Source organism: Candoia aspera, chromosome 5 (genome assembly GCF_035149785.1).
Source record: "Candoia aspera isolate rCanAsp1 chromosome 5, rCanAsp1.hap2, whole genome shotgun sequence".
Lineage (NCBI taxonomy): Eukaryota > Metazoa > Chordata > Lepidosauria > Squamata > Boidae > Candoia > Candoia aspera.
Genome location: NC_086157.1, coordinates 69,365,267 through 69,437,355, shown reverse-complemented (window position 1 = coordinate 69,437,355; position 72,089 = coordinate 69,365,267). Strand labels below are relative to the sequence as shown.

The 72,089-nt window shown below is 35.8% G+C and overlaps 3 protein-coding genes across 3 annotated transcripts; 1 reads left to right on the top strand and 2 right to left on the bottom strand.

The window, feature by feature from the left end:
- Positions 1 to 13,549: 13,549 nt before the first annotated feature.
- Positions 13,550 to 38,331, bottom strand: LIPI (lipase I). The gene is made up of 11 exons (XM_063305487.1): positions 38,206 to 38,331; positions 32,778 to 33,148; positions 31,436 to 31,544; positions 30,383 to 30,484; positions 29,283 to 29,372; positions 24,925 to 25,089; positions 21,606 to 21,701; positions 19,489 to 19,600; positions 17,331 to 17,504; positions 14,505 to 14,693; positions 13,550 to 14,367 (listed from the first exon to the last, which is right to left on the bottom strand). Exons 1-10 carry the CDS (start codon positions 38,255 to 38,257, stop codon positions 14,615 to 14,617), a joined length of 1,350 nt encoding a protein of 449 aa, XP_063161557.1. The 5' UTR covers positions 38,258 to 38,331; the 3' UTR covers positions 13,550 to 14,367; positions 14,505 to 14,614.
- Positions 38,332 to 47,102: 8,771 nt separating this feature from the next.
- RBM11 (RNA binding motif protein 11) lies at positions 47,103 to 59,531 on the top strand. Its single transcript, XM_063305486.1, has 5 exons — positions 47,103 to 47,319; positions 55,311 to 55,473; positions 56,691 to 56,763; positions 57,391 to 57,445; positions 58,842 to 59,531. The coding sequence occupies exons 1-5, from the start codon at positions 47,218 to 47,220 to the stop codon at positions 59,118 to 59,120; spliced, it is 672 nt and encodes a 223-aa protein (XP_063161556.1). The 5' UTR covers positions 47,103 to 47,217; the 3' UTR covers positions 59,121 to 59,531.
- Positions 59,532 to 64,097: 4,566 nt separating this feature from the next.
- On the bottom strand, positions 64,098 to 71,646 carry HSPA13 (heat shock protein family A (Hsp70) member 13). The gene is made up of 5 exons (XM_063305485.1): positions 71,499 to 71,646; positions 70,204 to 70,544; positions 67,426 to 67,639; positions 66,885 to 67,052; positions 64,098 to 66,234 (listed from the first exon to the last, which is right to left on the bottom strand). Exons 1-5 carry the CDS (start codon positions 71,521 to 71,523, stop codon positions 65,567 to 65,569), a joined length of 1,416 nt encoding a protein of 471 aa, XP_063161555.1. The 5' UTR covers positions 71,524 to 71,646; the 3' UTR covers positions 64,098 to 65,566.
- Positions 71,647 to 72,089: the final 443 nt, after the last annotated feature.

Here is a 72,089-nt window from a genome sequence, read left to right as displayed (position 1 = left end):
GGACATCATGTTTTGATTCCATAACTAGAGGACCAACAAGGAAATAAGTTCTTGATTAAGAGCACTTCAAGTGCTAATGGTTGCTTGAAAAAAGACAGTAAAATAGCATTCTCTCTATGGCTTGTAGTCCACCAAATAATTTATATATTTGTCAAGTCTCAATGGCAGGGTGCTGCTCTTCAGCGGTTAAACATATGGCAAACTGCTTGGACAGCACTTGTGGTTGATTCATTATGTTAACAGTACCAATCAAAGTGAATATGTGTAGCTCAGGGTTTAACTGTGGAGTCCTTGGTGCTCTCTGAGCCTTGTTGTTTTCTTGCAGACATTTCATTACCAGACTAGGCAACATCTTCAGTGCAAAGAGGGAGTGGGCCTTGCTCTCTGTTTATATACAGTGGTTTGTCCAGCTTGTGTTGGTAGGGGTGTTGTTCTCTCCTTGGGAGTTCTTTGATTGGGCTGTTGTTTGCTGCTTGGTTGATTGACTGAGTTAATAGTTCCTTGATTAGGGTGTATTATGCTGTTTGATGGTTCATCTGGTGTTAATCCTAGTGTTGATTTTTGCATATCTGGGTGTTGATTGCTGGCAAGGAGGTGTACTGGTCTTTTGGCTTTCCCTTGCAATCAACACCCAGCCTTGAAAGTCAGTTGATGTTAATGTACAGAAAAATACTTGCATGCTATGAAATGTTCTCCTGCCCAGCTTCTCATCTTTCCAGAGAACCATTAGGGTTTATATGAGTCCAGACCATTTGTTTATCCATTTGCTTGTCCTAACTCCAACTGGCAGTACCAAAGCATAAATTGTTTAGTAATACTCATCGTACAACAAAACAAAAGATATTTAATTTTGTTTCATTCTATTATAAATTATTTTCCAAAGTTGTTGAGCTTTACAACATCGGCATCAAAATGGAAAAATAATCCAACCTGATCATAATATTTTCAACAATTTTTAGAGAATAGTCTGTCCATTTTAGCAATCATTACTGGAATAATATCCCACCGGTAAAAACCTATTCCAGTTTTCTCTATGTATAATATTCAGAGTGAATTTAATGTTATTCCATTGAAATTCCTTGCTGAATCCATTATAGCGTATCAATTATTCCATCTAGATCTGCATCTATTTAATCTTATAGTCTTTAACTTTTGGTTTCTGAGTCATAATGTTTTAGATTTTTTTTTATCCTGCCTTCATTATTTTTATAAATAACTCAAGGTGGGGAACATACCTAATACTCCTTCCTCCTCCTATTTTGCCCACAACAACAACCCTGTGAAGTGAGTTGGGCTGAGAGAGTGACTGGCCCAAAGTCACCCAGCTGGCTTTCATGCCTATTGCAGGACTGGAACTCACAGTCTCCTGCTTTCTAGCCTAGCACCTTAACCACTAAACCAACAGTTCACAAATAAGGCCAAGGAAATGCCCTGAATTTATGTTACAAGCTTTTCAAATTCAGTCAAGTCTCTAAGTGTTCACCCTTGTTTTTGCAGTTCCTTTAAAGCTATGCTGATTATTTAAAGATATTGAAAGCAGTTGGGCCATTCAAAAAAGACAGAAAGATTTCATATTTGTTTTATTAATAATTAAACCTTGCAGGCTATAAGATTTGTTCTCTCTCCACTGAACTAATTTCTTTCTGCTTTCCTCTTCTTGAAAATAAATGTTTAATAACAAAGTGAGAGATCATAAACCTAACACTGTAGTCAACCCAGACTTTTAATATGCTATTATTGCATAGTATCTTATAAACTGTCTATTTACGTTTGTGTATTCGTCCAAAATATTTGTGCAGACCCTCTGGGATTCCTGCTTCCTCAACAGAGATAACCCATCCAGAAGGTCATATGATCCAATATCCAATTCAGGTTAGGCAGCTTAATCTTTTGCCTTATTAAATCTCTCTTTCTCTCCCCCCCCCCTTTGTTTATACTGTGTATATTTATAGAAGTAGAAAGTAGTACTCTAGTTTATATGGAAGTAGAAAATATTTTGCCTGAGAAGCTGAAAGGCTTGTCACTGGGCTTTCTGTTATGCAATGGACTTGATTGATGGACTCTAAGCTGATGACAGTTGAGAGGTAGAAGTTCTGAATGTCAAATTCCAAGCTAGAATTAGAAGGAAATCTTGGCAGCCCAGTTATTTACTTGGTTTTATGTGAATATTATTGCTGTCCTATTACTATATTATTGCCATTACTGTATTACTGTAAAGAAAAAATAATCATAATATTATATGTTATATATGGTTTGAATAGGCCCATGTGACTGGATGCAATAGCAATCACAGCAGCAAAGAAGTTATCTTTAGGTTATAAGGGAAGGGAAGGGAAGGGAAGGGAAGATGCAGTGTATTAGCAATACCTAAATGTAGCTATAGATAAAGGCTTCTCTGGTCCTGTGGCAAGGTACAGATGAGAGTGACTCAGAAATATGTCACCATAGCAATATCCCTGACAGATAATACCAATAATAACCTCATTATTTGTGACTTTCTGTGATCTTCTGTCCAGCACTGGATAGAATGCCAATAGTTACTGAACCTCCATAATCACCTTCCCCAACTGTCTACCACTATTCCTGCACTGCAATTAGGAAATTGCTGTAATAGAAAATGACACTTCAGTCCCACAAAGAGGTAATCTCAGAGGTGATTTCTAAAACGTGTGTGTGTGTTTTAGAATATATAATGGTGCTGAGAACTATTCTGACTCATAGTTAGAACTGCTGTGAAATATCATGAGTTATAAGCAGAATGCAATTTACTTAAAAGAACAGATGGATGCAATTTTTTTCCAGTCACTAGAAAATACAAAAGTAACTAAAGACCACAAATCTTCTGTTACACAATTCTTGATTATGTCAATAATGTATAATGGTGAGCATTCTGGTCAGTTGGTAATTAGTGTATATGCTGGCATGTATGGCAGGAAAAATACCATTTAGAAAATTGATGCAAGTACCATGCTAAGCTGTAAACTGGTGGAATTGGTTCGGCTTTTTAAAAATTTATTTTATTGACATAGCATGTTGGTTTCAGTTTTGGATTGGCATAGAGTCTTTATAGCCATGAATTATGGCTTAATGTGATGTGCTAAGCCAATTATTTATAGTTCATTTAACAAACTATAGTTAAACAAAGTATGGTTTACTTCAATGTGTTAAGGCAGTTTAAATGTGCCCGAATTTACTGATTTCAATCCAAGAATTACTTCCACAATCATCAAACCTTTTTTTCTAGTTTACCTTAAGGCCTGAACCTATGCAGATCAGAATTCATGAAACTTTCAGAATGTAGGTGATTGACTTTTCCTCTCTAACTGTGATGGAATGTGTTTCTGAGGGGGAAGGTGATGTTATGGAGATCACAGGTGAGGAAGGAGGGGGAAAAACGCATGCACAGTGTAGAAAGCCTTGGGCACCTGGCCAAGAGGACCAGATAGAAACTGCCATAGAGTTTCTGGAGTTTTTCCCCCTGGAGTCTGCTGGTTTTGCTCAGTTTGGCAAGATTCTGTTTATATGGTAGAAACAATAAACACTAGAGCTTCATTCCTGACTCAGTGTTTTTTCTTCACCTTATTCCTGACACTAACTTTAATTTAGTAATTTCCTATATAATTGCCATGACTTAATGGATGCTTACTGCATTAGATATTTACTTATCAATTAAATACACGGGAAATCTTATGATCTATACAAACTATGAATGCATTTTTATTTATACTGTTACTAATAAGCACCCATCCTAAATATCATCTTTCTTATCTCTGTCCCTTATAATCACAATATATCTTTCTTCTCTTTGTTCTGATAATTCAGCAGCTGAAGCTGTCTGAGCTTTAGCATCTGAATGTTTCTGTTCACATGGTTATGAAGTGACTCTGTTAAGTGGGATACTCTGAGTTCTAATCCTTCCAGCTCATGCATCTGCAAATCTCACTGTGTATGCCAACTAAAATAGCTATGCTATGCTTGCAAGTTCAGTGATAATAGCAATTATTAGAGGCTATCTGAGCATTTGGGAAGTCATAAGCTTTGATACCCCAGGGTTTAGCCTTGATTTAGAATAATGTAGGATTCTAATTGTGACTTGTAGCTTTAAAACCATGATTTCTTGCACAAGTTGACACTCTGCAGCCCACTCAAACCATCCCACTAAAGCAGGCAGAGCTGAAATATTTGGACCCTGTGTGTTGCAGGGTTTTGGTAAAAGCTCATAGAAGGAGTTAAGGGGAAAAAATGGCTATCTTAAGCCATAATTGCTGCAAAGCTTAAGGCAACAATTTTATCCCTAAAAATCCTTGTCCCTAAGCACGCACACACAAACAGAGGTCTGAAAATGTTAGGCCTGCCCACTAGGATCATTCACACCACCAGGATCATTCCCTCCAGACTTTAAACAGGCCACAAAGACATAGTGCAACCTCTGAGTCTAGAGAGATATCAGATCTGATTGTAAAAATTGAGATGGCCATTAGGTGGCAGTAAAGACATCTCAAAGCCAGAACATTGCTTACCACCTGGTTGACTGTTGTTAGGAAGCTCAGTATTTTGTGGCTATTAATCATGTTCAGTCTTCATTATGGTGTCCTTGCTCACTTGCCTGCTTTGCTTTTTAGTATTTCTTCTTATATGTTTTGCCGTTATTATGGTTTTGCAAACTCTGAGATTATATCAAGCCTACTTTCCCCTTATGTGTGCATTGATTCTATCTAGGGGTCATAAAAATCAATAAAGATAAGAAAACTCAGTTTACTAAAGGAATATGTAATTACCATAAATGACAACAGTATGGAATATAATTGGCCATTTGAGATTGAATTTAATAAATTTTTATTAGCAGCATCGAACCAGCATCCACCATGACCAGTGCTACCTGAGAGCCACATTAGATTGTTGCCAAACATATAGTTAAATTAATAATTCATATAGGTGTGCAAGGAAAGGTTTATTGTTTTCCTGTAGTGCTGAAGTCCCAGTGTGAATCCTCCACCCAAACCAGCTCTTAATATCAAGATTTAAATAGGCTTTGATTGAGGCCATGCTAATCATCCTTTAATCCTACTTGTAATAGACTAAATAATGACTTAGCAGAATTAAAACTATGAGTTTTAGCAGCCAAATATTAATACAGTTGGTTGCTTATGGCCACAAATATTAATTTTAAAATGTAATTTAAAATGTTATAGAATCAATATACAGGTAAATATTTCACTATTATAGCAAATAATGATTAATATAATGTATTAACAATAAGATGATGATGATGATGATGACGACGACAACGACGATTATGATAATGGCTTGTCAGGGTTTTAAAATACTTTCATATATTTCACTATACCCATATGAATACATAATTCCCCTTTTAAATTTCCCAGCATTATTAATGAACAGAATTTTCAAGAAAAAAACCAGGGGTGCTGAATTTCTGTCACCTCTGGAAATATTTTAATACTCATATGGCAACAAAGATGCATTCTCATCTTGTAGAATAATTATAATCAATTATTTTAAGAAAAGAGAATTATGATACAATCAGGCAAATTTGATTTCAATGTTCGTACTCCATAATGGTTCACAACATATTGAATCTAAATGAGTAGGAAAAAAATGATATATTTCTATGTTGTTTTGTTTATAATGCATGTGTAAAGGCTGCCCTCTTCTGACAGCAGAATTTTTTTTTTTAATAGTCTTATTATACATTTAATACTTCGCATGAAAGAAAATATTTAAAAATACATTTTAAAAACATTCCTGGTAAGGAAGCAGTAAGAGCCACTTTGGTGTGGTGGTGAAAGTGCTGGCCTAGAAACCAGGAGACTGTGAATTCTAGGCCTGCCTTAGGCATGAAAGCTGGCTGGGTGACCTTGGGACAGTCTCTCAGCCCAACCCACCTCACAGGGGTGTTGTTGTAAGGAAAATAAGAGGCAGGGACTTTAGGTATGTTTGCCACTGAGTTATATATAAAAAGGCAGGAAATAATAATAATAATAATAATAATAATAATAATAATAATAATAATAAATGTAAGCACTGCTAAAACTAATATCTTACTTCTTTTAACGTTTTCCATGAGAGTTTATCAAGACTTCTCATTAAAACCTATTCATCATTATGCATAAGAATGTTGAACTAGATTAATTTAATAAGAACTGAGGAAAATCATGCCTACATTCTTGATGCCATGTCATAAATAGTTACTAAGTTGCTTGTCAAGCAATTAAGGCAGATCAGCTGACTACTGAGTGATTGAGAGGCAGGTTTTGAGAGAGAAAATGTCTGGATATCATACTGAAGATTTATCTAATCAAACTTCCTGCTTTATTATAGCCACACAGATGTTAATGAAAAGCCCACAATCGTGATATGAGAACAGTAAGAATTTTCCACTTGTACTGAGAGGCATACTGCCACTGGTACCATATCATGAGTAGAAACCATTTCTAGCTTTTTTTCCCCATAGTTTGCTAATCCCTTTTAAAATGATCCAAACTGTTGGAAAAATGATATAATAACAAGTTCTGTTGTTTCAATATTTCCAGTATGAAGTTGTTATTTCCCTCTATATGAACTTTTTAATCTGTTTTGAATGTGTTCTTTCTCAAATAGTTATTGGGACAAGAACAATCAGTTTCAACTGGTCTAAGCAAGTATCCAGGTAATATTTTCTAGTATAGAAAGTGTGCATACCTTAGAATTTGAACTTGAGGTCAATACTCAACTTCTATTAAATGAAACATGAAAATTCAGGCTTTTGAGTAATATTGCATTGTGCAAATGGATTAAGAGAATGGTAGCAGTGCTACCTATTAGTCCAGGGTCTTATTTTGCTGATGTTCTGAACCCCTAGCCCAGTACATTATTTCATAGCCTTGGCAGCTTTAAGATGTGTGGACTTCAACACCTATGCTGAGTGGGGAATTCTGAGAATTGGTCCACACATCTTAAAGTTCCCAAGGTTGAGAAACATTGCCCTAGCCTATACAAATATTCTTCACATGAAGAAGATGACATAATTATACTTAGTGTAATGACTGTATTACTCGGTCTGCATTAAGGTCGATTCATACGTGATTATAGTAGAAATCTCTTTAATGGAGAGTAGTATACGTAACAGTGAAAAAAGTTGTGAATGAAAGTTCCCACATTTTCCCTCAGTTAAAAGACCCAATGAGTACAATTCCCCCTCCCTCTCTCAGGCATGCAACCTTCCTCTTCATCCCGGTCAGTTCAGCTTCACACAGATGTCTTCATCCATTCAGCAGCTTGACCTTGGATACCAGAGATAGTCCAGACAAGATGTTTTCACACTCCTGGCAAGTTCCCCCTCCCAACTCCACTGACCCGCAAGTCCCAACACGTGTTTGATCCATTCATGCATGTGAGTCCAATCAGATGTTCTGGGAACGTTTGATCGGGGAGCATGACACTTCGTTTCCTTTTAAACTAGTGAATATAATGCAATGCTTCTTTCAACCTCTCTTATGAAACATTTTATGTCCAAATAGATTTAATACTATATTTGTATTCACTAAGAATATTGACATTATAAATTTATTTGCCATAATGCTGTCAATCTCTATTTCACTCTGTAAATTTCATAAATGACAAAAATAAACATTTCCAAATCTTTCTAAGCCTTCTATCATAAAAATGCAAAACAGCTTACACTCCTCATTACAAGTATGTGCTAATGAGGTCTCTTTGTCATTGCTGCAATAAACTAGCTGCATATTCTTAATTTACTCCTGGGATAAATTTTTATTGGATGAACAGGCACCTTCCAAATACTGTTAAAATCAGACTAATATAAACAAACAAAAAATTAATTAAATCTTAGGATTGCTGCCAAATTCTAATTTGTGGGATAAAATTCATTGGGATGTAGGTGCGGCTGCTTTCCAGAATTTGTCATGCTTCAATTTGGCTTTCCTCATGAGCTCTGCACCAATAATCCCATCCAATGCTCCAGCCTCTAAAGAGCTAATAAAGCCAAACCTTCACAAATATAAAATGCACATCTTGAAAATTGGTAGCGGAGAGATATGTGCAACTTCCATCCAGTAAATTGTTGCTGAGAAGCCTAGTGCCACTGCAATATTTTTTTATTCTTTTTATTTAAAATTTAAAATTCCAAATTTATATAGTGCTAGTACATTATAACTTGCCCATACAAGTTTTTGATACAAGTTGTTGACAGGATGCTTATCTTATATATAAACAATGAAATCCTGCCATTTCTAGTAGAATATGATTAACCACTTGTTTTGTCATACAATGGATTTTATCAGACACTTTCTCAAGCAAAGGATAAGTTCAAGTTTTATAATGTCATCTATCCACTGAAATATCTAATTATTTCCATTGTTTAGCAATAATTAACTTGGCTGTCAAAACCATAAACTTTTTTTAAAAATTTTGAGTGGGTTTTTTATTCTAATTATCAAAAATGTGTAAAAAGCCAAACTTCGAAGAGAATGGAAGCAGATCCTATGGAGATGACTGAGGCTCAGTCTACCTTGGTTATCTGGGAGGCTGATAGTCCTGATTAATTAGACAAGATCCTTGGAACTATTAGTTCAGCCGCAGTACATTAGGTCAATGTCCCTCCTGGTTGGCTAGTCACCAGCTGGGCTCTGTTCCTAGATTAAGAAGTTTTGCTCACAGTCACCCATGTCTTGGTTATTTCTCAAATGGACTACTGCAATGCACTTTACATGGAGCTACCCTTGGTTCAAATGGTGCAAATAGTTCAAAATGCAACAGTGTGGGCAGTTATGTGCATTTATCAATTTTTTTTTTTACATTTTTTATCCCTTCCTTTATTATTTTTATAAATAAATCAAGGTGGCAAACATACATAATACTCCTTCTTTCTCCTATTTTTCCAACAACCACCTTGTGAGGTGAGTTAGGTTGAGAGAGAGTGACTAGCCCACTGGGTTTCATGCCTAATTTGTGCATGTTATACCTCTGTTCTGCAAGCTGCACTGGTTGCTGGTGTGCTTCCAATTTCAATTCAACATGCTGGTAGTAATCTATAAAGCCCTTCATGGGATGGACCGAGTTATTTGAGGGACTCCCTCTCCCTGATTGTGTCTACCTGTTCCAACAGATCCAACAGAAGGGGCATGCAACAGGTCCCATCTATTAAAGAGTACTACCTGGCAGGACCCAGGCAGAGAGCCTTTTCAGTTGTGGTGCCTGTTCTTTGGAACATTATCTCCCAGAGGTTAAATTGCCCCAACCCTGTTGGTCTTTTGTAAGGCCTTGAAAACTTGGCTTTGTCACCAGGCATGGGGCTTGGAACATACTGGACAGCCCATGAGATTGTTATACTGTTGGGTTCTTGTAGTTTTTATCTCAGCTGCTGTTTATGTACTTATTGTTATATTGCTGTTACTTTTTAAACTGTGTTTGCCACCCGGAGACATGATGTTGAGATGGGCAGCCATTTTTAAGTTGTAAATAAAAAATAAAATTCAACCTTCCCTTTAGTTATACATGACATTCCATTAAACATTTTCTTCCAAAAATCTAAAATTTTATTACATTCCTGTCAGAGGTGAAAGAATATTCCTTTCAGTTTACAGCATCATCAGAACTCATTCAATCTTTAGAAGATATGTGTGAGATTTGTACTGGAGTTTGATGCCACCAATGTAAAAGTATATTTCCACACACACATTTATTACAGCCCTAAGGCCAGATACAATCAAAATATATAATAGTAACATTCTTACATACATACATACATACATACTATATATATATATGTATGTATGTATGTATATGTATATGTATATGTATATATGAAAAAAATAGTATGATATTATATAAAATTAAGAATAAAAATACTAAAATAAATTGAAATAAAATATTATGTTAAGAAAATCTAAACCTAAGTAATGGTGCAGTGTATTGTGCAGATGGTAGCACAAAACTGGGCAACTTGGGAGGATATTTTCGGGTCCTAGTCCAAAAGACATAGCATTAAATAGAAATCACACTCCAAAGTACATTTCCTGTTTAGATGCTGATAAGAATTACTCTTGCTGCCATAAAGACTGCCAAGTATTCCCATTTATTTTTTTTCTCTAAATCTAAGGCCCAGGCTTCTTTTAGCCCTATGACAGATACACCATAATTTATTTCAAATAAAATCTAATATATTTTTGGAATTATACCTGTAAATAACTTTTTTTTTTCAGAAATATATGTTTATTTGCAATCTTCATCACTTTTTTATTTTGTAATATTGAATTGGCCTGATACCACAGCAATTTTTGTTCTCGTAATTGTCATTCAACTTGCTCTAAATTGTAAGGTACTATTTTTTTTATAAAATTTGTTTATTCTATAAAGACATCTCTTTTTCCATGCGTTCAACTATGGTTCTTTCTTTACTGCAATGTGAACGTGTTATTAATGGATTTAAGGAATCTATTGGTACATTACTTGAGTGAAATCATTATGGAGTCCATTTATGATGACTGTTGGGAAGTTTAAAGTTTAAATTCTTACTCTGAAACAGAATATTGTTCATTTCAACCCAATATTGTTTAATCTTCCATAATAAAAGCAATAGCATATATCAATTAAGCTGTATGGTAACATATAATGTATTTAAGCACCTTCCTTTATTAGTGGCAAATAAAATGTTTCTTTTTATTCCATGGTATGTTAATTTAAAACAAAATAATAAAATTTATGTTTGCCTGTTGGAAATAATTAATTTTATCAGGAATATCTATTTGAGTTTGAAACCGATACCTCAGTTTTGCAAATTCCACAATCTTTGCTGCTATATGTCCTAAAATACTTAGATAAGTCTTATTCTATCTTTTCATGTCCTTTTTTTCCCCCCAAAGAGAGTTCTAATTATTATTGAAAAGCTTATTTAAATTATTTAGTACAGTAATTCCTAAAAAAAAAAATTGTTCAATGGGAATTTCTAAAATACTGGAAATACATTTTTTTTTATGATGAGGCAGCATATGAATGCAAACTATTATAGATTTTTTTTTTAAAAAAACTGACAAGCTGGAACCTTAGGCAATTTTTTCTAATCCTTTTTTAATAAAGAGGAAGCATGTGCTACATTATAGAGGGTTATGACTGCATCATCACAAATGAATTCAATAGGTAATTTTTGCCCTCTATATTAATCCATTGGACTTGATCATTCACATGTAATACAGCTGATGTCTCAGTAATTAACTTAAACATAAAAGACAAAGACAACATTCCTTTTGGTGCCTCTTATTATGATAAACTATTTTGAATCAAAATTATTGGTTCTTGTAAATACTTATCAGCCTGATAATACTTATCAACCCTGTTTAGAAATTTAGAGCTGAAATTTCTATAAAACTTTTTAATGAATAATCTTCTATGTAATTTCCATGTATGTAGAGAACATATGATTAAGGGATATAAATTTATTTTGAAGTGGTAGGAATAAGTTTAATAACTTTTTGATAGGGCCAGATATATTTTGGGATATAACCAGACTTATAATTTGAGATGTTTAGCTAATAATTTTGAATATAATTTATATCTGTGTTTAATAATGAGATAGGCCTATATGAGATAACCTCCTATGGCTTAGTTTGTTTGTTTTGTGGCTTAAAATAAGTGTAAATTTAGATTTGCCATGAAGCATGGAAGTTCTTTCTTGATATAAAATATTACATATATCAAATTCTCCATCTCAAATTTTACTAATTTTTTAAATACTTTTCTAAGAAACTGTACGTTACCCTGATTTGGGGAATGGGTTTAAATAAAAGTGATTGGAAATTTATCTGATTTTCCCTTAATAAATATGAATATTCCACCGTTATTTTTCAATAACCTATGTACTTTAAAGTCAAACCAGCTTTGAATAGCAATCTTTCTTATCTTATTAGCGCCTGCAGCAAAATAAGTATCATTTATACTATTTTAGATATTTTGCTTTCTTAAAAAAAACAACCCAAATTTATTCTGGATTGACAAGAATAAACCTTTTGCTGCTTATTCTAGAAGCAACCCTATTTCTTTGATGTTTTTTCCTCTTAAATTCTTGTCATACCTGTGCCTACTCATAAATCATCCCCCTCTTAATGATCCTTACATTTCTAATATCCATATTCCCTTCCCTACCAGCCCCCATTACCTGTTTAATGTTAGACCAGGAATAAACCTGCAAAGATTCACAATGGATCATTCTGGGTCCTTTCTTGGTCTAAGGGAAAATGTGTTTTGCTACTCCTTGCCCCCTCTTCTCATAATAAAATGTATATGTCTCTTAATAAATCAACCATGTTTTATATTTCTTTATCTTCCCTGTATTCACTGTCTGTTTCCCTTTTATAATTACAGTACTTTTCTCATGTACTCATACAAGATGCAAGCTAAATACATAATATTTAGTATTATGTGTGAATCAGGCCATTGTCATTGTCACTGCTCTGATAAATATAGACATACACACACATATATATACTGTGCATATGTACATATAGATTGTTAAAGATCTGTACACAGTTTTTAACTGTGCCAGATCTTTAACTGACCAGTTTAAAGAGTTCATCTTTTTATTTTATTATTTTTTCTCCGTTTGCTCTTGCTTCTGGTGAAATCCTCCATCCGTAATCTTCATTTTGCAGCTGTGTCTGCTTGATCTAATCTCAAAGCTTATTCCTTGTGCTAGCATCAGGGTGAGTCTTCTTCAAATCTCCTAAGATTTTATTCATGTCCTGAATAGTAGAAATACCTGAAATGCTTTTAGAAAGTAGGAGCTACATAAATGCCTAAAAGAATTGTTAATGAAATTAAATTATGATTATGCTTAATCATAAATTAGTTATGAATTTAATATCATTTTGTTTTTCTGAACAAAGAGACTAGATACTCAGAAACCAATGCTAATTTCAACAATATTAGAATACCATATCTATGTATGTACATATCAATCTATATGTACATATGTACAGAATATTTATGTGTGTGTATGTCTATATTTATCAGAGCAGTGACACTGACAATGGCCTGATTCACACATAATACTAAATATAAAACAAAGAACAATGGCAAGGTTTGCACATCACATCACAGTACAGCACACCAAATCAAATCACAACATTACAACGTAGTGCAATGTACAGGCTGTATACAGTACATATAATGATGGCAGTTAGGAGAGCAAATAACCGTCAGTGAATAGTCTTTTGTTTCTTACAAATCTATTTTTCTATTTTTTTCTTCATTCCCTTGACTTATTTATAGTATTAACAAAAAGTTGTGAACAAAAGGGCAATTGATGGGGGCGGGATCCAGAGTTCAACCCTCTTTCTATATATTACACATTCTGGTAAAAGTAAAGGATACAAAAATAAAACTTGCATCAATTTTTTACTTTGTGTATCAGTGATGGCCCCATCACATTAGATCTGTCTGTTAAAATTGCTATTGGATCTATGAAAGAAACATCCATCAAAAATATATAACTTTCTTACTTACTAATTATAAAGTATTTATAATGATTTGCTCCACAATTTAAATAAATATTTTATTTAAATTATTAATAATGTTCACAAACGCAAAGAATATCAATCATTATACGATCAAGTTATTCACCAGTTAAGAGGTAGACATATTGGAATTTTTAATGCATATGAACTATATGCAGATAGTTAGCAGATACATGTATTGAACATGCCAAGGTGAGTTCTCAGAAGACATCAAATAATTCTTCTGCCTAGAGACTTGACTGATGTCATGAGATTGGCTGTAATGAATGGTTTGTGTGTGTTTTAGGATCAATAAGATGAGTTAAACTGTAGCTTCTGTATATCTCCTTCACACAATTGGTTTCCATGGGTATTTACAAATTGTATCTGCATTATGCTGCATTTGTATTTTAGAACAGATTAATGTATTGATTCAATTTCAGTTTCTATTTAGCAAGTTATTACCAGCCAGTAGGTGGCATTATGAACAGGGACTCCCAACTAATGAGAATCTTTGTTCATGTGCTCAAGCCTGATCTCAACCTGTCTATTTCTCTAATTTGTAGCATTTCAAATTCACATAATAAAGTATTAGATCTGTCTAATATAAAAGTATTGACACATATATTTTAATGTGCTATGATCCTTCATTTAGTGATGAAGATATTACTATTAATTTCAATGGTATGTCAGCATCATTGTGCATAAGACTGAAATCAAAGTCTTCTCAAAAGATAATTCACAGCACTTAGTGCTTGTTAATTAGAAATTGATTGCTAATATCATACACAATTAAGCACATGAAAAATATCTGAATTTCTTTTAGAAGTTCATTCTGTGATTTTCAAAGGTTGTCATAATGGTTGGCATTATGTATTGAACATGCCAAGGTGAGTTCTCAGAAAACATCAAACAATTCTTCTGCCTAGAGACTTGACTGATGTCATGAGATTGGCTGTAATGAATGGTTTGTGTGTGTTTTAGGATCAATAAGATGAGTTGGCAAATTAACTTTCTTGAAGGAAGCTAGTTCAACTTTTTACCAGTTCATGTTGCTATCTTTTACTTCTTGCATACAATATTGTGAAAGAATCAACTGTCATGCATATTCAGCCATGGCATGGGATAGGTCTGAAAGTTGTTTCAACATTTTCCACAAGTATTAAATCATATCTACATAGATGGATTCTGTACAGAGAGAAAAGAATATAAAATCAAGAAAAAACATATTTCATTTTTATTGTACATAAGTAATATTTATGCTCTCTATGTTCAACCAATGTTTTTAAGACAAACCACTACTGACTTAAGCATATTACCAATATATTAAACCAGGTCCAAAACAGAGGGGGAAAAATGTTAATCTTAGTTATTTCTCTGCCCTAGAATTCTCTTTATCCTTTTCCCTTACAATTTCTCCTTCTCCTCCTTGAATTGGCTATCCAAAGCTATTTAAATAAATCCATACTGAACTATTTCCAAATCATATACAAAGACATAAAAACAAACTGGTCTGTACACTGACAGATAGAAATCATTTTTTTTTCAAACTTTTTTAGAGTGAGACCCACATTGACCTCTGCAAAAGTCTTCGGGTATTACCCAGTGGGTAAACCTAGTAGCTAGGTGAGTCCAGAATGCTCATCCACATTTTCACTCATGAGAAAACAGGCAGAGCAGCTACATAAGAGGAGCTGAGAGTTGCAGTTTACACATATGCACCTTACTTGAAGCTATCTGTCTGACACTTCAGGACTTTTTAAAAAAAAATAAGTGTCTTAGGAACAATTATTCCATTGTATAGCCAATCAGATTTAGTTATATGATGAATACTATTGAGGACAAACTATTCTGGGAAAAAGCCTTTCTGTTTCAAGCAGAGGAAAGTTTCAGCAAACTACTAATTTCTATAAAACATGTGCTTCTCTTTATTTAAGAAGTGATTTTCATGACTGTTTCTGAGGTGGAACAACCAATACAACTATAAATTATCCATCAATGTTTATAATCAAGAATTCTTGCAGAAGTAATTCTGCTTTCTCTGTTCCAAAGTAGATACAGAAAAAAATCAGTCTTCCTATGACATTTTAAAATATAAGTAAATGAAAGAGGAAGTCAGATTATATCCTTTCTCCAGGGCTTCTCATCTTTCAAGCTAAGACTGCTGGTATGCATTAATATAATTCCCAGAACATTATTTTATGCCTATACACTGTCTTATCTATTTTTGTTCTAATTTGATTCACATTTAAAGCTTGTTTTTAACCTTTTTATATAATTATAGCAATTATGAATAATTACAGAAATCATATGTTTGTTCATGTCAATTCCCCATATTTTATCAGACTGCAAGATACAATTATGCACTTAAATCCTATAATAGTGTAATATGGAATTCCATACTATGCAATAATTAAATGATATTATAATCTAATGCACAAAATGATAAACAAAATATGCAAAAATGCTAGCACAGTAAACAATATCACAACACAACATTTATTTATTTATTTATTTGTCAAATTTATATAGCTGCCATCTCACAAAACAAGTGATTATGGGTGGTGTACAACAAAGCTAAAAAACAGTTAATTAATAAATACCCAAAACAATAATAATAATAATAATAATTATTATTATTATTATTATTATTATTATTATTAAAAACTGTAAAAAAACAAGGCTAAAAAGAAGAAACAGTGGGCAAAGGGATGTTAATAACGGAGCACCTCACTAGTTCATCAGTACCCCGGGGTCCCCAGGCCTGATGGCACAACCAGGTGTTGAAGGACCTTCAAAAAGTCAAAAGTAATGGAGCGAGCCTCACTTCAGCGGGGAGGATATTCCACAATGTGGGTCCTGCAGCAAAAAAGGCCTGCTGCCTAGGGCCCGCTGAATGTAGCTCCCTAGACAACAGAACTCATAGCATGCCCTCTCTGCTGGACCTGGTGGGATGAGCAGATGGAATTGGGGAGGGGCAGCCCCTCAGATAACCTGGTCCCATGCCATGTAAGGCTTTAAAGGTCAAAATCAGTACCTTGGATTGGACCCAGAAACAAACTGGCAATGCAGCTCATGGAGCAGAGGTATAATGTGTGTTCTACCAGAAACACACATTACTGCCCATGCCACTGCATTTTGCACCAGATGAAATTTCCAGATAGTCTTCAAGGGTAGCCCCATGTGCAGCACATTACAGTAGTCAACTGGGAGGTGACTATGGCATGAATGACCATGAGCAGGGCCCTCGATCTCAGAACTGGTGCAACCGTCACACAATATGAAGTTTTGTTACCTATTTGTAACAATACTATGTTATGCAATGATATGTATTATGTAACATAATATTGTTACCAAAAGGTAACAATTGCATGATTTTTTTCAAGAAACATATACAAAAACTTGAAACTTCAATGACAGTAACCACAATCCAGTACATAGTTATGAATATTTAAATATTTAGAATGTCTATTTGTCTGCTGGATGACTGGAAACTTTATTCCTGAAGCAAGGACTATTTATAGTCAAATGAAACACAACATATATTGCAACATAGACAAGGGCAATGATGTACAAATCAGAAGTTTTAGAGCAACTGTAGTCACATGGCAGACACTCTACTGAAAATATTCCCCTCAGATTCAGTCTTAGAAAATATGCTTACTTTCTGCCTCAGTTTTAAGAAGCATTCCTTTCAATCAAAACTTTTTCAGTGCTGTCAGTCTGTAAGTGCTGTGATTGAGAAGAGGTATTATGGTTCAGCTATCTTTTCCTAAATTCTTGTTCCAGATCATGAAACTATTACAAAATGGCAATTTGTGTTACCTTTCTGGATGTGAAAGTGATTTTAATCTCACTTCAAGAACCCTAAGCTTGTACTTTGGGCCCACTGTATTCTTCGTAGAAAATGTCAAGGCAATTGTTGAAATGGTTCCAAAATCCAGATTAAATCCAGCAAGTATCTTGGCTTGCCTATATTGTTGAAATTCAACTGCATCACTAAAGAAGAAAAATAAGAATTATTCAATGTATGCCCCTTAATAAAATAAGACTGAAGGTGGCATGCAGTGGGTTCCAAACATCTTACAATAAAACACAACTGAATACAGTAACAACAACACACTGAAGAAATTAACAACACACACTCAAAGGAGATCACAAGTTACCTTGGTCTAGGCCTACTCAAAAGCAGCAGGAAAATATACTGTTATTTTGACTATTGGATTCTCAGATATATCCAGTACAGATATAGTGATTGTACTGTGGACTGATCTGTGAAAGGGCTTATTATAATTTAAGCCTGCTCATTGAAAGCCGAACAAGCAACATTAGCCACTTATTCTGGTTCATGTGTGGGCAGAAGATAAGAAAAAAGAGGTGCACCAATATCTTTGCTGCAGCAGGCTTGTGCCTATCAAAAATTTCTCCTCCTCTTGAAATATCTGGTACATATAAGGAAGCTGTGGTTTTCAGCACCTGCTCTTGGTATCATTGCTCCTGAAATTGTCTGTTGAAAAATAACCATGAAGTGAAGAAAGTCCCTTGCAGTAACTGCTTCCAGCTTCCTACACCTCCTGCTTTTTTATTCTCCCTTTGGCACTGCTGCATTGATGTTTCCATTGACTACTGAAGTAAGTGCATTTTTTTTTATTTAATTCAGCCTTTGGATGCAGCCTCCTTTATGAAGAATTTTACAATTACTGTAAACACCTTGTATTTACACAATAGCAATTTCTGAATTTGCTAATATTGGTTTAAAATAATTTATGTAAATTGGATGCAAACCTCTTTCCCTCCCTTCCCCCTCTCCCGCCCACCCCAGTATGATGCATATTGGGCAGGAAGCAAAAATAAGCAGTATATTTATAAAACAGGAAGAGAACCTCATTGAAAGAAGGGTTTAAAAATTCTTAAGTGAGTTAGAAACAGTGAATAAGAAAAGACGTAAGCATTCTACCCACTAATTATTAACTGTATAGGACTTCCCATGCCAGCTTTACCTATGTTTTTCTACTTGTGTTATTTTCTGAATGTTATCATAGGACTTGTTTCCTAATCCTACCAAATGTAACTGTTGCATTAATTAATCCAACAATATGGATAGAACAGTCCATGTTTTTCACACTAACATAATTACTATTATATCATAGAGAGAAAAGATAAAAATACTACAATTTCAATATATACAATTTCAATACAGGTAGTCCTTGCTGACTGACTGCCTCATTCAGCAACCATCTGAAGTTACAACAGTGCTGAAAAAATAACTTTATGACCAATGCCCACATTTACAACCTTTACAGTGTCTCTTAGTCATGTGGTTGCTGTTACAGTCAGTACATGTTGTCCTGTGCCTGACCTGTTGTCTTTTTTACTCCTTTGCAGAGCAGAGAAATTGGAGAGGAAGGGATTACAAGTAAGCAGGCACACAATGGGAATACACATAGAAAGGGGCACGCTCAGAGCTGGGAGCTGTAAGAGTGTTACACAAAGAGCCCAGTGTATTCCCCATTGTGTGCTACTTACTCTGTCTACTCAGGGGGGGGGGGAGGCTGCCAGCACCACTGCATTGCTTTTGAGGAGTATTCTCCATTGTATACCTGCTTACTCTCTTGTAATCCCTTCCTCTCCAATGCATGTAAATACAAACATTAATTCCTTTCTTGCTAATTATCCCAGCACCCAGGTGAGCATTCCAAACGGTAGGGGAGTGGGGCAAAAGAAATCACAGCTGTGGTCACCTGATTTCCCACTTAGCGACCACTTTGCTTAGCAACAGAGCTGTTGGTCCAAATTGTGGTTGTTAAACAAGGATTACTTGTATTATGCTTTTTTTTTTGCATATTCTGTTTCAAACTTTCATTCTAATTCAAAAGTCATTTATTGGATTATTGATCTTGTTAATCTTTGTTCAAACTAGTTCTAATTATAGCTGAGACTATTTCACATAAAGAAAGTATCAAAATGAATAAATACATCTCACCTATTAATTCTGGTTTCTGTCGTATTTCCTGAATTATCTGTTATTTTGATATTTATGGAACCTCTCCTAGTACTTTTATTCCAAGTAATAATATCCAAAGAGTAATGATACACTGTGGGAGATAGAAAATAAAAATAATTTAATTTTATATTGATTTATCTTCTTTTTCAGAATGGGAAAGCAGAATCCTGGAAAACTGAAGCTAGTTAATTTATTAAGCAAAGTCAGAAAGTTATATATCAAGACACTATACTAAAAACATTCTCAGGCTAGAATGTCAGAATTATATATCTAAGGAATGGGCCCATTTCAGAGCTGGTTGTGTTACAGTAGATCACAGCTTCATACTAAGCCACTATATTGAAAAACTCTTTTAGCATGAGTCTGATCTCTGAAAATCTATAGATAATGGAAACACAATTACTGCCCATTCCTACTATCCTGGGATTGATGAAGATGCCCCATTAATGATCAGATAAACTCAGCAACAGAACCTTATGAAAATGACTTTCTCATGGAGCAGGGTAAAATAGGTCTATCTACTAGGAACTCCTTTAATTAATCATTATATAAATCCTATATTTGATGCCCTTACAGATTTGGCAGATAAATCTCTTTGGTAATATGGTTATCTTTTGTGTTATATATTTTGGCTTTTTTCTTATTTTTGTTCTTTTTTCTATAGTTGCTATAATTACTAGGCAAATATTTTAAAAATGTACTCATTCTGTTTACAGTTATGATACTCAATAGAACATAGCCATTGTTTCTCTAAGAATGAGACATTCAGTGGCTTCATTTCCACAGCACTCTGGAAAGATATGTCTTTATATAACAGATATTGCATACAACATAAAGAAAACAGGCTTTTAGGACAGACATTTAAACCACTGATCTGAAATCTATAGAACAACTATATGGATTCTTACAAGCAAGTAGACCTCCTTCAGTTCAGCTACATTTAGTGTTAAAATTTTAAGCTTTCTATATTTTCAAATTTATATTGCCATTTGCTGCTAATTATTTCTTGTCCTTTACCATTAAAAACCATGAAGTTTCTTTGTTGCATTCACAATTATCAGTAAAATATGTCAAACAAAAAATATTGCCACCAATACTTTTGTGCTATCCAAAACAGCCAACCATATTTACTGTAATATCCATATATTATTATGGTTTTATTTTTTAAATTATTTTATTTTTATTTTTGATGCCGTCGAGTCAGTATTGACTCCTTGCAACTGCCAGGACAAGTCTCTGCAGTTTTCTTGGCAAGATTTCAGATGCGGTTTGCCATTACCTTCTTCCTAGGGCTGAGAGAGAGTGACTGGCCCAAGGTCACCCAGCTGGCTTTGTTCCTACAGCAGGACTAGAACTTACAGTCTCCTGGTTTAGTTTAATGCCTGACTTACTTGTGATATTGCATCATGGAATATAGGGCAGTCTGATTGGCAGTATTAAATTTGATTGTATTAATATAATACTATTGTATTTAACCTAAATATGAAGCTCTAAGGAGTTATATAAATCGTCATAAAACAGTTGCATCTTTTGGTTATGTGAATCAGCCAGAATTTATGATTCTCCTAATACTGAACCATTATCTCTGCTTCAGGTTCTGCCTAGCTTGCAAAGACCTTGAAAACACTCATTTAATTATCCGTTGAAAACATCAACATAGACACAGACACACACACACCTATTTATAAGAGACACTAGTACAGATCTCAAATTGGCCTTTTATAAGGATGGTAGTAAATATTTAGCTCACGCCTCTGTTTCATTATACTTCTTGCCTTGAAATTCATTTCTTCCATTATCCAATATAAATCCATCTCTTTCTCATTCTTTTATCAGCTCATTTGTCATCCTTTACTAGGTTGCACATATAATTTCCTGTTTTTAACATTTTTTTTTCTCCAAGCACATAGATCTTTTGAGCATAATACTATTTCATAAATAAAACAGTAACAAAAAAAATAAGTTTAATCAAGGATATGTCAGGTTATCTGGACAGTAAAATGAATTGGAGGCAGGGTTCCTTGTTTTTTTCTCCATAAAGGGAAAAAAGAAAAAGAAACCTGGAGTGCCTGCACAGAGAATTGTTAATGACTTACTACAAAATGGGTCTTTGTCTGAAGTATCAAAATAAGCTGTTGTCATAGGAGGATCCTTTTCCAATAACTGGTCCTTCCATTTATCAGCATAATACCCTGAAATTGAAACATATTCAACAGAAAATTAAGAAACAAATAGATGTAAAAAATCCTAAAGACAGATTATCATGCTCTGGGAAATCAACTTTCCTAGAACATAATAAAGCTAGTTAAGTTCTACTATTCTATAGTTTTCTGCTGCTGAGGCTAAAATGTATACATTCTTTTGTATTCTTTTGTATTCTTCTGTATTCTGCATTCTGTATTCTCTATCCTGAATTCTGCATTCTTCTGTATTCTTTTCTATTCTAAACTACTATCATTCAGCTCTGCAGCACAATGAACAAGTTAAATACTTTGTCATTTTAACATGAGCTCTTGCAGACATTCAAACTGTACTTTTAGCTGATAACCTAAGGAGAGGAAAAAGCTGGAAGAAATCATATAAGGTTTCATCAGAGATAGAAAGTATCTCAGAAGGGGGAGAGAAAGTTGGAATGGGCTAAAGAGCTGGCAAAAGGAAAGAAATTGGCACAGAGATGGGAAGAAAAATTCCTAGTAAGCAAAAATGGGACTATGCAATTTCCACCTGCTGAAGAGATTCAGGTTCCTGGACGGTTCAGATTCATTGAAAGCAAGTCAGGATTGACGTCACTATGCAGTGACACAACAATGAAGTATGGAATCGCTATACTGAGCACAGCTACTGAGAGGAGGAAGAGAGTCCAAAGGGCCAAGAAGGTAAAAGTTCTGCTAGCTGTGAAAAGTTACCAACTAGGTTTTAACTGAAACCCTTGATTAACTCTTTTACACATTTAGTAATAATCTCATAAACAAGCAATAGCTTCAACCAGTACACTGATATAGCAGCAAAAGCATTACCATTGCAGGCAGGAAGGTAGCTGATTTTTGACTGGTAAAGCAATTAGGCCATAAATCAATTTGCCACATTCCTCTCCCTTCTGAAGTTAGAAGTTAGTGGGAGGGGATTGATTGGGTAGTACTGCATGGCTGAAATAGAAGCTAAATCTTTTCCATTTTAGAAATGTTACAAATAAAGAAAATAAATACATTGGTTTGTGTGCTATGATTTGTTTGTTTGATCCTAATAAAACTGTTCACAATCTCACTTATCCTGTTTTAGAAAGCTCATACAGAATATTACGAATTAGCTGGAAGCTATGAAGAAATGAAGCTTGAATAAGGAAAAGAAAGTAGTCTAGCAGTCCATTTGGAAAGCTGGGTGGTTTTTCAAATCAGGTTTAGATTACAACATCATGGTTGGCAGTAATGAAATCACAAGTTGATCAAGCATTCTGCCAGTGCACATAGATCATTTGCATGTTTATGATTTCTCTCATTTGAGCAGCTAAACAAACGTAGCAGAAATAACAGCATTCAAACAAGTTAGAGCCTTAGGCCAGTTTTCAAGTTCTTATTCTTCCTAGTTTATGTAAAGAGAGGAAAAAAAGCAGAAGTAGCCCATGTTAGTAAACTGCTCATTCAACTGTGATTTAATATATTAAGATTTCTGGTTTAATATGAAGTAAAATATGACCAAGGTGCAACCAGCTCCCATAATTTTCTGCAACCAACAGAAAGAGCCAAAACAGTCTGTGATCAGGTGAGAGAATATTTAATAATGTAAGTTTAGTCAGTCATCTCTAACGTAAAATATAGCTAAGATATACTATAAATGGGATAAATGGATTTAATGGATCATATATTCTATTCACAAGATGCAGAATGTCTTGAGGAGTGGAACCTGCCTGCCATAGCTGAAGACAATGCTGGAGGCAGCTTGGTCATGTTGGACTTAAGTACTCATATACACTGCAAATAAAACGTGATGAAAATACAGAGTTAGCATGTTCTACGTGTGCATTTAAGCTTTAATACTTAATTCTTTTCATGCAGAATGACAGTATTTTTTTTTAAACAAAATGTGTTTCTTTGCATGTTGATTTAAAAACAGCCCACTTGTTTCATTTTCTTTTAGGATAATATTTCAGGCACCAATATATATATATTTATTCATTCCCAACTGGAAACTTTTACTTTTAGGTATTCAGCTCTCTTTTAAGTTATCCTTTACCCTCATGGTGGTGTATTATGAAGGTTTCCAGTTTTGGAAATAAATTTTAAGTTTTCATCAAGCTCCCAGGTCAAAAAATAAAATGTTTGACTCTTCCTCATGTTATAGTTAAAAAATTAACTGTGAAGAATTTGATTTCTATAATAGCCATATTAACATTCACATAAAGTTGCTGGAAGATATCACTCTTTGATTCAGGTGCAGTATCAGCAATATGTGGGTGTTACTCTATTGTACATTGCTTGAAATAGAGGAAATATAGAACATACACATTTTCTTCTACCAAGAAAATAATTTTCATCTTTTTCCTTATGCAACTCTATCATCACTGACAATTTTTGAGAATCAGGGGTTGACAGTATTGCCTGCAGGCACAACAGAACATTAGCTGGCAACTGCAGGATACCAAAATAATCCAATAGTTAAAAAAAAAGAACCTGAAATGGCCAAAATTGTGAGACATTACAAAATGTTGATACTCCTGAATGAAATCTTACACAATTTGGAAAAATAATGTCAGAGTTTTACAACAGTTAGTGATGATATCCTGATTATTTTGGAATCTTCATTATAATCAGCATCATTGTTATTCCTTTGCCACATGCACCAGGGACCACCTACAATAAGTTCAGTGGTCCTTTGATCACAGGCTGTGAAACAATGAGCTAAAAAAATGAGCGTGGAACCTAAAAATAATTATTACAATTAATGGAAAACCTTTCTTGGTAATTGCTCCTGAATGGCAGTTCTTAAAAGGAAGTTAACAGTTAAGAAATAGTTGGGAATGTTTTTTATAAAACATAGATTCAGAAAGTTATCAGGGTTTGAAAATTAACTTATCTTTCACTTCCATCTAATACTAGATGTGTTTAAGGTACAGACAGGCTAACAATCTGGTGTGAAAGATGAGAGTTAAATGACAGTATTTAGTGCAGTGCAGTGTCTTTCGTGCTCTTTACCTCTAATAAATTTGTTCTATAGTTGCAAATAAAGCTGAGACAAAAATACACATTAAGACTCCAGTTTTCCTTCTGCCAAAGAAAGCCAACCTGGATGGTTTTACTCCTAGAATGTCTCACTCTTCCAGATTAAAAAAAAAAAAAGCATCGCATAACAGAAAGTTAAATATAGAATGACAGCTAAGAAATTCTCCATAAAATACTATCTGAAATACATCGCGCTTACCTAATATTGGGCATGGAAGTGATTTAAAATCACAGCTCATGCATTTTCCATTCCTGTAATTCATATATGATTCACAAGGATACGCAGTTATATCACAATTCTGTTGTAAGGATGACATATACAAAAAAACAGATCTCTGATGATCACATTTGAAATACGCTGATCCTTAAAAGAAAAATATATATATATATTTACCTAAACTTAATATTAATAGTTCAACAAATCAGTCACACCTCATGAAATCTACAATGTAATTTCTTCATTTATTTCAGGCTGAGACTGGTTTTTTTTTTCCTAAGCATATATGAAAACTTGCAAACCAATGAGACAATGAATCTGACAAAACAAATATTGGCTGGCAAATGGCATATATACTGAGCACTGCTACTGACACAGTTAAATGCTCAACTCTTTTAAATGAAGGCATTGACCTGAGAAACCATTTGTCATATGCTTTATATTTACTTGTATAGAGTTATTTCAGAGTGTAATAGAGCAATCAAAATGTAAACTCAAGACTATGCAATTATGTTCTGTTTTCTATAACAATAGAATGGCAGCAACATTTCAAAATTAGCAGTCCATTAAATTAAATCCTGGAAGAATTTATCAGCAAATCATTTCCATACAGCTGCCAAAAAATCCAACACAGATTTATCTATTCAATCAATCACAAGAGTGGAGGGTGACTCATTGAGTCTTAACCTTTATCTTTCACTTCAACACAGGAAGTTGTCTTCTGCAATTCAGTTCCCCATTACTCTTTTTTCACCCCAAATTGGAAAAAAAAAGTTTGACAGTTTGGCTCTCCCAGCCTTTTCCAAGCAAGATCCAACAAAGAATAGCTAGTGTCCAGGTATTCTTTGTGCAGCAGATTGATTTCTCAAAGATGGAAGGTTGTCACCATGTGTTCTAACTACAGTAGTGGCTTCTGTCCTCCCTGAGCAAAGGAGGAAATTCACTCACATTTTTAAATTTCAAGCCCAGTATAAGCTTGAAAAATCTTAATGGCCTAGCCTTGCTGTCATACAGCACTGAAGGGCAGGACTTCAATGAGCTGTCCAAAGCATACTAAAAATTATTAAACAGGCAAATCCGATCCTATAAACAATTTTAACAGATTTTTTAAAGTACACTTAACTTGTTTGCCTGCATATATCTCCTTTTCATGTTATCTTTTCCTTCACTATAACCTGATAGCTAAAAAAAAAAAAAATCTTGAAGCCACAGCTAATCCTGATCTAATTTCTCCTTTGTCTATCAACGAACCATCCAACTGTCAACTGTCCTGTAATATTTTTTCTTCCTCCTAAGGAAGAAAATTTCAGAATGTAGTGTTAGTAAGCCAATACAGGTAAGTGTGAAATAGCTATAATGAACTTGGCCTCCTCCAATTTTATGCATTTTTATTAAGACTTTTGATTACAATAGTAAAACTAATACAAACTAAACTTAGAAAAAGAAAGAGGAAAAAGTGCAGGAAAAAAGAAGAAAAAGAAAAGATTATAATAAAGAAAAAGAAAAGAAATATATAAAGAAGTGATTGCCAACCTTCATCACAACAAGTATAAACAAATTTAGTCATTCATCATCCCCCCACCCCAAAGTTACCAACAGATATCTCTTCATCCCATATTCATTCCCTTATCTATAAGCAAATCCATAAAACATCAACTTTTCATTCCTGGTGTCAGCAAAAAGTCTGTGAAGTGTTGCCAGAACTTCGCAAAAAATGTCTTATTTTAACCTTGATCAAATAAACTAACTTGATATTCTTTCCTTTTACTTCTAACAGTCTTAATCTTTAATTCAATCAAATATGGTTGTAGGATTTGATTTCTCTTCAATTCTTCTTTATCCCATCGCACCTATTTCTTCAAGGCTTTAACAAGCCTGTGGAGTCCTTGGTGCTCTCTGAACCTTGTTGTTTTCTTGCAGACCTTTCATTGCCAGACTAGGCAACATCTTCAGTGTGAACAGGGAGTGGACCTTGCTCTCGGTTTATATACAGTGGCTTGCCCTGCTTGTGTGTGGGGAGGTGTTGTTCTCTCCTTGGGAGTTCTTTGATTGGGCTGTTGTTTGCTGCTTCATTGCTGCTTGGTGCCAGGATTCCAGGAATTGTCTGGCATTTTTGGATTTGGCTTGGTTTAGGATGCTCACCATTTCCCAGTTGAAACTATGGTTGAGTCTGTCCATGTGTTGTGAGATTAAGGAGTTCTCATCGTGCCTTCTGACTGCTAGTTGGTGTTCATGGATGCCCTCTGCTAGTCTTCTGCCTGTCTGTCCTACATAGTGGCTGTTACAGTCTTTGCACTGTATATTGTAAATAACTCCTGTTTTTTCTTCTTGGGCTATTGGGTCTTTTGGGTTACAAAAATGCCAGAGAATTTCTGGAAGCCTGGCACTCAGACAAAGCAGCTATCAACAGACACATAGAGGTAAACAACATTTACATACCATTCAAAAGGGACAAGAGAAAAGCCAAAAGACCAGTACACCTCTTCGCCAGCAATCAACACCCAGATATGCAAAAATCAACACTAGGATTAACACCAGATGAACCATCAAACAGCACAATACACCCTAATCAAGGAACTATTAACTCAGGCAATCAACCAAGCAGCAAACAACAGCTCAATCAAAGAACTCCCAAGGAGAGAAGAACACCCCCACCAACACAAGCAGGGCAAGCCACTATATATAAACAGAGAGCAAGGCCCACTCCCTCTTTGCACTGAAGACGTTGCCTAGTCTGGCAATGACATGTCTGCAAGAAAACAACAAGGCTCAGAGACCACTAAGGACTCAATAGTTCAACCCTGAGCTACAAATATTCACTTCGATTGGTTTAACAAGCCTCTTATGTAGATCCAATAAGAAAACACTTTCCAGGTCTTTCTCTTGGTTTATAACTTGTATATCCTTTTAATTTTTAAAACTTCAGTCAGTTTCTTTTGTATATCCAGTAAAGCATCCTTTACCAAATCATTCTTTTGGCCTTGCATTTGTAGTCCCACTTTTGGTACTTTCTCTGTCTTGTCTGATAAAATTTGTTCCACATCTGTCCTTCCTTCTTTGGACATCTTTTGGACATAGTCAATCCATAGAAGCAGACATAATTACTGACACTGTTGATATTGTGGTTACTAATTTTTCGCTCCATTCTTCAAAGATCTTCTTCAAACTCCCAGTATTGAGTTTGTCATCAAGAACACACTTGTATTTTTTCCCCCCTTCTCTTTAGAATCTTTATTTATTTATTCATTCAATTTATATAGCCACCTATCTCAGACCAGCGACTCTGGGTGGCTAACAACAATAGAAACGATCAAATGATAAAAACAACACAAAAAATTAAATATAAATATAAATACAGCTGAGAAATCTTAAAAACCATTGGTGTTAGTACAACCATTAAACATGGCCCTTTGCACACCTTGCACACTAGAGGGGACTTCAGTTTAGTTTAGTTTTGCTAAAAGCATAAAGTAACTTATCTTTGTTATGACTTACAATAGCCAGGCTAGCCAAAATAAGTCTGTTTCCCACAAGAAGCTATTTTTTATAGTTAATTCCGAAATCTTTTAATAAAAGTCAATATTCCAAATTTATCTGGACCCTTAATCCATTTGTAACTTTCTTAGATCAAAATCTTATTCAGCTTTTTGCTGTTTATTTCAAATTCTTTAAGTTCTTAAGCTTATAATTTTTCTTTTGTTCAGAGTTGAAGAAACTCACCCAATGACTTTTCAAACTTATCATTCCGAAGATCTCTAATAGCTTTAAGATAACCATATTAATAGGTAATTTCTGAAAGTGATTAGAAAGTGAGGCTTGCAAACTTAGTGTCCTTTAAAAGGCTCTGCCTTGGTTGCGAGCAAGATGGCTGATCCCTTTGTCTCCCAGTGCTCAAGCGTGTGGAAAACCTCTGTTGTATGATCTCCTGTGAGAAGCAGCTGTCTGGAGCACATGTGGGCAATCTCCCATCCTCTCCTTATCTGGAGAGGTTCCAAGGAGCCAGTCTACTCACTGGTTCCTTGGTCTTTGCTGTGGTAATCGGTTCTCCTTTTGCAGAGATGTCTTCAGTTCACCTTACCTCCCCCAGAAGTCCACCTCTTTCATTTTTATGGACCAATTTCCAGATTCCCCAGCAGCATGGTCAATGCTAATGGTTCTGAAAGTTGGTCCACACATTTGAGAAAAGCCCATATTGGAGAAGGCTTCTGCATCTTGCTTGGAAATCTGATTTCTCAAAATTAAACTACAATACTTCCTTAATGCTATAAAATGTATTAAACTGAGAATGAATGAATGACCCTTCAACTTATTCCTGTTATAATTAATTGATCTATATTTACCACTAAATATTGTTTTTGGACATCCAGGTTGATCTGTTCCTCCATTTGGATAGAAATCAATGTTTCCCAAAGGCTCCTTGAAGCCAAAACCTAACAATGAAATAGTGAAGTAAAAAAATTAAACCATGCTTAACCAACAACAACAAAAAATAGAGTTTAACCCCTTTCACACATTTGTGAAGACACTAAAACTAAGGAAAAGAAAAATGATAACATGAAGTTATCAAAAAACTAAGGATGCATATTACCAAAACTTTGAAATCCATGGTTATCACTAATCCACCTCACAGAAATTCTAAACTTTTCAGTGAAATTAGGCATAAAATAAGGCAGTGCTCTCCTCAAGATACTTGGCTAGGAGGTGAAATGAAATTTAAGAGCATTGTGATATTGTTCAGTTCTTTAAAATTCTTAATTTTATATTTTGGCTATAATCTTACATAAAAATGAACTTTCTTCTGTAGAGATATGTGCAAAATGCAACTGCTAAACTGATTTGTTTTTTACCTTTGCTGACAACATTTTTAAAACAGTTTAATATTATCATATTGTAGATAACAATATCATGAGTTTAAACTGACAAGCATTCTGGAAATATTTTTGAACCTGAAAAATAGGATTTAAAAATAAATAAATAAAATGTTTGGGTTTATCCTCTGTGAATAATTACAGTAGTATCATTCCTAAACCCACTGGTGTTAGCTAGTTTAATGTTTCTAACCAAATTAAACATTTTTTATCTGCTGCAAAGAACAGATTTTATACTGATATTTTAAAAATAGCAGCTCCAACGTGGTACTGTAGTTTAGAAAACAACTTTTGGAGTATCAGAAAAATCTGCAGTTCAGAGACAAATGAAAAAATCTCACTGGGTATGTTTTTGCCAAATCTTTAAGCACAAGTCTTTCAGCACATCCTAAGTAGCTATTTGGATTCCAGCCATAATTATGACATACATCCTTGGCCAAAAGTATATATTTTAGGGTGGAACTCACTCTCTAATAGATATGTGCAGTTTCTAGTGGAATCATACCAGCAAGCGGGGTGATAGGGAATCATTCAACCACAGAATCCTGAAAATCCAAATGCATAATAATTACCATCAGTATCAGTATGAATGACATCCACAAACTGGGCATCAGTATGATCCAGTCTCTCATCAGCCAACTTTCTGGTAAATAATGGGCCTGCTGGGTCAAGACCTAGCATGAATAATAAACATGTTTTAGTCCGTTTATTCTTTTGATTTTTTTGATTTTTTAAAAAATAGACTCAAACAAGAGCTCATAGGAAAAAAACATATACAAGTATTTCTTTAAAAAAAAGTTTAATTAGTGTAAGCAACACAAAAGCTAACAATAAAAACAGAGTCATTATTTGGAGGAGGAGTAAACTTCTCATTAGCTTTTCCCTGGTAACTTGCTAACAGTCTAAATCTCAAAAGTAATGGCAGCAATCTAATGAATTTATACATGTGGAGATACTACTATGAAGATACTATGGGAAAAGGCAAGTTGCAATTCTACATGAAGAGTTTCTATAATGTGCACACCAACAGAACATCTTGTTAGAGGATATGAAGAGATTAAAGGTTTGTTCAGTGATCAAGAACTTTAGGTTAGTTATATCCATTGCCTTCAAATTATACTACTTTCATATGACATACAGCCTGCTGATTTGAAGGATATTTTCATTTAAACCAATGCACTGATGTCTCATTCAAAATATAGCAGTGCATTAGACAGCAGTTTGGAGAGATCCCTTGGCCATTTCCCTGAGCTATTAGCCAGGTTCATTCCCCTGCTCTGGTGACCTAGCTACAGAAAAGGTTGATGGGCTCGTGCCATTCATTTGTCATATCAAACCATCTTACAGCACCACTGTGAAAAGCTCTAGGGTAGGCAAGCAGGCATAGAATTGACTAGGCCAGCTCAGTCTCACAAACATTGTTCATGTTTATTTCTTACCTATAGAAATGTGTGGTGACATTGCTGAGTTGCAGAATCTGTGGGAAGTGAAAGTAGATTCCAACTGCAATACTTTGTATGACAGATCTGTTCTATAAAACATGCTCCATACCTGCTAAAACTAGCCAGCTTTCAAAAACTGTACCTGGTAGATTGTCTGAAGTTTATTCAGTTTGTAAGCCTCACCTGTAATTCTTCCAATTTTGCCACTGTATGCCTTCCCAACAAATCCAGATATATGAGCCCCAAGGCTTACACCAATCATATAAACAGAATCAAAAGAAACACCATTCTCCTATGGGGAAAAAAGGCATGAAAAGAGGGTTATAGAAATGTAAAACCACAGAGTATTTGACATAATTAGGAAAATGCTCACATTGCCATTTGCCAATGTTATACATCCAAATATTTTCAAGATTAAATAACTTCAGAACAAAAATATGAAACTGCAGTAGTAACATTACTGTTTCTTGCATAGCAAATAATAATAATAATAATAATAATAATAATAATAATAATAATAATACTCAGTGCATGAACCTATAGCTACTTTGTCTGTAACCTCACAGAAATTAGCAAGGGTTTTAGTGAAAATAAGGAACCCAATGCTTATTTTTTTTACCTATGTATGAAATACAGCTGATCTGAATTATCTAATCTCCTCATTACTGACTGTATATGTTCCAAAGGGTAATTTATATCACAAGGTGGAGAAAAAGCTTTCAGAAAAGTAGTGTTTGGTTTGTAATACAGTATACTGAAACAGTATAAGTGCACAAATGCATATGTACATATTTTGGCAAAGCAATTCTGACATGACAATGTGGAGCTAGCCTTGTATGGCACACTGACTCCCATCTGTAATCAAGCTATTACTAGAAACGACTACAGTGTACAGTAAGTGCTATATATACAATCAGATCATTCATGAATATTGTTACCTTTTAACATCATTCATGGTTGGGGTTCTCCAGTCTTTCCCAGCCATAAATGGCACTAAAGTTAGGAGTTTTTAACAGTCTACAGTACCACTTAGCTATCCTCTGTCTATTCACACTATCTTCCTGTCAAAGTAAAATTCCATGGCAGTCATTTCAGGAGAACTTCACCAAGAGTCTGTATGTTCAAACATAAAGCAGCCACAACTGTTGTTTGTAGTTTGTGTGCATGTTATTAGGGCTGATTTTTATTTTATTTTATCTTACATGGAAACACATTTACAAATAAGTGTTAACACACTGAGTGGCCACATACTACTCTTGCAATGATCACACATCTAAATCTTGGACATCCATTTAAGAATGCATGTGACAGAACACAGTTTCTACTGTAGCTGTATAAATATTGCTCATAGTAATCTGAATACATGCTCATGCATTTCCCATAGTTAATGGTCTCCTATTATAGCCCTGAGCTCTTTTTTTTTTACAAGAAACAACAATGAATATATAAATCAATCTGAAAGAATTAACTGGGCAGACAGATTAATGTTTCTGTAATATCAGTGCTATATATATAGCTTCCTTACCAACATCTGATCAATAAAATCCTTTAAGCTGTATACCACTTTCTTGGCACTAGCAACAGCACTAAAATAACTCAGTGTTGTTGCACCCCGATTCCAATCTACTATAATGATGTTGAAGTCTTCTTTTTCAAGCAGAAGATTTTTAATTCTATCAATCCATACTGGGGGAGAACCTGTAAATCTATAGCCATGGATGATAATAACAGTGTTCTTGGTCACATTAAGATGTGTAGAAGTTGTCACATTGTGTTCATTGAGAAGCTCAGCACAGTTTTGATTTCTTCTTGTGTACAAGAGCAGTTGTACCTTCAGATCTGTGCCAATAACAGCATTGCCAAAATTAAGATCTGTGAATTTAGGGCATTCCTGACCTAAATTTGCAAAATATAAATAAAAGAAACATTTGGTTAATATGATTTTTAAAGATCATGTTGCATTTCATTTTTCTACGAGACATCCAGGGAACCACAAAGAGGAATATTTTATTTAACTTCACAAATACTCAATAGTTTCAATTCAGTCAGAATTTGTATAAGACCAAAACTAGGAAGTACTAATTTTATCCTGAAAAGAGATAAATCCAGCATGATTGGTTTGAATTTATCCAATTTATTGCTTTATCCTTTTTAATAATAGTAAATATACATTCAAAAGCTTATCAAATACTACAGAATAACATGATCATTATCAACAAAATAATTATTACAAATTAGGGCTGTACAGAAATTGTTTAACATGCTTTGAGGACTAAATCCAGGGTTTTGAAAACACTGTGATTTATTCTGCTTGTCCTGTGTGAAAGCAATTCTGATTTGTTTTTGATTCCAAAAAATGATTTGAAAGAACTGAGTTCAGGCTTCTCATTATCTAGCATGGAAAACACATAAATGCATAAACAGCTATAATTCTTAAAAATAAATTAGAATGGGGCAAAATTTGCACAATTTCAAACATTGCAAGGGGATCAAGCATGTCCTTAAAACCTATTCTGTGTACACGTGTGTGTGTGTTTTAAAGTGCCTATTTTCAGAAGGAATACAATGAACATTGAAGATCAACATCAAATGGCAAATTTCAGGTAGATTGGTTCAGGATTATTTTATGCAAAGGGAAAAGGTATAGCATAGAATATTTTTGACCTTTCTTGAATGCATTACAGCCAGTTGTTGGAGATTGATGGAAAGAAGTCATAAGTGATTATTTATTTATTTTTGCTCCCCCACCCCCTGCTAAAAGCAACTGTTAAGCTAATCAGCTAACTACACCCTGCAATTTAACTGCTAAGAATGAATAAGTGGGATACAATGAAGTGGAATTAAATGTACTAGCATAATCTCTCTCCAAAATTTCTTCACCCTGCCCAAGATATTATGAGTTGAGTGGTCCAATTGCAAGGATAACTATGAACTGAGGGCAGATCACTGAAACAAATCCACCTCTCCCACTATGACATTTTATATCAGCACTGTATAGTGGGTTTCTTCCCCCCTCCCCTTTCTGGACCAGTTCCTGTGGCATATCATTTGAAATATTTTTTTTAATAACAAATTAGTATACAGTAAATATGTCACTCCATAAACATTTTCTAACTTATGTCCTATGGTCAGAATATCCATAACTATATGTATGTGTGAAATTCCATCACATTAGGTTCAGCTTATGACAGGGGTAGACAGACTTTTCCAATTTGTTCCAAGAACCCCTTCAAAATTTGCAGTTAAATTGTAATTTTAATGCAATTTTACTAGAAAAAATACACAAGAAGTCATATTAATTATTATTAATTTAATGTAATTTTAATGTATTTAAATTTACATTAAAGTATAGAAGGCAACCTCGTAGATCAATCTGATTACTTCAGTAGAGGAAAAACTTCTCCAGAAGCACTGCTATGTGATCAGAGAACAATGAGAAAACTTCCAGTTTGTCTGTATCTGAACCAAAGGACAAAGCTGGCATGCTCCAAGACCATAAACACATATATGATGAAGGACAAGGGTGGAATGTACAATCTAGCTCAAACCAAAAAAGAAGCATACTCTATAAGTTTGTTAACTCAAAAACTCCAGCTGAGGAGAGGCAGTGGGAGTACTCATATAAATAAATCTTGAAAAAACTAGTTTGCTGGAATCATTCACCCTGACACATTCTTGATATGCTAACTTTTGCCCTTGGTGCTTGAAATGTAGACAGCTGTTTTGACTATTTCCTTTCTATGTTCATTCTGCATTGCTGCTTGCTCTGCTGTCTGGATTTGTAATATCTTGACCCTGGTTCATCTTTGGATCAGGGCTTCTCAACAGGGTTCTGCAAGAAGTCACTAGGGGTTCCCTGGGAGATCACAATTTATTTAAAAAAATATTTCAAATTCAGGCAACTTCACATTAAAGAGGTAAGTTTCATTATTTATTTTTAGTTTAAGAACAGTGTTAATGCATATATGCAGACCTACACATGGAATGAATATACTAATTTTGTAACTTCTGGCCTATATTTGAGCCTGAATGTGCAGGGGTTCCCCGAGGCATTAAAAATTATTTCAAGGGTTCTTCCAGGGTCAAATGGTTGAGAAAGGCTGTTCTAGATCAACCTTAGGGTTCATGATTTTACCTGGTAGTGTTTGTAACATTCATTTGATTTCTGAACCAATGGAACACTGCTGTGTTTTAATCCTTCATCCTGCCTATATTAATTTCAACAGAAATGTTTAATCTTTGGCAGGATGACTGAATAAACTGACAAGAAGCATCTGGGATTAATCAGTTGTCAGATAACCTTATGTACTATAGCACTTAACTGAAAATTTATTCTGCATGTATGGGATCGTTTTTATTTTTTTCTAAAGAAGAAAATGTTGGTGAAATTTCGTCAGATGACATGCAGAGTCTTGCATCTTAACCATGAAATAGTAAAGATTGTTTATGAATGTTGTGTCTTTGATAATACAATAATAGCTCTTGTGGTCTGCAGTCTCACTAGCTTCCCACATTTATCCATGAGAAAAACATAGGACAAAACTCCTTCTATAGGGTTTTTTTTCAAATCAGATAGCATGAACAACTGCAAAATGACACAGGGTGTGTAAAGACAACAACCGCCCAGAGTCCTTCTTTTGGGGGAGAAGGGCGGTAACAAAATTCCAATAAATAAATAAATAAATAAACAGTTCTTCCCAGAGTTATTGCAATAAAATAAGTTCAAAAGCACCACTAAAAAAGTTCCAAGGCAACCAAGACTATCACAAGCAGAGCACCCCTTTGTTGTTTATTCAAACAGCCCCTTTTCAGGTTTCTGTGCAAACTCGAAAAAAGAGGTAGCTACTTTAAGAATTGGTTTAATTACTCTTATGGAAGTCATGGCTGCTTTAATTAGGAGTAGAAATGTGCTATGCTTGCTTGATATCTGAAGCACTTCTGACTATTGTGCAGAACCTTACCAAACATTGAACTGGTTGTGTCATATTTTACACAACATTTCAAAGGCTTTTTCTTTCTTTTTTCTGTTCTGTGGCTATAATTATGTTTACACTTACTGCCTGTCATCGGGGACACACAAACATGGGTTCAGGACCTGACTGGAACAAGGTAAAAAATGGTTTCCAGATTTTTTTTCTTATTTTATTCAGAAACAAAAAATAAGCAGTTTGGATATAAGCCAAGCCTTATCAGAACACACACATTTCACCAGCTGTAATGCTGCCAATTGTTTGTCATTCTTTAGCAGTTTCTCATCTGCCAACTAATAACCTGACAGTCTAATGTAAAAGTATTAAGCAGGTTTTTTGCTTTCTCCAGATCTTTGTTCTCAATGTGATAGGATATATGCCTAATATATGTTTATCTCCTGCAGTGCCTAATTACTACTACTACTCTTACTTACACTCTAGGTTTAAGAAAAAGGGCGTGTGCCACTGACTGACACTGTACCAGTGTCAGGTCATCTAGCCAAGCATCCCTGTGACACTGCTCTTCTTCAGCTCACTTCTACCCAGAGCATGCCTTTGAACACTTCAGTGAGTCTTGACCCAGTCTTACCAGTATTTTATAGATCTTGGTTAGCATTAACTGTTCAGTCCACTTTACCAGCCAACCTTATTCTGGATAAAAACCACCCACCCACTATTCCTTCTTCAACAGGTACTAGAGCTGTCTAGTCCATTTTAGCCATTGTAATACTACCCATAGATATTTCAATTGTGCAGCGTCTTCTCCCCAGAATCTTTTCTAATCTTGAAGTGTCATCATAAGTTTCCAAGACCTCCTTCCTTATGCTAACTCTGCCCCTCCTTCTCCTATGAGAAACTAAACTAGATCCTTGTCTCATACCTTATCAGCAAACAAACCACAGAGCGAAAACAGAGGTTGAGTTACTTTCACTCTTCCCAACACCCACTCCAGAATTCACGTAGCTGCAGGGATCCAGGTATAGTCAGCTTCAAAGCTGCTGGCTTGTTACACTGCCCTTCAGACAGTGAACTCTGTCATACAGCATTGTTGTAAAAAGCAATTTTTTTTACATGACTATGCTGTGTTCATGCCTTTAGAAGAATGGGTCAGGTGTTTAAAACCAAAGGTTATTTTGACTTTTACTTCAACCTCTCCCTGTTTCATTTCTGTTCAGATAAGATAATGCCTTGAGGCTAAATATGCATACTATACAACCTGCTAGTTAAAGGCTGCACTTGGATATAATTTAAGTTAAGCTCCTACCTTAATCTATTCTATTATACTAATATAAATCAGCATCAAAACAAAATCTCACAATGCTTTTCAGTTAACTAAGTGAATCAAGATAGCATTTAAACAAATGCATTATACTGTTAAGCATTATTAACTTCTCTAATAGTGCCTTGATTCACATGTAACATGGTTTACTGAATAAGCCATAATTGGCTGGATTCAGAACACTAAGCAGTAAACTATGGTTTACAAATCAAAAGGACAGTTGAGTTATTTTGGGATAGGATGTCTGTTCCAATTAATGAATAGTGACAATAGTACTAATAACTACACAACACAAAACTCAACATGCTAAGTCCAAACCAAACAAATCACATGATGTCACGTTATGTGAATCTAGTCAGTGACTTTTCAAGGTTATGCCCTTCTAACTGGAGATACCAGAAAATCTGACACCTTCTCTATGCCCCTGATCTAGTGCTGAAAACTTACTCTACTATACTGAAAGAATCATGATCTCACCATACAAAATTAAACTAATAACAAATCTTTACATAAAAATTCAAAGATACTGTATCTTGAATTATTCTACACTAAAAACCTTTCAGCTCTGTTCAGATGTGTTTCTTTTATTAAACTTTCATACAACTAGTATTTAACATAATGATTCATTACTTATTTTTAAAATTTGAATGTATCTTATGTTTATGGTAAAAAATACAGAGGTAACACTCTAATGGCTTTCTTACCTGCTTTCACACAGTATGCCACAAAACAAATGAAGAAACACAATCCCAACATTGCAAGTATTTGGAGAGCACCACGTAACAGAAGGATGTAGCTATTTCCTTGTAACGTGCTGACTTTTGCTTCAATTAAACGTCACTGATATATTAGGTGTGGTGCACTAAAGGAAGTTCTTAGCAGATTAAAGCCCAGTTTTGGCGTTTTTGCAATCTACAGCTCCTCCTTCCAACTTATATAGGTGAGGCAGTTTCTGTTCCTGGGGAGTTGTTAGATCTAAATCACAAAAACTTCTTTCCTCCAGATTCTCAAAACTGGATTTTATAGACCCTTATATGAGCTTTAGATATGAGTATTATTCTTTTATTTCATATTCTTTTTTATGTTATTTCATTGAATCTATTTTTATTCTATTAAATCTATTTTTGTCTTATGTCACTGAATCTGTTTGTTTATATAATGTAAATAATGTAAAGTAAATAAAAGTAATGTAAATAAAAATCCTATAAGATTAGGATTATTATACACCATATACTTGTCAACAAGTTATAGCTGGCTGAAGAGAAGAATTTTTTTTAAAAAAGACCTGTACAGTTATGAGATATAGTGTGACCTGGAAGATACGGTTTTGGAAAATCCCTTGAACTTGTCAAAAGGAAGCATCATTGTATGTTTCTGGGAAAAACAGAGAAAAACAAAAGGTACATTTCTGAATTTAAATGTGTGATTCTCAGAGTAATTATACTTTGAAGGACAACTGTGCTTAAACAGAACTGAAATAGAGAAATAGTCAAAAGAAAAATTGCCTAAATACATGGAGCACAAAGGATTCAGAAGATGCACCAGCAAGGTACACTATATCAGCAAGAGGCAATACTATCCTGTCAGAAGAGGAACACTACAGGCAAAACAAGGCAGTGAAATACCTCTTTTTCTGGACAATATGGAATGGGGAGAGATTGAGCTTGATATCAATCTCGCTCTTCTCCTATTGGAAGAAAGGAGCGATATACACTGCAATAACTTCTGAGGAAACTGTGGAAGTTCCAGTTACAGCAGCTGCTAATAATGCTTTTGCTGGCATGAGAAGAGGGAGGAATGCAGTGTTGCTCATGGCATAAAAGTTGTTTGGGTAGGCCTGGTGTACTGGGTGAGATCAATGTGTCAGAGGTCACCCTTCCTCCTGTAAAACTATGAATCACCGGTTATGAGATTGGTATGAACAGTGGCAAACTCGGATATATTTGGTAATTGGTTATTTACACAGGGAAAAAGTATTATACAGTTGATGAACGTAACTATTTAATCACACACACACCCCCTACACTCATTGAATAGGCAGTATTGTATATCATTTGTCCAGACATTATGACATGCTGTAACAAATGAAACTCATATGGCAGGAAACAGAGGTTTTGTTGCTAGAATAACTGTTCTGCCAACGTGGATCAGGTGCTTTCCAAGGCCATCAAGACAACTGACAAGTATCTATTGATTCCACAGATACCTTTAGTAAAAGGTGAAATATTTATAGATTTGTTTTCATTTGTGTGCTTTTTCAGTGTGTAATACAGCTCTAAATTGTATTGTAGCACCTTTTGTAGCATGTCTGTCTGTGTATAAATATATGAGAGAGAATGCGCACAATTGTTTAGAGTGCAGACTCTTTTGTCCTTTTGTTAGCTTCAGTGAAGAATACAGTTTGTCATGACTGTTTAGCAGTATCATGTCTTGTGCTATATGAGTGTGAGAAATGCAGCTCACCGAATAAATTTGACAAGGTCTTGAGGAGCATCAGAAGCAAACTTTATTAATACGTTCTTGCAAGGATGGGTGGCTAGCAAAGTAGGCACACACCTTTACACAAAGCATGCAGTTTTATTCCCTATCCTGGCAGTTAGAAGCCCTCGTCCTGTTCCCCATTGGATAGGTACTTAGGAGTTAACGCCTAAAATACTGTAGGAAGTCCTGCCTCTGTTTATATCTTCCATTCCTCACTTTTTACCTCCCCAAGTCCCTTATTTACTTTTTCTCTTATAAGGCAGCTAACCCCTTGGAGCAAGTAGGTCAGGGTCTTGTCTGACCAGAAAGTTTGTTAGAACTGTTTTGAGCATATTTTCAGCATTGGTTAAGGATCTTATTTCCTTTACACTTGTCAAGGTAGGGAAACAGTCTCCTGTTCACCCAACCACATCCCACATCCTCTTCACTACATGTCTTAGTTTTACAAAACTATTTACTGAAAAAGCAAGCTTAGTTTTACAATTTACTGGGAAAGCAAGGTTTCTTCCATTGCAAAAACAACATTCCATCATTCCTCACATGAGCAAGTGGAAAAGAAAGAAGACTAAAATCAAACTCCAGACAGATTAACCCTTGGGAACCTTTATACCAACTGAATGGACAAATTCCTATAATAACAATCTTTGTTATCAGTCTGAACGCTAAAATAGACTGACTATGGAAAGGACAATAGTATCCTTTGAAAACACATTTGTCTCAACCAAGACTACAGTAGTCATTAGTTAGGCAAGGAAGAGACAATTATCTAAGACCTCTGTATTGAAATACCTTCAGGCAAGCCAGTGACTTCCCATTGCAAAAACAGTAACTTTAATCTTTTCTTTAAAAAAAATTGGGCATTAATGAGAGGCTTGATAAGCTTCATTAAATTCTAAATTGTTCCTTTGTTAAAATGGTAAGGTGATTGGGACATTCGCCAAGAAGGACTCTAAATCTAAAGCAGCTGCAGAAACTGTAACCCAACAATCAATTAATAAAGAGTATTCCTCCAACAGCTCAGTTGCTGGGCACCCCTTTCAGCCATGTTTTGCAAACATCTCAAATAATGCTTTCTCTTAGATATAATATAAATTACTACAGATCACCTTCTCACAAAGCAATCTTCTATTTAAACCAGCTGCTTTGTACTAAATGTTGCAGATGTGAATATGATTCAATGGCTTCCTGAAATTTTTGATAGCTGTAGAATTTCAATTTAAAATTTCCATATGTTCCATTATTGTTATTCAAAATGAATAAATTTCAGGATTTTTTAAAATTTTAGCCAAAGTGTTTGTGTTGTGGTTTAATTATTAGAATACTGCCGCCTAACAGAAAACACAGATGTAAGGTCAGGTTAATTAACCATTAAGTGAACAAAACTCTCATTATTCTAAAGCATTAAATAAGATGACCTTGAAAAGAGAAAGTTTCCAAGTCTCTAATACTGTCATTGCCTGAATCAGTGGAAGTTTTAATTAAAAATTCCTACAGCCAGCTCCTGAAAGATCAAACTAATATTCTTCAGAAGTTAATCCTGATAGGGTTACATTGATATAATTTCTTTTACAATCATACCAGTGTCCATCTCAAAAGTAGGAGGTACCAAAATACAGTATCAACAGTTCTTCTTTTACATGCAATGGATTCCATAGCTTCCCATGGCTTGTCAGAAATAGATAAATCCAGTCCTTGCAGTCCTTAGCCTCAGGATCTATCTTCTGTTATTTATTTGGCATAAAAAGTAAGATAATAAAAGGAAATATAGCTAAATCTATATTCAGTATACCTCTCCACTCCATTCAAATGTTGCAAACCTTCCTTCTACCAGGATCATAAACCCATTCATACATAGCCTTTTGTTCTTTAAACTTCTTACCTTTCCTTTTGAGAACCTCATCAACTCCATTCAGTCACAACTTTCTTAGTCTACTCCTTCCTCTCAACCTCTTCATTCATATATTGTTTTGCAATCCAATACTTCATTTATACATGATGAAACCCCCTCAAAATACTTGTATTTTGTATTGGTTTTCAATCCATTCATTTAGCATTAATATTTTAACCTCTTTTTGTTTTACCACACTCAACTATCACACTTGCACCAGTTTGTTTGTCTTTTTCTCCTCAAATACCCAACTCCCACTTTGACACAACAAGGTGGTCTCAGATGGTGCAATCACTTCTTTACTCTCCTGTCTCTTCACTCTCCTCTTTGTCATCCAAGTGATGCCTTAATACTGTACAGTTCTAAGCACATTTGCAAAAGGCTGATTGGTTAGAACAAGTTCAGAGAAAAGTGACAAAGAGGAGATGACAAAGATTTGAGGCCATACAATATGAAAACAGATTGGAAGAATTTGGGATGTTCAATCTGGAGAAAAGAAGACTTAAGGGGAAACACAATACTGAACTGTCATAGAAGAATAAGAACAGAGCTTAAAACCAAGAAGGCCAATAGTTTATTTTGAGAATAATCATCAAGTTCCAAGTTGCAGACAAAATACAATATTGTTACAGTAAAAAGATAAGTTTACAGACAGTTGAATTCCTGGTACAGATAACACAACTGGTTGTTCCTTTCACAACCAACTTTGTGTTTTGTCAGTTGGTTGCTGTTTTGACAGTTCCTAGAAAGACCTGCCCTTTTCCAGGAGTTGGTCATGCACAGAAGTGACAAGCCTTTTTCCAATTAGATAGTTTGGTTCAAAGGGACTACAGCAGCTACTTCTGTTGGCTTAATACTGTTTTTTTTTTTGTGTGAATGGCAGCCTAAAAATGTGTTAATAAGTGTTGCACTGATTCAGTCGAGGACTGTGAGATATTTGCCTTGATTTGATTACAAAAGGGAAAAAAATGTTAATGGGAGAATCTAACCAGGGAGGCATATTCAGTTTTTGGACACACAGACACACACAGACATACACACACACACACAGTATACAGGGTTTTTGTTTGTTTTCTGTTTCAAAAAGCAAGGAAACTCTGCCTTTAGATTTCAGCAATTGAAGGGAACTCCAAGAGCTCCAAAAAGGGTATGTACTGATGCAACAGCAGCTCTTACAATCAAGTTGTCTAGATTTTCAGTGACATTTGAATGCAATGTTGAATGAAGTATAATCAGATGGCTTTTGTTTGATAGCAAAAGGCTATTCTGTAATCCATCATTCTGTTGTGTCTTTAGAGCAGGTATTAGTTGCTTAGGATATTTAAGTAGATACTGTCATTAGATTGTTTGTTGTTTATTCATTTAGTCGCTTCCGACTCTTCGTGACTTCATGGACCAGCCCACGCCAGAGCTTCCTGTCGGTCGTCAACACCCCCAGCTCCCCCAGGGACGAGTCCGTCACCTCTAGAATATCATCCATCCATCTTGCCCTTGGTCGGCCCCTCTTCCTTTTGCCTTCCACAGCATCAGCATCTTCTCCAGGGTGTCCTGTCTTCTCATTATGTGGCCAAAGTATTTCAGTTTTGTCTTTAATATCATTCCCTCAAGTGAGCAGTCTGGCTTTATTTCCTGGAGGATGGACTGGTTTGATCTTCTTGCAATCCAAGGCACGCTCAGAATTTTCCTCCAACACCACAATTCAAAAGCATCGATCTTCCTTCTCTCAGCCTTCCTTATGGTCCAGCTCTCGCAGCCATATGTTACTACGGGGAACACCATTGCTTTAACTATGCGGACCTGTGTTGTCAGTGTGATGTCTCTGCTCTTAAGTATTGTATCGAGATTTGTCATTGCTCTTCTCCCAAGGATCAAGTGTCTTCTGATTTCCTGACTGCAGTCAGCATCTGCAGTAATCTTCGCACCTAGAAATTCAAAGTCTTTCACTGCCTCTATGTTTTCTCCTTCTATTTGCCAGTTATCAATCAAGCTGGTTGCCATAATCTTGGTTTTTTTGAGGTTTAGCTGTAAGCCAGCTTTTGCACTTTCTTCTTTCACCTTCATCATAAGGCTCCTCAGTTCCTCTTCGCTTTCAGCCATCAAAGTGGTATCATCTGCATATCTGAGATTGTTAATGTTTCTTCCAGCGATTTTAACTTCAGCCTTGGATTCCTCAAGCCCAGCATGTTGCATGATGTGTTCTGCATACAAGTTGAATAGGTAGGGTGAGAGGATACAGCCCTGCCGTACTCCTTTCCCAATCTTAAACCAGTCCGTTGTTCCGTGGTCTGTTCTTACTGTTGCTACTTGGTCGTTATACAGATACTTCAGGAGGCATACAAGATGACTTGGTATCCCCATACCACTAAGAACTTGCCACAATTTGTTATGGTCCACACAGTCAAAGGCTTTAGAATAGCCAATAAAACAGAAATAGATGTTTTTCGGAAACTCCCTGCCCTTTTCCATTATCCAGCGGATATTGGCACTTTGGTCCCTAGTTCCTCTGCCTTTTCTAAAGCCAGCTTGTACATCTGGCAATTCTCGCTCCATGAATTGCTAAGTCTACCTTGCAGGATCTTGAGCATTACCTTACTGGCATGTGAAATGAGTGCCACTGTTCAATAGTTTGAACAGTCTTTAGTTTTTCCCTTCTTCGGTATGGGGAGATAAGTTGATTTTTTCCAGTCTGATGGCCATTCTTGTGTTTTCCAAATTTGCTGGCATATAGCATGCATTACCTTGACAGCATCATCTTGCAAGATTTTGACAATTTCAGCTGGGATGCCGTCGTCTCCTGCTGCCTTGTTATTAGCAATGCTTCTTAAGGCCCATTCAACCTCACTCTTCAGGATGTCTGGCTCTAGCTCACTGACCACACCGTCAAAGCTATCCCTGATATTGTTATCCTTCCTATACACGTCTTCTGTATATTCTTGCCACCTTTTCTTGATCTCTTCTTCCTCTGTTAGGTCCTTGCCAACTTTGTTTTTGATCATACCCATTTTGGCCTGGAATTTACCTCCGATGTTTCTAATTTCCTGGAAGAGGTCTCTTGTCCTTCCTATTCTATTGTCTTCTTCCACTTCCACGCATTGCTTGTTTAAAAATAATTCCTTATCTCTTCTGGCTAACCTCTGGAACTTTGCATTTAATTGGGCATATCTCCCCCTATCACTGTTGCCTTTTGCTTTCCTTCTTTCTTGGGCTACATCTAGTGTCTCAGCAGACAGCCATTTTGCCTTCTTGGTTTTCTCTTTCTTTGCGATGTATTTTGTTGCCACCTCCTGAACCATGTTGCGAACCTCTGTCCAGAGTTATTCCGGGACCCTATCTACTAAGTCCAGTCCCTTAAATCTATTCTTCACCTCCACTGCATATTCCTTAGGAATATTAGTGAGCTCATATCTAGCTGATCTGTGGGTCTTCCCTAATCTCTTTAGTCTGATCCTAAACTGTGCAATAAGAAGTTCGTGATTGGAACTACAGTCAGCTCCAGGTCTTGTTTTTACCGACTGTATAGATGTCCGCCACCTTTGGCTGCAAAGGATGTAGTCAATCTGATTTCAGTGTTGTCCATCTGGTGAAGTCCATGTATAAAGCCGTCTCTTAGGTTGTTGGAAGAGAGTGTTTATTATGCAGAGTGACTTGTCTTGCCAAAATTCTATCAGCCTATGTCCTGCTTCGTTTTGTTCTCCAAGGCCATGTTTACCTGTAATTCCAGGTGTCATTTGACTGCCCACCTTAGCATTCCAGTCTCCTGTGATGAAAATAACATCTCTTTTAGGTGTGTTGTCCAGTAGGTGCTGCAGATCCTCATAGAACTGCTCTACTTCAGCTTCTTCAGCATCTGTGGTTGGGGCATACATTTGGATCACTGTGATGTTAGATGGCTTGCCCTGAATTCAAATTGAGATCATTCTATCGTTTTTTGGATTGTATCCAAACACTGCTTTAGCCACTTTGCTATTAATTATGAAGGCTACTCCATTTCTTCTGTGGTCCTCTTGTCCACAGTAGTAGATCTGGTGGTCATTTGATGTGAAGTGGCCCATTCCAGTCCATCTCAGTTCACTGACGCCCAAAATGTCTATCTTTAATCTTGACATCTCACCAATAACCACATCCAATTTGCCCTGGCTCATAGATCTTACATTCCAGGTTCCAATGGTGTGTTGATCCTTAGAACATCGGATTCGCCGTTCACCACCAGCACCGTCGGCCGCTAGCCGTCCTTTCGGCTTTGAGATAGCTGCGTCATCACGTCTAGGGCTAGTTGAACTCATCCTGTTCCTCCCCAATAGCATTTTGACCATCTTCCAACTTGGGGGTCTCATCTTCCGATGGTATACCGACATATCTCTGGTTGTACTGATCCATTGAGTTTTCACGTCAAGAATACTGGGTTGGGTTGCCATTACCTTCCCCAGGGATCGCATTTAGTCTGACCTCTTTGTCATGACCTTCCTGTCTTGGGTGGCCCTTCACGGTTTAGTTTGTGGCATCATTGAGGTGCTCAAGCTCCAGCACCACAACAAGGTAAGGATCCTTTGCTGAAGGTCATTAGATTACATATGTAAATAATCTCCAATAACACATATGTGCACACACTGCTAGTCTTATGCTTCAGAAAATGTTAGGGCCAATCACTCTCTCAGCCCAAGCCACCTCACAGGGTCATTCATGTGGGGAAAATAGGAGGCAAAGTATTAGAAATATTCACTGCATTGAGTCATATATAAAATAGTGGGATAAAAATCTAATATTAATAATCTAGCATTGTCATATTGCTTCAAGAAACTGCTATGAAACTGAATTAAAAAGAGTAAATTTATCTTAAATTACTTACCCAAGTATATATATAAAAACTTTTGCTAATACATAACCACCCGGAGAGTTCCATCTGGATAAATCTAACATGGACAATTCGGCCTTAATAGATAAACACCGCAGTATCAGGATTTGCCACATGATGGCAGTTCGTGTTTGGGAATGCACCGTTCTCCGTGTTTGTGCGTGCGCGCGAGACAGAATATACCCACACCAATTTCTCTCCTACATCTGAAAAAGTTTATTTATATATTCATACACACACAGCACTTTGCTCTTACATCTCAGAAAGTGATTTAGTACAGAAGGTGCTACGTTAACCCGCTTCCGCACTCCAACTAACGTGCTTCCTCCAGCAGCGTCGCAAAATGCACTGGTAGTCCTGCAAGCTTTTTACCGTATAGTTGCGCGTCCCCTGCGCTTTACGGCCTCCTGCGCTCGCCTCGGCGGCCCCTCCCCTTTCCCCGGCTTCCCGCTCGTACTCCAGAACTCTGAGCTGGCGGGGCTACTGGGCACGAGCATGGCAACCCAAGGAAGGGCAGACGAGCCCGATCGGACCCTTTTCGTGGGCAATTTGGAGAGTCGCGTGCAGGAGGAAATTCTCTACGAGCTTTTCTTGCAGGTACAAGAGCGGGTGAGCGGGTCCTGTGGGAGATGGGTGTGTCAGTGGAGGGTGGGCGTGACTTGCAAAGCCGCCGGAGCCGGAGAAGCACGTGCCCGCGTTGCGAGTACGCAGTGGTGTCAAGGGGTGGAATTTAGGGGGCTGCTCCAGCGACGGGATGTCGGGGCAGGACGATGACTTCTCGCGCCGTACCCCCTTTTAATTTAATAGCAAAACGCTTTTTTAAAAAAAACGTACGGCATAAACAATTTTATAAAAGCTTATGCCACAGTACGGTCTGAAGTCTGTCGCAGGACTCTTCCTTGTTTTTACTGCAGCTGAATGTTGTCAGAGAAGGCAGCTTCTTTGCACTAGTTGACTTGTTCTCCCTGCAAGTCAGATCTAGAATATAATTTATGCCATATGTGTGGGATACTGTACTGAAAAAAAACTTGTTTTTCAATTTTAGTTGGATATGCTTGGAACAAGGTTTATTTTATTCACTAATTTTATGATAAATATTTATGATGGCTTAGAATCAAGATGGAAGTGACGTAGGGTATAAAATTAAGAAACACAAACAGAAAAACCGCAACTGAGTACTAGTAGATTTGTAGGACTTCTGCTTGTTTAATAATAACAGACTAGGCAGGTGAAAGGAGCATGGTTATCCTATGGGTATGGGAAATACTGCACTGAGCCTGCAGCTTCAAAACTTAAAAGACAATTTGCAATCTGAATTTGCAAATCTGAAAAGGATGGAAATCAATGCAGATGATGTGGATGTTAATCTTAAAATACAGTATGTCAGCTAATCCCTAGCAGCAGAATTGTTTGGAAAATAGTAAAACTGAAAGGACCTGACTTTTTTTTTTTCTGGTTATCAGGTAGTCTGATATGCTTTCTAGCCATAAATCCAGTATTGTGGCATATATTCTAGTCTGTTAGGAGGAATATTAGTTTATAAGCTGTCATTTTTACTCATAATTTACGCCTTGTAAATTATCCCATCCTTAACAATACATTCAGAATAATGAGTGTGTGTGTGTTCCTTTCTAATATTCTTTTGTGTTTAGGTTTATACATTTTATTTGAGTTCCTTTAATTGGCTTGTGTGTCAGTCTCTGTGTTGTTACTGTACTGGAAAAATGCAGTTTGTCCTCTTTAGTCCTTTCTTTCATTTAGCTACTTAACTTGAAATTGTTTTCTCGTAAATATAGAAATGTTAAGAACTTCAGTAGTAAAGTGGAAATGAAAAATTGAGCAGTGGAGAAGTTGTGAGTTCAGTTCCTCTTCTAAGTAACACACTGAAATTGTATTGGGCATATTAATCAAACCTGAACATCATTTAAATTTTACTCATTTTTTCTTGCAGTTAAATTTGATGAACATAAGTGGACGTAGTCTAAAAAGTGCTTGCTTTTTTTCATATAATAGTACTTGTGACAACGTAAATATTTCATTCTTGACTTAATCTACCCAATACAGCTTTTTTTTTGTTACTCCTGGTGAAAACTATAATTTTAAATTGGGTTATTTGTATCTTAAAGCCCTAGCTGTGTATGTAGCTTGGTTCAGCAGATTTTTTATTTATTTCTTTATAAACAGGAAGAATCTACATGTTTAAAAGAAAAAGCCTCAGAATGTTTGATTTTCTACTTCCTACCTTTGAAGAAGTTCATCACCTTCAGTAGGCAATCCAGAGTAGAAGAGTGGAAATGTGTTTTTTTTTTCTCTGAAATTGTATCCCTCCTAAGAATGGGGATTAAGCAAACTGAATTTCGCTTGGAAATGTTGACTGTGTTAGAAATAATTATTTTTTTAATAAAATGTAATTCTAAGAAATTAATAGAACTGAAACTCTGAAACTACAGATTTAAATAAATTAAGATGGATCCTGCTGTAATGATTTCTTTATTTCAGAAAAGGATTTGATAAAAACTATTGCCAATACCTCTTTTTTGTCGTGCTTTGAGACTTAGATGTGAACTATAGAATTAAAAATGAACTATAGTTCTTTATTCCTCTCCAGAAACTCAAATGAGTACAAATGTGATTATTACAACTGTAAATGATTTTTACTGGGGAAATTAATGAGACAGATTTATTCTCTCTTACCTTTATTATTTGATTTAGCATATGCTATTTATTTAGCATATGTGCTATTGGCTAAACTGGTGACATTTATATCTATTCCCAGATTTTGTAACACACTCAATTCTACTTATTAATAAACATTCATTTTTGGTGACTAAATCTGAATGTTTCATAATAACATTAATTGATAATTAATCAATGTAATATTGATTGGTCTAAATCTGAATTGATCTCTCTAAGAGCTTCTAAGTTGCCAAAGTCAATATTTTTTTTTATCCTGCAAAGTTTGATAGTGCCTAAAGGCAATCATTTAACTTTGGCTGAAATTAACTAAAGATTTATCTCTATGATTAAATAACATATTTGGATAGATGGCTGTCATTTAAATTGAAACTGTAGGGAAAAATAAGTACCTAAAATAAATGAAAATCAATATTTGTCATGGGTGATATATATATGTGGCTATTTCTCTATTCCTATATATTTAGAAATTTAAGGCAATACTCAGTTTTATTTTGTAAACTTCTTCCTTTCATTTTTAAATTAGGAAGCTTCAGTTATGAGAGAAGGAAATTTTAACTTTCTCAACATAAGTTTATACTAAAAGTCTTTTTTTGTTTTTCACCTAAAATAATAAATCTAATGTTTCCTCTTCAAACCAGTAAATTTGACACCTCTTTTAAATGGGAAGTTGTTGGCTCCATCTATCTTGGAAAAATATTGTTGTTGTTTATTCGTTTAGTCGCTTCCGACTCTTCGTGACTTCATGGACCAGCCCACGCCAGAGCTTCCTGTCGGTCGTCAACATCCCCAGCTCCCCCAGGGACGAGTCCGTCACCTCTAGAATATCATCCATCCATCTTGCCCTTGGTCGGCCCCTCTTCCTTTTGCCTTCCACTCTCCCTAGCATCAGCATCTTCTCCAGGGTGTCCTGTCTTCTCATTATGTGGCCAAAGTATTTCAGTTTTGCCTTTAATATCATTCCCTCAAGTGAGCAGTCTGGCTTTATTTCCTGGAGGATGGACTGGTTTGATCTTCTTGCAGTCCAAGCCACTCTCAGAATTTTCCTCCAACACCACAGTTCAAAAGCATCGATCTTCCTTCTCTCAGCCTTCCTTATGGTCCAGCTCTCGCAGCCATATGTTACTAAAGGGAACACCATTGCTTTAACTATGCGGGCCTTTGTTGTCAGTGTGATGTCTCTGCTCTTAACTATTTTATCGAGATTTGTCATTGCTCTTCTCCCAAGGATTAAGCGTCTTCTGATTTCCTGACTGCAGTCAGCATCTGCAGTAATCTTTGCACCTAGGAATACAAAGTCTTTCACTGCTTCTACATTTTCTCCCTCTATTTGCCAGTTATCAATCAAGCTGGTTGCCATAATCTTGGTTTTTTTGAGGTTTAGCTGCAAGCCAGCTTTTGCACTTTCTTCTTTCACCTTCATCATAAGGCTCCTCAGTTCCTCTTCACTTTCAGCCATCAAAGTGGTATCATCTGCATATCTGAGATTGTTAATGTTTCTTCCAGAGATTTTAACTCCAGCCTTGGATTCCTCAAGACCAGCTTGTCGCATGATGTGTTCTGCATACAAGTTGAATAGGTAGGGTGAGAGTATACAGCCCTGCCGTACTCCTTTCCCAATCTTAAACCAGTCCGTTGTTCCGTGGTCTGTTCTTACTGTTGCTACTTGGTCGTTATACAGATTCTTCAGGAGGCATACAAGATGACTTGGTATCCCCATACCACTAAGAACTTGCCACAATTTGTTATGGTCCACACAGTCAAAGGCTTTAGAATAGTCAATAAAACAGAAATAGATGTTTTTCTGAAACTCCCTGGCTTTTTCCATTATCCAGCGGATATTGGCAATTTGGTCCCTAGTTCCTCTGCCTTTTCTAAACCCAGCCTGTACATCTGGCAATTCTCGCTCCATGAACTGCTGAAGTCTACCTTGCAGGATCTTGAGCATTACCTTACTGGCATGTGAAATGAGTGCCACTGTTCGATAGTTTGAACATTCTTTAGTGTTTCCCTTTTTGGGTATGGGGATATAAGTTGATTTTTTCCAATCTGATGGCCATTCTTGTGTTTTCCAAATTTGCTGGCATATAGCATGCATTACCTTGACAGCATCATCTTGCAAGATTTTGAACAGTTCAGCTGGGATGCCATCTTCTCCTGCTGCCTTGTTATTAGCAATGCTTCTTAAGGCCCACTCAACCTCACTCTTCAGGATGTCTGGCTCTAGCTCACTGACCACACCGTCAAAGCTATCCCCGATATTGTTATCCTTCCTATACAGGTCTTCTGTATATTCTTGCCACCTTTTCTTGATCTCTTCTTCTTCTGTTAGGTCCTTGCCATCTTTGTTTTTGATCATACCCATTTTGGCCTGGAATTTACCTCCAATGTTTCTAATTTTCTGGAAGAGGTCTCTTGTCCTTCCTATTCTATTGTCTTCTTCCACTTCCGCGCATTGCTTGTTTAAAAATAATTCCTTATCTCTTCTGGCTAACCTCTGGAATTTTGCATGTAATTGGGCATATCTCCCCCTATCACTGTTGCCTTTTGCTTTCCTTCTTTCTTGGGCTACTTCTAGTGTCTCAGCAGACAGCCATTTTGCCTTCTTGGTTTTCTCTTTCTTTGGGATGTATTTTGTTGCCGCCTCCTGAACAATGCTGCCAACTTCTGTCCAGAGTTCTTCCGGGACCCTATCTACTAAGTCCAGTCCCTTAAATCTATTCTTCACCTCCACTGCATATTCCTGAGGAATATTCGTGAGCTCATATCTAGCTGATCTGTGGGTCTTCCCTAATCTCTTGAGTCTGATCCTAAATTGTGCAAGAAGAAGTTCATGGTCTGAACTACAGTCAGCTCCAGGCCTAGTTTTTACCGACTGTACAGATGTCCGCCACCTTTGGCTGCAAAGGATGTAATCAATCTGATTTCGGTGTTGTCCATCTGGTGAAGTCCATGTGTAAAGCCGTCTCTTAGGTTGTTGGAAGAGAGTGTTTGTTATGCAGAGTGAATTGTCTTGGCAAAATTCTATCAGCCTATGTCCTGCTTCGTTTTGTTCTCCCAGGCCATACTTACCTGTAATTCGAGGTGTCATTTGACTGCCCACCTTAGCATTCCAGTCTCCTGTGATGAAAATAACATCTCTTTTAGGCGTGTTGTCCAGTAGGTGCTGCAGATCCTCATAGAACTGCTCTACTTCAGCTTCTTCAGCATTTGTGGTTGGGGCGTATATTTGGATCACTGTGATGTTAGATGGCTTGCCCTGAATTCGAATTGAGATCATTCTGTCGTTTTTGGGGTTGTATCCAAGCACTGCTTTAGCCACTTTACTATTAATTATGAAGGCTACTCCATTTCTTCTGTGGTCCTCTTGTCCACAGTAGTAGATCTGGTGGTCATTTGATGTGAAGTGGCCCAATCCAGTCCATTTCAGTTCACTGACGCCCAGAATGTCTATCTTTAATCTTGACATCTCACCAATAACCACATCCAATTTGCCCTGGCTCATAGATCTTACATTCCAGGTTCCAATGGTGTGTTGATCCTTAGAACTTCGGATTCGCCGTTCACCACCAGCACCGTTGGCCGCTAGCCGTCCTTTCGGCTTTGAGCTAGCTGCATCATCACGACTGGGGCTAGTTGAGCTCATCCTCTGTTCCTCCCCAGTAGCATTTTGACCATCTTCCGACCTGGGGGTCTCATCTTCCGATGGTATACCGACATATCTCTGGTTGTACTGATCCATTTAGTTTTCACGGCAAGAATACTGGGGTGGGTTGCCATTACCTTCCCCAGGGATCGCATTTAGTCTGACCTCTCTGTCATGACCTTCCCGTCTTGGGTGGCCCTTCACGGTTTAGCTCATGGCATCATTGAGGTGCTCAAGCTCCAGCACCACGACAAGGTAACGATCCTTTGCGGAGTGGAAAAATATAACTATTTAAAATGTGGTGTAATTGTATTTTCTACAATAAATGGACCTGGACAGCTTCCAGTTTAGAAGAGGTATCCAAATTGTTGATGCCCAATTTGGTCCTTAATTATCATGTTAAGGTTATGGTGGAATCAAATCTTGAAAATAGCGAGATAATCTTTTATTGGAGAACCAGGGCAGACAATATACACTCTATCTAGAGTCATTTGTAGGTTTAGATTAATATTTAGGAGTTGCAACATAAATAGGATTTGTCAAAACATGCAGAACATCAGCATTTTCAGTTAAACATTCTTTGATGTCTAGATATTGGCCAGCAGCCGATACACGAATTACTTGTTCAAGGGCATCAGGACCATGGTAAAAAGAAGTTGGAATGTCTAATACCTGAATATCAGTGGAAGCATTTTGGCATCTATGTCATGTTTATAGATTTCAACATGCAATTAATTCAACAAAGATTTTATTTATTAGACACCTGAATCTTTTTTGGAAGAAATTGGTGGGATTACCTAATCGTTGGATATACAGTGCTCAAAACACAACATTGGTTCAATATAACATAGTCTTGTACAATAGTGGTTCCTTTGTGTGGAATTAAATTTCACATTTTATTCTGGAAGGCCAGTATTTTTGTGATTTTCATGTTCTCTTGAATTACCCATGGTTTTGAAATTAACAGGAGGATAGTAAAAGTGGATATTTGGTGTTTTTATAATTACAAAAAAGTGAATATTGAAAGATTGGGGGGATATCCAGGCTCTGTAAGTTATAAAAGAAGATCTCTCTGTATTTCAAGAAGCATTTACAACCAGAAGTCATGATTGGAGGGTAACTTATACATTTGGATTATGCATAGTAGTTTATACATTTTAATTTCCCATTTTACTATCATCTAAATATTCATAAACATTCATAATTTAATTGTATCCCATTAGTTAAATTATTATGTGAGAGTTGAAAGCTCTTGTAATTTTTTTCTTTATTTCTTTCTGCATATAAAATACAATTAAATATAAAAGTACAGCGGTAACATTAAGTATTTCGTCAGCACTAAATACTATAAAATATCTAAAAAAAATTCTTTTTCTTTTTTTTGTTGTTATAAGCTACATCTGCTTTCCTTGTTATATCAGAATCAGATCTGGAATTAGCAAAGTAGGCACTTCGTATGCATTTAGCTTTTGACTGCTCTCAAGCTACTATCTGAAGAAGTTATAATTAATTTACCCCAATGTCCACATAATTATATCTACTGCTAAATTTAATTTCCAAGAAAAGGGAAAATTAACAATAACAACAAAGAAGGAATCATATATTTTTACAGTCCTACAGTTGATTCCAGATAAACTTCATTGTTTTCTTCTTCCTTCTTCATCACTGCCATTTAACATGTTTTCAGTTGTATGTGCAACTTCCTAAGAATTCAACAGATTGATAAATATAAAAGACATGCCTACGCACAGCAGTGAATTTTTATTGGACTGTCAGTTTTTTTGTCTATGATATTTAAACCTATAAGATTGGTCAGAATGTCAAGCTTTCTATTGATTGCCAATCCAGCATAGAAAATATTATATATGATACATTAATAAATCTATAATTACTTTGTGATACTTAATTTGGATATGTCTTATATTTGACTATAGTATATGTTTGCTTTGTTTGAATAGCAAGCTACTATTTGTTGTGCATTTTTAATTGAATTGTATACATGTTAAAAATTCTTTAACTGCTTTGATACTTGATCAAGTCCATGTATTTTGTTATGCCCATAGCAAAATAAAAGGAGATATTTAAATAAGTTGTGAACATACAAGGAAAATTATAGTGCATTGCCTTTGTGCACAAAAGAAAAATGGTTACGTTGGTAGAATAAGGTCCATCAAGTCTTTGAATCAGTAAGTAACAATCTGTTTCCTATATGGAAATTATAAGAAAATAAATTTTAAGTTTCTTGCAGGCTGGACCGGTATCGAAAGTCACCATATGCAAGGACAAAGATGGAAAACCCAAGACCTTTGGATTTGTCTGCTTTAAACACACAGAGTCAGTGCCTTATGCTATAGCGTTGCTGAATGGGATTCGTTTATATGGAAGACCAATTAAAGTTCAATATCGGTTTGGTAGGTTTAGTTACCTGCCAAAGTATTTCATAAAAACTCAGAGATCTGTATAGAATGTAAATGTCTTCAAAATCCTGACACATGAAATAATATGTCAAAATTCTGCTATGACCAAGTATATTTTTCTGTACTGTTGGGTCCATTTACTAATTAACGTTTTTTAAACAAATAATAAACTGATAAACTACATTTCTGTCCTTTATTCATTCCCTTTCAAGAAGGTAGCAAGAAATTTCATCTCTGCTAGAGTAAGTTGAGTGATTTGATACTAGATACAATTTTTATTTTAATACTTAGAAAAGTATAACAGTAAATTCCTTTATAATCCTTATTTCTAAATCAGTGCTTTGATCCATTCTTAAATAGGTGGTTTGTCATATATTTTTTTTTCCAGGTCTTAAAATTCATACCCCATATGAGTTTTGTTCAAACTTTCCCCAGTTGCTTTTCTTCTTTCTAGTAGGTCAGACAATAGCACTGTTCAGGAATCCTATTAAAATTACATGTAAATAATTGCTGAAAGATAAACCAAAATATTTATTTTTTCCTATTTAAAACTAGCATAAAGAAGCCTTGTGCTCCCTCTTTGACATTTTGTGCTTATATGTTTTGTTTTAGGTTTTGTTTTTTTTCTAACGAAGAGGCATTGACACTTAAACATACAAACTAAAATGCATCAATAAGGTTTACCTTAGCTAGAATATAGAGAAGTGTTTTGATTCATAAAAGGTTCTTCTATTTCTTCCAGAATATATGGCCACTGTGATAGAAAACAAACTGCATTTGAAATTACATTACAAATTTCCAACAATTAGTCTTGGATGTGGCACAACGATTTGAGAAAAACAAATATAAAACCCCCTGTCATTTTGGAATGAATGTTGCTGTTCATTGGATTGCGACTTTTTAAAAATGTTCAGAGGCATACTATGATAACTCTTTTCTCACTAACCGCTGAATATTTGCTCCCAATAAAACAATTATTCTTTTAAATTTAAAGGAAGTTGCAATTTAGTTGTAATCCTATATGAGTTTTGAAAATTTATATAATTATTTTAGACCTTTTCTGTTCTTTTACTGAGTGTTCAAAATATACTAAATAGTAACTTTGGTATAATTCTGGGATTTGTTTCTATGCTATTATATGCATTTTCAGACAAAAGCATACAAACACAATGACATTTTTAATTCTGAAATGTTTAGTGTTTCATTTACAGGGAGTACTCACTGCCTAGAGTTAAGCAGTCCTTCCCAGAATATGGATAGTGATGTACAGGCATCATCCTACAGGTAATGTGCAGTCAGTTGTGTCCAGTGGTGGTGGTGGTTGTGTGTGTGTGTGTGGGGGGGGGGGAGGAACAGAAGCTGGGAGGAAGAAAAATAGCACCCCTATTACGGCAAAAGCCCCTGTCCTTTTATACATGCACTGTGACACTGCATATCACAGACCTTGTGGTACAACAGTGTGATGCTACTTGGGTCATCTTGATTAAAGCAGCAAGATCTGATAGACCACTATATGGCTCAGAAGCTGCATGTGCAGTCACTACATGCCACTTTCAAAGGATTTGAAAAACCTTAAAAGTCTATCCAATGCCACAGAGATGTAGCTTTTTCATAAGTATATGTGCACAGGACTATAGGCTTAGGATTTAATTGTGTAACTTCCATTAAAGTTGGAATTCCAAAATGTGCACATTTAGCTGTTTGCTGCTATTTCATACTTATTTGTCTAAGATTAAATCGCAATAAGTTGAGTGGGTGTTTCTACTGTGTAGACATGTATAAGAGTAGTGGTAAAGAATTGAAATAGATTCTGTGTAAATTGTTAGTAGATAAATGACTTTATGAGACTTTATCCATCCTTGTTTTTAATTGATATACAGAATCTTATTGTGATATTCAATTATCTGTTAGTCCTTTTCAGGTGAATAATAATCCACATCAGATTTATTCTGCCATTCAGAGCATGGTAAGTTTAGCATACTAACACTAAAACTACCCCAGTAATATTTCATGTGTAGACAGATTACCTTTATTATATAGTGCAAGGGACAATTGAGTAAGGAAGCCAAGTTATACTGGCTTTTTAGCCTCTGGCTGCACCCATAACACTCTAGTTTCCTTACCAACTTGTAGGTGAAATGCACGTTGTAATTAGCAGTTGGCCTTATTAGCTGTTGTATCTATGTCTTGATATGTGGAGTCCATGGTGCTCTTTGGCCTTGTTGTTTTCTTGCAGATGTTTAATTGCCAGACTAGGCAACATCTTCAGTGCAAAAACTTCAGTTTTTGCACTGTAGATGTTGCTTAGTCTGGCACTGAAACATCTGCAAGAAAACAAGGCTCAGAGGGCACCATGGATTCCACAGTTCAACCCTGAGCAACACATATTCTCTTTGATATGTCTTAATACCTATGTAAAGGGAGAAATTGGCTGGATCCTTCAGCAGTGTGTATGGTTTTATTTTTGTGACTGGCTTTACTTTTACAAACATTTCTTGCCTTGTTTTAGGAAGATGTCTGCTGACAATCATATGAAATAATAGGGAATGGGGTAAAGAGTATTTGGAAGCTGCAGCTGGTGCAGGGAGTTTTTGTCATCTCTCAATATGTTCATATAACATCACTGCTCTGTGAGCTGTACTGATTTCCAGTAGGCTTCCAATTCAAACTCAAGGTGCTGGTTACCATCTATAAAGCACTATATGGCATAGTGTATTTGCAGGACCGCCTGTCCCCCATTATTTCTGTCTACCCCACCAGGTGTAGCATGGAGGGCAGCTCTGGGTCTCTTACATAAATCAATGCCATCTTGTTGGACCCTGAATCGTGCCTTCTCTGTGTCTGCACCTGCCCTGTGGACAGAATCCCCCCAGAGATCCAGATGCTTCTTACTCTGTTAGCCTTTCATAAGTCTCTGAAGACTTGGCTGTGCCTCCAGGCTTTTGGGCCAGGCAGTTAGGCAAGCTCTATTGGTGATGTGGTTTTGTTTCAAGTGTTTAGCTGGGGCATCATGAGTTTGCACTGTCATGATGGTCATTGCTGTGAGATGGCCAGCTCTATAAACCATAAATAACTAAGTAACATGTCAGACCCCAACAAACTTCCAATTTATAATTTTACATCAGTGATGAAATGAAGAATTGCACAAACAGCTTATGCAACTGTATGGTTTGCAGATGTATCTCATCATGCTTAATCTTTGAAGGTATTACATATTACCATTTTAAAATTCTTTTTGTCACCTTCATGTTGGTATCGAGTATATAAATTTGAAATAATTTTAAGCAAGTTTTCATATGACAAGCAATGAAGGTAGGGATAACTTGTTTTCAAATATGTTTAAATTGTTTTCTTTTTTCTAGATGACATGTTATTTGACACAGCAGTATGTTCCATATAATCCAATGGGACAGCCATTTCCTTACTCACAGATGACACCACCACCACCACAATTTCCAAGTATTCCAGTATCATCCTACCTGAATCCTGGACAAGGTTCTTTTGAAAGTGTCTACCCAGAATCAAAAAACCACAGTCAATATCTTGTTACAAAAGAAACTCCCAAGCGGAAAAGAACTTTGGAAGCTAGTGACAGTGACAGTAGCAATGAAAATGGTAGGAAAAAATGCAAGAAAAAGTGAGCGAAAATGTTAAGGGATAAGTTATTAAATGACTATAGGATTTTATTTATTTGTAAATTAGTGTATTATTGAATAAAAGGATATGATTTTGAATATATTTTTAAAAGGAATGCCAAACGTATATATACCATCCACAAATGGAGAACCTAATTATCTCCACTGAAAAAGTTGCAAAAATTAAATAAAGTTTCTTGAGAAACATCTCCACTTGAAAGAAAGTATGTCTTGTTCTGACAACTATGTTCAAATTGTAAACAAGTCAAGGATTTCTGAATTTCCACAGATATAGTTAAAATATTGAATTGTTACGCTATTCACAATGTGATACATAATAAAGATTGTGGTTAAAGTCTGTTTTTGTGGGAAAATATAAGTAGATCAGTATCATGTTGTAATTGTCAATCTTAAATTGATCAAAATGATTTAAATACAGACAAAGCATTAGAAACAAGATTGGAAGATTGCTGATTTGCTTTATATTTCTTTTGGAATATATCAGGCATGGACTTTAAGTGTCTTAAAGCAAATCTAAAGCTATTGTGAACAGTGTGTATTTGTGAATTGTCTTTTGCTCTCTCCTGAAGTTCATGAAAAAATTCTTGGGAAACTCAGGACGGAAGCACTGCTTTCTCTTCCATTGCAGTCACACAAATTACTTGTTTTCAGCAGATACTGAATATTATTTCACTGGCAAAATCAGTGGTCATTATCTTAAGGCTGATTCATATTGCCTGTTACTGCTTTCATGAATCAATAATAACTGGTCAAAGAAAAGAAAAGCTAGACTTTCTTCATTTTTTATCACCTTATGAATTGTTTGTTTTTTAACTGAGTTTGTTCACAAAATTGCCAATGACTAAATAAAAAAATCAAGTGATTAATATGCATATATGCATCACAGGTTAGGTCATGGTTCCCAGCCTTTTTTGATTAATTCACGCTGGAATGTAGACCAATATAGATACAAATGGAGCAAGAACAGTGCTATTTATTCTTATTTATTGCTGCTTATAGTAACAAGATGATGTGTATATGCAAATAACTATAAACTACTAAGGAAAGAAAAAGTGTCTTTACCTCTCAGTGCTAAAGTGAAGAATAAAAAGAATACCTCAACAGTTATTTTTTGCTAATTCCTTTTGCCTCCTCCAAAAGCCAATCCTAAGATATGGGGGTCTCCTGACAAAGGTCTGGAATGTGGCATGGAGAGCAGCTGTGAAAGGTGGTTATTGTCAAATAGATACTCAATGATGTTGCCTCCCTGCCTTTGTTTTCTCAGTTTCCTAACCTGATTAGCTTGTGGGGGAATTTGAGTTATCAGGATGTTCCTTTATGGGCACATGTTGGTATTTTTCCTATTACCCTGTTGTGATCTTTTAGGTTTGAGTCGTTTCCCTTCTTATTCTAATCTGTCTTTTGCCCTGAGGTTTCCAGCTTCTTACTTGATTTTGGGGAAGCATTTTGGCAGGAAGCATCTATCAAGGGGGGAGACGTGGTTTGAAAGGGAAAATGATGGTTTGCAAAGGAAAAATATAGAAAGGGGGTGGGCTTGCTTAAATCCTTCCAACAATACATAGATACAAGTTATAGGCTGTTCAGTTCCTGACTACTGTGGGTGGCTTCCAACTAAAGGCTTGAAAAGCTAAGAAGATGAAGTGAACAGGAAGGATTCAAATGTGCCAGGTTGCAGGATATTGACTTCGGGAGTAGGGATCAAGAAGCTAGGAAGGAAATGGGAAAAAATGCTACATGATTTGTACAGAGATAGCTGTTGCTGGGGGCATTTACAAGGGAGTGGGGAGTTATTTAAATGTATACTGTGCTTTTGAAACATACTGCACCTTTAAGGAAATTGCTCGGTCTGTTGTGTTCAAATTGTCAGGTCTGAACAAGTCTCTCTTCATCTCACAAGACTGAATTCAATATCATACTCTTATTTAATGCTGTACTTGTCTGATCCTGCCTATCTGTATAGTCATTTTTCTAATGAAAGTAGAACTGTACAGTTGCTCTTGTCTGTTCAGTTAAAGGATGGCAGCAGTTCCTCCTGGTTTAAGGTATACCTTGCAGTAGAGATACTGGCCTCTTGAAGGAAGTGAGCTCAAGATCAGCAGTTGTGGGGAGGGGCATATGGCTATATTTATATACGTTGGTCTTGTAGGATCCCTGATTGAGTTATGTACTTTGTTGCGCTTTGTATGAATCACTAATGGAAATCAAAATCATGCTTAATAAGATTTATGTTCCTTCCTTCCTTATATACATCTTTAATGTCTCTAGCAATAGAAATTAAGGGGTGAACACATCTGTACCATTTCAAAGTTTATTGATGTATCTTTCGGTCAATTCTTATTAGGAAAAGAATTCATAGTATTCCTAGCCTGCTGTCCTCCTGTGTTGGATTTCAAGTCCCAGAAATCTCATCCAACATAGATCTTTGCTGATTAAAAATTCTGAGAGTTGGAATCAAACATATTTGGAAAGTACCAAGTAGTGGAACACTGCACTAAGTCAACAGTCACTAGAATAAGCTATTTTTTGGTTAACTCAAGGCAGCATACATATCTAACGCTCCACCATCCTATTTTCCCCACAGCAACAACCCTGTAATGTCAGTTGGGCTGAAAGAGAGTGATTGGCCCAAAGTCACCCAGCTGGCATCCATGCTTAAGGGAGGCCTAGAATTCACACACTCCCAATTTCTAACCCAGGACCTTAGCCACTATACCAGATTGGCTCTTTTGAAAACTTTGTGTAAGCTACACCAGTAACATAGCTATTTCTGGAACATACAGAAAGATATGCCATAGTAAAGTTGTAGAATGTCAGCTGAAAATCTCTTTTACACCCAGAAACACCTTATTAGTTAGACCTCATTTATATATTCACTATAGCAAAATGCCATAGGCACTATAAAAAGTATTTTATTGTGGTAACAAAAGGACCATTTTATAAATGCAGTGTCTCACAAAAAGGCATCATTTGAAAAATGGTTTCACATTAGTCTGCAAACCAGCTTATCCATTTTATGTGCCACAATCCAGAAGGAAATATAACAGTACAAAATATAGCAAGGTACATATTAATCAAACTCAAGAATTAAGCTTCAAACCAAAGCATGAAAATGAATGGCAGGTGTGCATTAACATATATACTCTTTAATTTTACAGAAACTAGTGAAAGCAATTTGAATACATAGGTATGTTATTTTTAATAGAAATCCATGGCTTCAACAAGAAAATCATTTTAATTTTGTTATGTTTTTTATTAAAAAGGTCATGTGATGAATTGTGTGATACTTTAAATAATGCCCAAAATACATATATAATTTTGCAAAACAACTCTAACCTCTCAAATGAATCTCAACCTTTTGTAGCTTGTGCATTACTACACCGATACAGCAGTTCATAGTTCAGGTTTAGGGATGCTGGCAAACCTGCTCCAACAATCTCTAATAGTGATAGAAACACTGCTTTCTTTATGATATACAAAGAGGTATAATTGCATCTCTGCAAGCTGCTCTTTCTGTCAGGTTGCACAGATGCAATTCTTTAGAATTAGGCAAACCAGAGATAATTTATACCTTTTTGCTGGAGAAATTTATCTCCCTTATATGAATTTGAATGTTACTGTAAGGCAAAAAGCTTAGTTTAAATTCAAGTATATTTATTGTTTTAAGTATGTTTCACACACTTTTATACTATTTCATTGGTAACTCATTTTACTCCATAAAATCATTACTTACTGTTCTTAGCATACATTCAAATAAAAAATAGATCAAAATGCTACATTTGCAATAGTTTTACTTTCTTGCTAAGTCAAGTAAGAAATGTAATCCTGACCCACAATAATATATGGAAGTATTGCTACTGGTTTTAGAAGCAACAGGATGCTGTCTTGTGTTGGCAAGTTTATGAAAGGATAGTATACATATTCCTCTCATTATACAGTAAGCAACTTAGATCTTTACTATTGATACACAGTGTTTAAAATCTAGACCCAAGAAGTTATAATTTTCTCCAATACCCTAAAATAATGTGGATCATAGCTTGTTTAATTTGGCTTTCTCTCCTGTTGCTCTCCTCTTAAATTCCCTCTGAAATATCTGACTTCTTAATATCCTAAAAATTGCACATTCTGGAAGGTACTTTTAAATCATGAAGAATATTTTGTTAAACTGATGATGTCCATGAACTTAGAACTTATGACTTAACCACAAACTGCCTTTGAAGGACTGCTCCATTTTAAAAGGAATTTGTTTTACCAAATAGAAAATTGATAAGTTTAAAGCACCTTAAAACCAATTTACCAGTACTGGTAAAATATTTGGTGGTCTTGTTGATACCAATATAATTGGCAATACTTATATAAAGACTATGAAACACTTTACATAAAATACCTTTGTCCAGAGAGGGTAGTTCCTAACTATCCTTGAAGACTACTCCATACTGTTTTTTTCAAGAATCAGAAAATCACTTCTTGCAATCATCACCAGCAAAATCCTATGAACTACAACAAACTTTGCTATTACAATCTATAACAAAGTACTCAAATGCTGTCAACTGAAAGTCTTTCAACTGCAGTTAGAAATGTGAAAAATAAATGAACACAGTACACTGCTAGAAGCTACTTCCTCAGTTACATTGATATTTACTGGCCACCATGATCAGGAAAATTGCTTAGGCCATGCCTCAGATAAATTCACACTTATTTATTAATGTAGAGTAGTACTCAAGAATATTCCATATTCTTTATTTTTTATTTATGAGTTTATAAACTGCTTCAGTCACATTTACAATGCAACAGTTTTTGTGAATTTTTTGACATTTGAGTATTTGAATATAATCCCATGTCTTTTAATTTGTAAACCTGGAAATTAAACAAGATGTTTACTTAAATATTTATGACAATATCAGCAGCCTGAAAATATCAGTATTTTATTTGCAAAAGTGGAGTGTTACCAACATTTTTTAAAAAAAATTGTCTTCACTATTTTCTATAACAGCATTGGCTAAACTTGGTCCTTCAAAGTCTGTTTTATGGAATGGTTACAAAACTTCTCCCTGAATTGGACAAATGGTAAAACCTTAAAAGTGTGGATAGAGTTTATCTGCATTATTATTATTATGTAGTGATGTGCAAAATGTTCCGAATGCAAAACATCCTCAGCTTGAAATGTCCCATTTCAAATTTGAAACAGCTCTTCCAATTTTCCAGACGTGTTTCTTATGTCATTTTGACCATACTGGAAACTCTGAACACCCCCATATTTTTAAAGCTTAAAAATAGGCTGCTTTGCAGTCAAACTTTCAGTATGGTTGGAATAGTATTGGAACACGCCCAATAGTGTCAAGATAACCTGCCTCCAGTTTCGGTTTGAAGTACTTTGCACAGGCCTAATTTTAACCCACCTGAAACTAAGAGTTGGCTATTAGGCAAAATTCTTATATTTACTGCATTGTGATGGAACACTAAATTTTCACACAGACTGGTATGAAAGTTTTGAATGAATCTATGGGACATCCATATGTTGCTAAACCATAAACTGGTTAGCTGATATGTGATTTACTAGAACAGGCCAACTTCAAACAGCAGCTTATGAAGCTGGCATGTTTCAGTATGCGATCATTAGGATTAACCACATTTTAGGGTTAAGTCATAACACTAAACTGCAATAAATTGAAAACGGAAGCAAAAACTTTCAATCTGCTTATGGCCTTGCTGGAGGAAAGGGGAGCATATGAACCCAAGGCTCATTTATATAACACTACTCAATAGTTTTGTACTATATCTGAAGAGGGTCATTATGTCATATAATCAGCAATGGTACTAGTGCCCACTTCTATATGGGAAGTCATCATACAGAATCATTGCCTCTTATTATATCAGATATTAAGAGGTGCCCAATAGTGGTAGTCCCCCTAAGTTTCTGGTGTTAATGAACACAGACACAGAATTGACAGTACCTAAAACATATTCAGGCTTGAACACAACATTAAGAAAAGTGCTTTTAAATGCCATTTAAGAGGAACTTCACTGTGATATATATTAATACTGCTCCATGTCAGGCAAGGCCCAGTCAATACAAACTCCTGAAAAATATCAGGATATAATGCCAACACTATTGTCATCATTACTCTCAAATTATTTTGTTCCTTATTCAAGTAATGAAGTCTTGAGGTTCTGTTCATTATTAAAATAGGACAATAAAATAAAGTTTCAGGAATGAAGCTTCTGATCATTGGCCTTCTTTAAATAATGAGCTCATGTTTTCAGGTAGCTCGAGCAGAAATGAATAATTTCTTTAAATCCAGATTATGAATCTCTTCAATGACGGGGAGGAACTAATGTACACTGAACGATCCAGCATCATGCAAATAGAATTAAGCTGGACAAACAGTTTATGGTATTTAAAAAAAAAAAGAATGGTGTAAGAACACTGAAGTTCAATTGAAATTCATCTTTCGTAAATGCCTGTTTGGGATTTCCACAGCACTAACTTGAAGAGGCCAAGATCCCCCAACAATTCCTGCTTGGATTGCCACCCCTATTACAACAGCTAGGTCTGGATCAACAGAAGTGTTGGGTTTCTTTCCAAAGAATTCTGTAATAACTTTACGTATTCTTGGAATTCGGGTGGAGCCTCCAACTAATACAATCTCATCTACTTCTGTCTTGTGTAGATGTCCTTCCTTCAGTACCTGTGCAATGGGCACAAGAATTTTCTCAAAAAGGTCCTCATTTAATGTCTCAAAGAGTTTCCGGGAAATTTCTGTTTCAAAGCTAATTGTTTTCCATGTGCCATCAAGAGATTTTGAAAAACTATCTTTCCCGTTCTCTTTCATGCCGATTTCTGTATCTGGAGAGTAATTTTCATGTCTGTTATCCTCCTGCAGGTTTTCATGTTGGTTTTTCTTCTCTGGCATAGTAAGAGAAATTCGGATTGTGGAAGAGGTATGAATTGTCAAATTTAATTTGACAGATTCTACAGCCTGCCTGAGTCGATGTATTTCTTCTTTTTTAGAAGGCAGAGAGCCGTACATGTGATGAATTTCATTATAGAGGTATTGCATCAACCGTTGATTGAAGTCCTGTCCTCCAAGTTTGTTGTTCCCTAAAACACAAAATCTACATATATCAGATAACTGAGAGGGCAATAGATATAGCTTGAATACCATTAAAAACTTGGACAAGAATAAGATATAATAGATTACAGCATGTGTTACATCCGCCATAGCCTTAACAATACCACTATTCTTGTTAACCCAGGCTGAAAAGGAACTATTTAGCTGAACTTCTAACAGGGCATCGATCACAGATAGTAGTCCACATTTAATACAATATGCTTCCACACTGCAAATATGTTCTATCAATATTATATATGGTTTAAGTTATAATCATGCATATTTAACTATAAACTGTTACCTTATTTGCATGAATAGATCATGATAACTGTGGTACCACTGACAGAATTTCTGTGGCTAAGTTCACATATCTTGCTAAATCATGGTTTAATAAATACACCAGAGAACTAGATTCACACAACACTTAAAACAAATCAATAAAAAAACCCGGCATGATTTAGTGCAATGTTTGCATGTGTTTTATGTCTTCTCACATAATATGAGATGGAACACTGAATGGAAGAAGCATATTGTCTGCCCTCAGTTATTATTAATACATGAACTGTAATGTATAGAAAGATGGAAGTGCTAATATGTAACAAGTATTGCACATAATTAAGAAATAAAAGCATTTCTTTACCTGCCATAGCTCGAGTTAGGAACATCCCTCCTTGTTTATTTAGCAGGGAGACATCCAAGGTTCCTCCACCCAGATCTACCACCATAACATTAGAGACATCAGCCTTGTGAAGACCATATGCCATTGCTGCAGCAGTGGGCTCATTAATTACCCGCAGAATTTCCAGTCCTACAAAGATAAAACAATGTCAGTATTTTTCATTTTCCAACACACTGATTCATATGATATAGATAACAGAATATATGTTCAAGCATAACAACTGTATGCTGTATATATATCAACTATGATAATACTATGGGAATTTAAGTGAAAAATTAACATGTCAATTTTTGGAACTCTTTCTTAGGCAACAAATTAATGTGTATTTAAAACAGAGAATATTCTATTATGCATTTACAATGGTTCATTTTAATAATTCAAGGACTTGATTGTTTGTGGCTTCAAATTCCCCAAACAAAACCTATAGTTTCAGTGCTGCTCCAGTTGGAACCCTTTGAAAACTAAGTTAGTTTAGGAAAAGCCTGAGGAATACGTGCATCACCTGCAAGGCTAGCTGCCTTAATTGTGTAGTTCCGCTGCCTTTCATCAAACTCTGCTGGCACTGAAATAACTGCTTTGGAAACCGGCAGTCCAAGATAATCCTCTGACATTCTTTTCAATTTCAAAAGAAGCTGAGAACCAATATATTCTGGGGTTACCCTAATAGTCTCATTGGTTACAACAGAAAATTCAGCAGCTCCCTTGTTGTTAAGGATCTGGGGGAGAGAAAAAAAGAGCAAAAACTGAAGCATAGTATCTTTCATACAGCCAGTCTGCATATTAAGGAAAACAGGATTTATTTTGCCTAATTGTAATTGTTTCAGCTATATGGAAAACAAAATATGGATTACTTCTGGCAAAATTTGTAATGAGGTTAATGCAATGTGTCAAACCAAACCATGGCTTAGCATTATGTATGGTTGTTTGACAAAGTTTAGGTATCCCTGGTCAAACTGTATGTTTCAACAAATCCCTAAGTGAAATGAAATTAACACAACCTCTGCATGGTATAAACACATCTTTCTGTAAATTTGAATGAATGCTTACTATTTATGAGCAGTTGCTTACAGATTCAAAATAAGAAAACGATGACTATGACAAGTGCAGAGATTTGGACATCCCTTTACTCACTATTTTATACTATCTCCCTTTTGCAGAAGTATTCCAAAAGTTTCTATCAGCAACTAATATTTCTAACCTTACTTTTGAGATTTTTCCCATTCTTCTTTGTAAAAGTTTTCTAGTTTTCTATATTAAGTTTCCTTGTATTCACTGTCTGACATGTTTCACAGATTTTCAAATATATTCATGCAACTGTGAAATATGTTTTTCTTTCCTGTAAGTACTTAATGATCAATTTGAAGATAAATATTGGATTACTCTCTTGCTGAAATACTCTACCTCTATACAGCATTAATTTCTTGACTGTGGGACATCATCCTGAAGACCAAGAAAAACCTTTGCTAGAACTGAATCCACAGATTTCTGCAGATAATCTTGAAAAGTTTACCTGACACTGGATGAGCTATCCACAGTTCCACAGTACAATTCTGAGTGTTATAGTGTACAATTCAGTGCATATAAGGAAACCTAAGAATATTTTTGAGCTAGAAGAGTTCTGCAAGAAAATATGGGGAGAAAATAAATAAGAAAAAATAGAAAGCCTCTTAGTTGCCTTTTGGAAAATTTTTGGAAATTGTTATTTCTGCCAAAGGAGCTGTTACAAAGTATTAACTGAAAAGGTGTTGAAGTGTCTGCACTTGCCATATTTATAAACTTCTTAAACAACTGCACTTTAATAGATAGCATGATCAAATTTGCAGAAATACTTTGTACTACGTACAGCTTGTGTCAGCTTTTTTTTTTTGGTTTGTGTATGCCTTTAAGTAAGTCTGGACTCCTGGTGACTGGACTAGTCTCTGAAGTTTTTTTTTTGGCAAGATTTTTGGAAGCAGTTCACAATTGCCTTCTTCCTAGGACTGGCCCAACATCCCAGCTGACTGTGTGCCTAAGGCATGAACAGAATTCCACTACACCAAACTGGCTTAACAATCTTAGGGATTGTTCTGACCAGGGTGCCTAAACCTTTGCGTACAACTGTATATACCAAACCTATGTCTAAATATGAAATTCTAATTTATCATTTGTTTCTCTCTTGTATCAGAGCTTCTTTCTTGCAATTCTGCAGAGGCAAGAGTCAAGAGCAGCTAAGAAAGGCATGACTTGTGCATGTGCATTCCAGGATCCTCATTCTCCTTGGTAACAAAATTTTCACACCAACGTACTCTACGAGCACAAGGCATAAGTGAAAAATTCAACTGCAAATGTCAAACTGCGTATTTGCCTTCCATGAAGGATAAGAAAATGCACATTTATTGGGTGGGAAACTAATGGTGTATTGTAAGAAACATATAGGAAAAACACATAATCTATTAAATAAATAAATAAACTGCCCACCAAAACATCCATCACCACAAACCAAGATCTTCACAGTCACACAGAAAAATATCCCTACAACTCCCCTCCCAAAATAATAACCGAAACCCCACAAAACACAGAAATCACCTTTCATTAAAAAATTTCAGTGTCACACATACATAAACTATTTCCCCCTAAAAAATACTCTCACACACACAAAGATTCTCCCACAAATGCACTTACAAACTTAAAAGCAAAATCATCCTTTATAGCTGTTAGGATACCTGAGTTACTAACGAGACACTGGCAGAGAAAAGGAAGGAAAAACAAATCAGGATCTGGTTGAACATGGCATGAATGCTTTGTGTATCTGAGAGAGTCTAATGTAGCTTATTCAACAAATCCTGACTTAATGTGTGGAACCTTGCCAAAAATTGTCAAAGAAAACAATCCTAAACTCACAAGCAACTGAAATTGACTAAGACTGCACCACTTATTTCTTGTAAACAAACCTACTCTGCACTTTATAAATAGCATTCACTTTGTTGGGACCTACGTGATGACAGAAAATGCTATGGAAACTTTATTATAAGCAAGTGTCTGGCTAATAATCTTCCATTATTTACAGCCATGCATAAGCAGGATGCATACAGTGTAATCCATACTGAATAGATGTACACAATGTAATTGATATTTAAAGAAGTCACCAATAAATTAACTTTCAGTAACAGTAACATATTTCAGTGAAGCAGCTGAACCTGAAAACTTTCATAAGATTTTAAACATTCCAGTTTTTCCCCAGCAGGAAAGTGATTATTTGAAATCATTGGTAGGCAAGTAGTAAACAAAATGTTAACTTTACCTTAAATGGATATCTGCTGCTTTCATTTAAAAGTTCCTTTGGTGTGAAGATCTTCCCTATAAATCTCTTGGCATCATACACAGTGTTCTGTGGATTTGCATCTGCTAATTCTAGCCCATCATATCCCACATACACATCATTCTCAGTAAATGACACTATGCTTGGAATGCTGTTGTGTCCATTTTCATCTGGAATCACTTTCACCTGCCCTGTACCAGGAAGGAACACTCCAACTGAACAGTATGTGGTACCAAGGTCAATCCCTATTACTTTTGGTGTGGGCATAGGTAAATACTGTTGGGCTAGATATCCAGCCAGTAAAAGGGTCAAAATAGCAGAACCTAAAAAAGAGTGGGGTGGGGTGAATGGCGAGAGAGGCATTAAAGTTAGCTATTACATTCCAAAATAAATAAATGTATCATCTGTTTCTTCAATACAACACATGCTGTAGAATCTCATATAAGTTTATTATTCTGGAAGTTAATCTCTTTTCTCCTTTATCCAAAGTATTGCACTTCTTGTTTGGAAAGCTATAAATTTCTTTAGCATTTATATTGTCCCCATTCCACAATATGCTTCCTGAACTATGTATATCCTCGACCCCTAATGGAACTGAAGTATATGTTTGAATACAAACATTTTGAAACCATGCTAGGGATTTTAGAGATGGTTTTACATTTAGCCATATGAGACAAACATGTATTTCTAGTTTATTGAACAAGGTTTATCAGTGTCAGAGGATAACGCACACAAACTCCGGGGGATGGGGGGGAAGGAGAAAAGCAGAAAGGTTTCTTTGCTCCCTCTATTCCAGATTAACAAATGTTCCTTTTTCTGTCGCTTTGTTGATTTCCGCTAAGAGAAAAATAAGAGAAAAATCCACAAATAACAAATTTTGACAACCTCTCTCTGCATTTATTGCATTTTAAGCACAAGAACACGCTACAAGCAGCCGTTTCCCAAAGTGATCTTCCATTTCCTTTTGGGAAGTTCACAAGTAGAATCTGACGGCAACAGTCCCGCTGCTACTGTCCCCTTAGAGCTATTACTGTCTATTACCACCCAAACTGGAGGTTCTATTCAGCTACCACAACTAATGGTCACAGACCCAATTATTTTGTTTTTTGCTTCACACATTACGATGCTGAACAGGAAGTTTCAACTCAAATACCGTACCTCGGCTGGCTCCCTATGGGGGAAGGGAGAATTATTACTATTATTATTATTATTATTATTATTATTCACCGAAGAGTACGACAGCTAGATAAAAGCTCCCCCAATGAATAGACGCTTACCCAACACCGTCATTTCCCCGGCCATTTCCAATAATCTTCCCCTGGCGAGTCCTATAGGCACCAGCAGCTACACTGCTATCCGGCTTCCTGAATCATTTACCGGTTTGCTGACTGTACCTTCGTTTCTCGTGAACAGCTTGGAAAACCTTCGCGTCGTGCGGGACATGCTGGGAAGTGTAGTCTCAGTCGACTAAGACTAATAGAGATCACTGGAAAAGAAAACTACGATACCCAAGAGGCAACGCAAATTACGATGGCGCTTTTGCGTGAAGACGCTCCAGGACACGTCACCATTCCGCACGAAGGGTCTGATGGGACGAGGAGGAGGTTCCCGGTGATGTAATGTGAAATGGGGCGGTGCAGATATGATGCCTTTCCTGTTTCTTATTCGTTTGCAGAGATATTTTCGGAATTTTGTTAAACCTTTGTAGTTGTTGTTCTTTCTGATGAGGTAATGGTTGCAGTTCTCCATCCCCACCATTTCTTAGACATTAGTGTGCGTATTAAGGCCTTGAGATAGTAATATTATATTGTGTCTCCAGTAGCCGTTTGTATAAATGTGTGTCAGCTCCAGAAAGCGTTCAGGGAGTG

Excerpts from the sequence above, each read along its gene's own strand:
- LIPI (XM_063305487.1), bottom strand. The coding sequence starts at position 38,257 with ATGTTGGGATTGTGTTTCTTCATTTGTTTTGTGGCATACTGTGTGAAA. Across the intron at positions 33,149-38,205 it reads GGCATACTGTGTGAAAGCAG|GTCAGGAATGCCCTAAATTC; the intron begins GTAAGAAAGCCA and ends TTGCAAATTTAG. Across the intron at positions 29,373-30,382 it reads CATTCATACTGATACTGATG|GTTTTGGCTTCAAGGAGCCT; the intron begins GTAATTATTATG and ends TTTCATTGTTAG.
- RBM11 (XM_063305486.1), top strand. The coding sequence starts at position 47,218 with ATGGCAACCCAAGGAAGGGCAGACGAGCCCGATCGGACCCTTTTCGTG. Across the intron at positions 47,320-55,310 it reads TCTACGAGCTTTTCTTGCAG|GCTGGACCGGTATCGAAAGT; the intron begins GTACAAGAGCGG and ends AGTTTCTTGCAG. Across the intron at positions 56,764-57,390 it reads GTACAGGCATCATCCTACAG|TCCTTTTCAGGTGAATAATA; the intron begins GTAATGTGCAGT and ends ATTATCTGTTAG.
- HSPA13 (XM_063305485.1), bottom strand. The coding sequence starts at position 71,523 with ATGGCCGGGGAAATGACGGTGTTGG. Across the intron at positions 67,640-70,203 it reads GCAGCAGATATCCATTTAAG|ATCCTTAACAACAAGGGAGC; the intron begins GTAAAGTTAACA and ends TCTCTCCCCCAG. Across the intron at positions 66,235-66,884 it reads CCTAACTCGAGCTATGGCAG|GGAACAACAAACTTGGAGGA; the intron begins GTAAAGAAATGC and ends TTTGTGTTTTAG.